This window comes from Ostrinia furnacalis, unplaced genomic scaffold, assembly GCF_004193835.3.
Source record: "Ostrinia furnacalis isolate ACB-3 unplaced genomic scaffold, ASM419383v2 OfSCF0143, whole genome shotgun sequence".
NCBI classification, from domain to species: domain Eukaryota; kingdom Metazoa; phylum Arthropoda; class Insecta; order Lepidoptera; family Crambidae; genus Ostrinia; species Ostrinia furnacalis.
Window position 1 is genome coordinate 190,382 of NW_021130382.1, and position 65,676 is coordinate 256,057.

A 65,676-nucleotide genomic window follows, 5' to 3' on the forward strand; every position below is an offset into this window, starting at 1 on the left:
ACTGGGAGACTCGGCCACGGACCCGAGCTTCGGTCAGTCCCCTCGCTCTCTCATGGCGGCGGCCTCATGTACTCGGTGGTGTAGCGAGGTACGCGGGGGCAGTGCGGGCGGTAACAAGCGCCGTCTCGAAAGTTTCAGGAGACGTTTGAACAAGGCTTTTTACTAATACAGTAATAGTTAAAATTTTATTTATATTTTTCTTGTAATTACTTTTATGTGTACAATCACCCCTGAGGTGGGTGTTGTTTTTTTACAAAACCATTCCTTGTATACCTTAGATATTGTAAATAATGTAATTCATTACTTGTAGTTAATTTAATATTTTTATTCTGCCATTGTTTCAGAATCGATAAAAGAAACACGTTAAAATTTACGAAACACTGCATCATTATACAAACACGCGTATCAACTCGCTCACAATACCTAACTAACTTCGTTTCGGAGAGCGGTGTTCAACGTGTGTGTATTCCACCGATATTCCTTTCTTTGTCAAACCTGTTTCTTTTTAAAAAAAACATCGGCAGTTCTTTATTTGTTTTCCCACCGTTCGTTCTTTGATATCACTATTTCAGTGAGCGACGAAAAATCTAAAATTCGCGATATTTCTCGGTGCAAACTCCGCCGTGGCTCCAACAGTTTACAATCTGCAATATGCACGGTGCGTTTTTAGTTTCATAACTTTTTACCTCAATATTGGCTGTGGGAAACGAAGGAATGTCATCCGGTTTTTCAGTGCCATACATATTTGCTATCAGAAAATATTGTCCTGTAGTGTCAACATTTTTGAATTTTATTTTAAAACTATTGTATTATTAAAATATTACTTAATTTATCATAACCATTAGGCATGGTTCAGGACCGATAAATATTTCAGAGCCTTGTAAAGTTAATTCGTGTGTAACTTTTTTGCATTCTAGATTAAGTTTTATTACTTTTGAGGTGCTTCATTTATCATCATACCCAACTCTTTGTTTTTCAATTCACAAAATTATGGTCCTAAATCCATCAAAAGTTACTCTAAAATGTGTATCCGAATAAGTAGTGGATTGATTATAATCTCGATCCTAACCAAATATTTCCAGTATATCGATATAATTACTTTAATAATGCAGCCAACGTGTTAAATCATCCAGTTAATTGAGCTGCTATCCAGTTAATTTAACAGCGGCATTCAATTAAATGCTTCTGGTAATTTAAGACACCTAGCCGGTGTCAGTAAACATAGTTGTGTACCTACAGCACATTATTGGACGCAACAATGAGGATGTAATGAACATCTAATTTAATTTCATATAGCCTTGATTTTTCACTGTGATAATTATTCCTAAAGGTCATTATCTCAATACTTTTGGTAAAACTAGTATCTGATACATTTTTGTGGGATCCATCCATCCATATTTATAATTTATCCGAATTATTTTTCAGTTAATACAAAATTATTATGAACAATCTGTTCATTGGGTAGATTTTATGATACTGAACTTTATTCAACCGGTCGCTTTGAACGTATATCAAGGCTTTAGAGCTCGTCTAGCTTTCAATCTGCTAACTCGATGAACGTTGAATTAAGCTAGGATCATTCAGTGGCCGACCTAAGCATTCAATTAACGGGTTGGCCGCTTAATTAACTGGCCGGTTCAGCTATTTAACTGCTACATTAAAGTGTGTATAACCGTTCACATTATTAAAATTATTAACTCAAGCTATGTTATTTGTAGCTAAGGTACAGGAAACACTTCTTTATAATATTGAATTAATATAAAAACTTTTTATTAAGCTAAAACTTCTTTACAACGTGGCTGGCATCCTTTAAAAGCTGGTAGTGGAAGCAGGTTCATTTAAAACTACGTCCAACTTAGCAGCTACTTTCATTGTGAGTGATAAAACGAACAAAATTGAATTAAAGCTATAGTTAAGCTTAAGCAAAATTCCACAGTAGGTTGTATTAGTTAATATTTAATACTAGCGGCCGCCCGCGACTTCGTACGCGTGGATCCCGTTTTACCCCCTTCATCTATCTTACGCGGTTTAGATTTTTTCATACAAATGTTTTTTCCCGCTAACTCCCGTTCCCGTGGGAATTTTGCAATATCCTGTTGTAACTAAGCTTTAAGTTTACTAAGGTACCTGCACGCCTTTCAAGCGTCTAACTTAAGCGGTTTAGATTTTTCATACAAATGTTTTTTCCCGCTAACTCCCGTTCCCGTGGGAATTTTGTAATATCCTGTTGTAACTAAGCTTTAAGTTTACTAAGGTACCTGCANCTTTTTTCATAACTAGCCCATACGTGCCCATACATAAAAATATACTTAATACAAATTAAAACATTTTACTTTCCACCTTTTGCAGGAAAAAAATACCAATTGATTGGACTATTAAGTTTAAGAAAATATGTCATAGCATGAAAAATGAGAAAACATCAATTAAATTAGCCTTTTTTTGACAAAACTCATTAAGGTAGTCGTAGGGCGGCATAATCGGTTTTGCACGCGGGCGACGAAACAGCTAGCGGCGGGCCTGAATGAGATTAAAACACTGTAAAACTTATCACATATGCGAAACTTTCAAGTTTCCACTAAGCCCCAGAGTAGAGATGCTGTAGTGCGGATTAAGTTCCAAACTGGTCGAACAAAGAAGTACTTTACAACACTTTGTTCCCACACAAGACATTTATGAGCGTGCAAGTATGTAAATATCACAGACACAAAAATACTTCAATACTTGCCTCAGCATCGCCTCCATTTTAACTTGAGGCCGTACTTGGAAAATACCTAATAACAGTCACCTAAAAACATTTTAATTTTTTCACTGTATAACTTGTAAAAGCAGTAATGTATAAAAAAATGAAACGCTACGAAAGCCTAAGTGTACGGTTTTAACCCTTTATTATCTCAATGATAAAACAATCGTATCTTAATCTCGAATAACACAGAGCTCGTTTTATTAAAAAATATTGTCTTATAGTTTTATCGAATTAATTAATTCCTTTACAAAGCCTTTTAAAGGAATTTTACTCCTGTTAACGTTTGTCATAAAAATATATTTTGTCTGTGTGCTGGAAAAACAAGGATACTTTTTGAAATATTATCTGAACTCGTTTGATTTTGGCGGACGGTAATGGGTATTAAAATTCGCGCACCGGAATTTAAAAGCTACGTGCAGCTCAAAATGATTGATGAAATTCATAAAACTTCAGTCGGAAACAGTGCCTTTGTGCGGGAAAGCCGGTTTTAGAGTTAATTCAGGATGACACTGGCTGCTTCACTATATTATTTTCATCAAAAGCATTGTCAGTATGATTATCCGGATAAACTGGCTCTTTAAAGCTGGCTATAATTTTGATAATATTTATATACCGATGTATTGACCACTTTTACAGTATCTAATAGTAAGGATGTAGGCTACGACTATTGTGTTTTAGTGAGTTACTTAAATATTTTGTAGAGCAAAAGCCAAGCGCACTATCCAGTCGGTCCAGCTCTACATTCTGATTTTTCCTATAAACAAGGAAAAGTAAAATTTCAACAATGTATTTAATTTTAAAATATCAAGATATGAGCAGAAGGGGATAGAATAGCTTCTTTATTTATTATTTTGGTTCTTTGTTTTTAGGGTGTATTCCTTTATTGCTAAATATAGGGTTGGTTTTATTTATTCCAAGTAAATACTAGGTAGAGCGGTTCAGTACCTACTAACGGACATATATAGCAGTGACAAAGTTTCGATTAGGTTTGCGTGACACAAAAAGTGTGCATAGTTAGATTGCTGATACATTTCTAGGTCGTTGCATGTGGTTTTTATACTGTACCATTACGAGCTGCAGTTTTTACGCACGCTATGCCGTGGTCGTTACAAATGTGACCTCAGAGCACGCTGCACCCACAACACGATTATGTACCTTTGAAGCTTATGAATATGCGAGTAACTAGGTTTTTTGCAAGGTTTAGTATTTTACACTAGAGTTCCTGATCTAAATTTAAATTACACTCATTTTGAAGATTAATCTTTATAAAGATTTAGGTGTTACTACGACACCCATAGTTGATTTCACAAATTCATTTATGTTACTGCATAGCTAATATACCTAATAGGTGTTTTGATACCTGTTGGGCCAATGTTTACGCAACAACCTGTATACAAATCTAAAATTGGAACTAATATTTGGCTTTCAGAATTCATAGATTCTAAACTCTATTCCAAAGACAAATTGTTCTGTTCTGCTGTTCAGGATCAGATGTGGTTACGGTACAATTAAGCTTCGTGTCGGGAAATTTCAACCGAGAATTTCGGATCCCTGTCAATATTGTAAGCCAATAGTGACCAAACGGTGGAAAATGCCTTCGGCCGGCCAGAATTTGAAGCGCAGTTTCCGATTTGAATTTAGGACCAAACGTGAACAATAGTTCTCAACAATAGCCGTTTGGTAAAGGCTAAAGCTAGGCTAAGGCCTAATTCACACGAGAGCTTTTTTAACGTCCGTTAAAAAAGCGTTCAAATAGAACATATGCATACCCAAGTACGTGTTCACACGTCTGCGCTTTTAAAACGCGACGCTTTTTTATCGAGCAGTGTTGCATTTTCAACGCAGAGCGTTGGGAATAGGCTTGGGTATGCATATTATGTTCTATTTGAACGCTTTTTTAACGGACGTTAAAAAAGCTCTCGTGTGAATTAGGCCTAATTGTTGTTCAGTTAATAATATGTAGTTAGCTTCGAAATTCAAACTTTAGGTACATCTTGAACTGTCAAAAGTTTCGATTGAAAGAGTTATTTATGTTACCTACTCTTGTTTATGTTCACTTTTACAAAAAGTCAAATGCCACTTATTTTTCTCTCTAAACCACTTATTTCTTTACAGACAGTGGAAGAGACAAACACCGTTGCTACCATAACGTGTTTGCCTGCTAATCATCCTGGTGAGAACATCACCACTCCTCATGATCTGATAAAATTGGTAAGTTTATTCACTGCATAATAATATTTTATGCTTTTTTATTGTGACGGAGCTTCGCAATCTCCTTCGTGTCGGTAAATTAGGTACCTACCTAACTTTTATTTCTTTATTTCTCTTTTCCTAACTTATTTTTATTTCTTTTCTTTTCTATTCAACGCTAGACTAAGCCTTTCGCAAGAAAGACCGTGGTCACATCGTGACTAGATCCAATTTCAGCCGTCTCGCAGCAAATTGGCTAACAGTGATATATTCTGCATTGAAAGAATATTAAAGCAACGGTTTTGAAGCCTTGACAAAAAATACATGAAAACTTGTAACTCTTTTTATTGTGAAAGCTGAAGTAGAAAGCGATATGGAGAGATTTAGTCATCGAGGTGTTGCTAATAAAGCACTTACTGACATGGGCATTATGATATCCTGTAAGATTAAGCTTCTAAATTTGGGAAAAGATTCAGTTAATGCTTTATATCATAGTTGATACAATAAGAGGAAAGTTGCCGTATAGTTTTAGGCCAAATCCCTGATTTTCGCTATGTAAATAAGGATCTGCGTGATCGAATCAGAAATGAGGAGATCCGCAGGAGAACCAAAGTAACCGACATAGCTCGCAGAATTGCTAAAATCAAGTGGCAGTGGGCGGGGCACATAGCTCGTAGAGACGATGGCCGTTGGGGCAGGAAAGTTCTCGAGTGGCGACCACGGGCTGGAAGACGTAGCGTGGTCAGGCCTCCTACTAGGTGGACCGACGATCTGGTAAAGGTCGCGGGAAGAGCCTGGATGCGGGCAGCGCAGGACCGTTCATTGTGGAAAACCTTGGGGGAGGCCTTTGTCCAGTAGTGGACGTCATTTGGCTGAAATGAACGAACGAAATAAGGAAGAGTCGTGCTCCTGCAGTGGATACTAAATGACATGATGATAATGAATATAAATAACAACGTAAATGCTAATATAGATCGGCAGACAGGCAACATCTGTTAATATCGTATTTGCTGGTTTTAGCGTCAAAACTTCTAAACTATGCTGACCGAAGGCAAAATTATTTTCCATTTCAGAAAATAAAAATGACGGCTCTTTCTTCGCGCAAAGGCTAAGTACAGCTATTCAGCGAGGTAATGCAACCGGCATTCTCGCCTCTTTACCTCATGAACACGCTTATTTTTCTGAGAAAATATAATACTTTTAGTTTTAAGTTCTCTTTAAATTTATTCAGAATCATTAAGGGCGCAGTTCCGCCTAAAAAGAGCAGCGCATTTTTTCCATTTTTAGGGAACTGTGGAGTGAAACATTTTATCTTGTAACCATCTATTTATTAGGTAGAATATTCAGAAAAGTAACATACTCGTAATTAACATGGTGTTCAATCAAATTGAAATATATTTTAATGTCTCATCAAACATTAAACCGTTGTGCGTAGGAGGTTCAGAATTGTTTTTATTATACATACCCACTCCGTAGAGCATACAGGACGGACTCATGATAAGTCACATATTTGAACATGCTCATATTGTTCATGCTTTAATGAATACATATACTACACACTGACACCTTCACACTCACATTTACACACTCACACTTACACACTCACACTCTCACACACACAACCACACATAAACGAGCATTATCCTATTCTTTTCTTTTTTAATATACTATCATTAAGCGTAAATCTTTGTATGTCAATGAAAGAGAATTAGTAATCTACCATAATTTATTACAATTTACTGCTGTAAATTTTCTTACATACAAAAGTAAATACTTACTTAGTGAACTAATACTACTAGACTTAATTAGAGCTATCCTAATGGGAAATAGTGAGTTATTCCCAATACAAGTGTCTCTGATTACTTACCGGGAAGACTCGGTAATAAATCTGTACAAGTATTTTTGGAAATAAATGAATTTTTATTTATTTATTATTACACATTATAATTTAAAACAAAAACATCACGACGTCTAAATAAATTTAAAAAAACATACGACAGGTACCGGCAATACTTCCTTTTCGATTTAAAAGTCGCAATGCGGTGCATATCGTAGTGGCTGTAGCGAACGTGCCAGAGCCCCGGAGACTCGTAAATTGTACTTTAGTAACGTTATGTTGATTCTAGTGTTCGTAGCAAGCAATGTCCATCTAGGGTTATTCCAGTTACAGCTAATCCAATGTATACCTATCTACGTTTGTGTTACTCTCTGCTAACTGAAATCGTATAACGTTGCCACATAATTAGGCTATTTATAGACTGTTTTAAAGATGGCGACTTCAATCCTTCTTGCCTTTACCTTTTGAAGTTCTGTTTCAAAATTAAAGCTTTGATTAATGAATGTTTTCTAACTTTTCCGTAAGAGAATTTAATACAAGTAAATGTAATTGGCTTTTTGGCATTTAACAAAAAATATACTAAAAAATTTTCATTTCATTTGATGGTTTTTGTTGTTGAAACCATATGACCGAAACAGTTGTTTCGGTATCTAATTTACCTGATCAATCCTGAGTTCTCAGGTATTAATTTATTACGTACAAGTGTCTGACCAATGGCTGCATGCGTCGATTCTGGTGCGTCAAAAATGTATGGTGATAGAGCGCACCTGCCGGAAACTTCGTATTATCCTAGAATAAATAAGTATTTTGGCGTGCGTAAAAAATCAAAAGAAAAAAAAGAACCAAAATTGTGTCCCCGAATATCCTTTAACGTAGGCAAATAAATAGGTTATCGAGTTAAAAAAACCCTCAAATCTAAAATTCTTTGTTAAGTATAATTTACACACCATCGAATGTAAAAGCAATACATTTTAGTAGTTTCAAATCGAATAAATTCAAACAATTGATGCTTCTGTCGAAATAGAATTTCAGTGACCGAATGAATCTTCAATCGATTATTCATAAGTACCCACCTTTACGGTCCCGAGCGCTGCGGTCACTGGACACTAGCGTGGGTCGTAAGTGTCACTAGCGACACACAGTAATTCCCAATTTAAACCTTGAACCTACTCGTATTGAACCTATCATATTCAAACTAGCTTTCCGCCCGCGGTTTCGCCCGCGTGGAATTTAGTCTGTCACAGAAAAACTTTATCCTACGCGTCCCTGTTTCAAAAACCGGGATAAAAACTATCCTATGTCCTTTCCCGGGACTCAAACTATATCTATGCCAAATTTCATCAAAATCAGTTCAGTGGTTTAGGCGTGAAAGCAAGACAGACAGACAGACAGACGGACAGAGTTACTTTCGCATTTATAATATTAGTATAGATTAACGATACTAAATAATTGTTATGAATAAGTAACTGGCGGCCCGCCCCGGCTTCGCACGGTAGGTAGGTAGGTATTAAGTATTTAACGAACATTTTAATTACAAATTTAAAAATATATTAATTCAGATAATGTATGTTCATAAATAAGGATTCTAGTAGTGAAAGACTTTTTCAAATCGGTCCAGTAGTTTTTGAGTTTATTCGACACAAAAATACAAATCTTTCCTCTTCATTAGTATAGATAATGACAGAATATTACTGTCATCCCTGCCAAGACAATCTAAAATCTTCCACATTGTCGTTCTATGTGTATTCTGAATTCCAACCACCACTATATCAGTAGTAATTACATTAGTAGCATGTAAAGTAAGCTACTGACCGATAATCACTGCCTGATCCGCTTATGCTTGTTATTCCATTACTGTCGCTAACAGTAGGTTAGATCCTAAAGCGATATTGTATTCGATTAGTTTACTCCGTGGCCTCTGGCCTTATCCCATTTCCAATGCACTATCTCTGGAACTAAACCGACTGACATGCCTCGCAGGTAAATATGTCAATGTTGGTTTACGCTAGATTTCCACTATAGACAAAGATCTCCAGCATTCTCGGAAACTATAGTATCTTAGAAGTATGCACTCGTAGGTATTCAAAATAAAAGAGTTGTTTAAAGTTTTTATTTACATAATAATTTTAATCAGATTTAAAATTCACTCTGCTTATCTTTCTTGGAAGATACTTTTTTGAGATTATAATAATGTAGTAGATAAATTAAAAACTGTAAAAGACAGTCAATAATAATATAAAATCATAGAAGAACAATAATACGATTGTAAGATTATTTTGAAAAGAAAGAAAATATTTTTATTTAGTCCAAATATTTCTTATTTATTTAGTATAAATAAATATTCTTCAATAAGTAAGCCATGAGAGCCATAAAACGCGGCTATCCGAAGTCATACTAATTTATCTTAACCCACAAAATTCGTAAATCGTAGATTTTATCTTGACCGTGTCGGTTGAATGAATTTAATTAAATACTTTAGAAGGATTTGAAGCTAAATAAAATGTTCTCTTATATAAAACATAATTATATTACATTTTAACCTTAATTAAGTATTTTATCTTAAAACACTGTTTAACGTAAGCTGAATACTTTAATTACTCGTATATCCCAATTTCCGGAAAAACGAAGCATCATTAATTAGTAATAAATTATCCGTTAATAAATAACATTAAAACCAAACGGTAAATCTCCGGAATCCATGTAAAGCTAATTAATATCTTATTATTGGATATTATTCCAAATAAGTGGTATTACTAACGTACATTTCAGAGAAAAACAGTGAATGCGCAAGCCGTGAACTTTACGAATACTATTTACCTACTTACTGAGTATTTTGGTTTACCGATAATAAGGGGAATATATTATTCACATGTGCATTACGTGCGATTGCAAAACAGTTATCTCCGCATTGAAATAAGAAAGATAGTCGTCATTTTGAAACATTCGTAAAGACCCATTAAGGCGATTAGTGTCCTCAATCCGCGTAAAATGGTCATTTTGTAAAGCCTACTCCTCTTTTACTGCTGGACAGAAATAGTTGAAAAAAATATATGTTATACAACAGTTCAAGGACTACATTTGACACGTTTGAATTTTTCCTACGTCTCTTTGTTGTGGATTAAAAAAATAAATACGGGACATCGATTTTTTACTTCAATTCCCTACTCCTCCCAAACGGCTATGTTAATTTTAAAGATTTTTGCGTGAATAGATTAAGAATTCTTTAATCTTTAAATGACACGTTGCGTTTTTCAATCGAACATTACTTTCATTCATAAATTTTACTTTTGATAAATTCCGAACGTTTTGCTGTTGAGGGGGCCTTCGCGGGGTGCGGGCGGCAGTCGGCCGCTGGCCTTCAGACGGGGAGGTTGTGTTACTCGCTGCAAACTGACATTAGCGATCAAAATGAATTTTTTCACTCTAATCGCCTTAATAGCGTAAATTAACTTCGTTATCGTGATAACAGACGGTTACCACTGACAGGCATTGATTTCAAGAGAGAACAATCTGTGGTACTGTGGTTGATACAGAGATGCATTGGCTTTCCGCAAATCAGCTCGAGCGCTTATCTAGCAGGTGGTCGCCTCACCAACCAACAAGCTAAACAGAAACATTGGAATTGAAATTGCATGCTGAGCACTAAATAGAGTAATCTCCGCTTCACTCAAACATTTTAGATAAGTTTACAATTTGCCACATTAAAATTTAACTTCCACATTTCATATTCACGATAAATAGAACTCAGTTACACTTGGTTAACATGAATATGAATTTAATTAACATACAAGCGTACGTGTAATATTTGCACGGCAGTTTGCGGTCTGTTGCAGACTTTTGATTGCCCTTCCGAGAATTAAATATTGTTTTCATGAAGGAGATAGAGCTCAAGTGTGAGGCGACGTAGGGGGAGGTAAGGGTGGCGCGGCACAGCCGGGGGCGAGATTGGCTCTTCACTGTGGCAAGTGTTGACATCTTCAAGTCTACCTGACTGACCTCTCTTTATCTTCAAACAATCGGATTCATAGCTAAGTAAATTCCATTTAGCATTTATTCAACCCGCTTGACTGTGAGTATAAAGCCTTACTTAAACAATTGGTTTAATTTTTACCCTACAAATTAATATGATGCGTTTATCATGATTTGATGATTTTTACCTACTTACATTACATTGCAGAAATCTTGTATTTTAAACCCTAGATTCAATTCTATCTTTTAATGTTTTGTCGTTTGTATGTGCAACTGTCCATCGAAAAACGAATTTTGTAACAGTTTAAATAGACCCGATAGCCTTTTTCGCTTTAAGTAAACAATCGCCCAACGTGTACAGGTTTTAAGAAAACATATTTCTTAAAGTCGGTTTACTAGTGTATTTTTGCTTTTTTTGTGGATTCAGAGCCACGCCGAAGTGGCTTTATAAATACTAGGATTTGTGTCTTTTAATAAAAGTTATCATTTTTAAATATATTTTTCTCTCGCTACTAACCGGAAATATGCAGCTGGAGTCTACGTTATTAAAGTTAAAATACACAAGCTCAGTATCATGTTCACTTTCAATATTTATCCAATATATTGCCTGATGCTATTTTTTATTATTAATTTTGCAAACGGATTGCAACTCGTAAATATAATTTTATATTAACTGAAAAAGAGATACTTGTAGTCATCTTACATCTGTATTTTTTGTCATTTGATATTCAAATAGGTACGTGTACCTACATTTATGTGCGCTACATTGTTTAAATACTCACTTATAACGAAGTGCTCGAATGAAAAATATTCCATTACATTGGTCGCGCTTTATTGCAGCAAAGCTTTTATCCGTAAATTAAAAGTAACAGACACTGTAAAACAGCTAATAAAGTTGCATTGCCATAGTTCCCGCAACTACCCAGAGAGACGACCAGATTGAATTTCTGAGAATTCTGGAGCCCCAATGACTGGGTGCAGTGGGCAGGCTGCATGCCTTTTTGAAGCCTACTGCGGAATCCGATATGCCGGATTGCCCGGCTGCTCTGCGCTTCAATTCTGGTCCGAGAGTGAACCTGTGGAATGCACCAACTGTTCGATTTGAATGGAGGCGAGTATGGCGGTATGGCGTAGTCTGTGGATAATCCTTTAATAGTTTGCGGATCGTCTAGCATCTGGGTTTGATTGCGTGTATTGTTGATTTGTGAAATTGAAAGCAAACTAGAAGATGAAATTATGTTAGTGGGTTTAATTTATGATAATGACTAGCTGTGCCCGCGACTTCGTCCGCGTGGAATATTGACTTTGGGTAGGCACTTTTAATAATTTAGTCTAAGTATTTTACAAATAAGACACACATGCATGAATACTTAAATAAGCTATGTATTTAAAGAAAAAATATTATTTAATAACATAACAACTTAAATTTTTGGTCATGAAAAATATTATTTAAATTAAGAATAAATCGTGTAAGCAAATTTAATTGTAATCAATTTGCAGTGGTAAAAATCAATATTCGCATGTGTAAGTAAAGTTTCGACCAAACCAACACGTGCAGTCCGCGTTGCGATCGCGATGGCGATGGTGCGTTGGTTTGGTCGAACCTTGAGAGTAAGAACACTCAGGTATATAACTTTCCCCACCTACACCGTGCTGCGCCACGTAATATTTTTCCCATGTTAAGTATAAAAAACATCGTCCCTACAAATTACAGGTTAGTAAATTGGCGATCAGCAACCTAAAATGACCTTCCATCATCAGCCAACTTTAATAACCTGAAAGAATACAAATGTCGAACTAGTCGTACCTGTAATATTTAAAGAATTATCCTCCAACTCGTAAACGTTAAGAAGTTTTACTTTCCATTATTATCAGCTCAACATGAAATGATGACTTTCAGTCAGATGCTTGACTAATATAAGAAAAACATAGGAAAAACGTGATACGTGCTTAAAGCTTGAAAAATTTGAGGGTTTGCCGCGATTTCCCTAGGATCCCATCAGACCCTGACTTGGTGACAATGGGATCACATCGGGAGTATCCCTATTGAAAAAAAATTGAAAAAAGTTTCATCGTTCTAGCTTCAAAAATGACGAATTTCCACACAAACTTTCATCCCTTAATTTTATTAACATTTTGAGGATGAGATTATTACAAACTTTAAAGGCAATATTTATATAAATCTAACCTACAGCCTAAAAAATAAGTTTCAAGATTCTAATTGGTTCATTAAACCTTTTTTACCCCTTTTAACACCTTACAACGTCTTTTAGCATCTATCTGTGTATTGAATTTCATTCAAATCGGTTCAGTAGTTTTGACGTGAAAGCGAGACAGACAGACGGACAGACAGAGTTACTTTCCCATTTATAATAATTAGTATAGATAGTATGGATTTTGGATGAAGTACTCGTATGATTAATTGAAACAGCTGTGCTGTAACAGAAACTGTAACAGAAAAGTAAAAATATAATTTATCGGTGACCAAAGAAAAAATGGATTATATTCCTTATTAGGTATTTTTAATTACTTCATAATTATCTGTTTTGTTCCTTACTGCAATAAAACAGTTCTTTACATTTTTAAGAAACTAATTAGGTGCATATTTTTTATCATACTAAATTTTGACATGAGCTTAATAGGCTCATTTCGCTCTTTAGCACTGTCTGTCGAAGTACCGAACACAATGGCTTGTCATCTTTAAGGCAAAAGTGAACACAAAGTCAATAAAAAGTATAAAACAAGTTTAGTTGAAATAGAAAAGCCGTGGATCGAGCAAACCCAATTTGAGCGCATCAATCGAGAACATCACCGTACAAAATATTTTCTCTACAGAATTTTGAAGTGTGAATTTTCAGTGTTAATATTTGAAAATGGCGTGAAAATAATAACGTGTGAAATATCACGCAACGGAATCAATTTGACGTTTATTTAACAAAATAAACACTAAGGCCGGGTTGCACCATCATAATTTAACTTTGAAAAACGTCAAAAATCTGTCAAACTCCGTACAAAAAACACCGGTTATCGTCATAGTTACGGTCAAAGTTAGGTGGTGCAACTCAGCCTAAGGCTGGAGTTTGACAGATTTTTGACGTTTGTCAAAGTTAAAGTAAGATGGTGCAACCCAGCCTTAATTATTAATTTTACCTGCTATTTATTCCACGAAATATAATATTAAGCCGCTTAACTGATACACGATTGTTATTTTAATTGTAATCTGAGATTTTATGCATGTCGAAAGGGATTCTTTTACACCAATTAAAATGAAACGTTATAGTCCAGTCAATGAATGCCTTAACGACGGTGTAGAGAGAAATCCGTGGAACACAATTTCTGACCTCGGGACTTTATTTGGACTAGTTAGGAGGAGAACATAGTAAAAGTCCCCGCCCTTAGCCCTTGAGCCGGCGGGGAGAGGGGGGTTTAAAGGTACCACTTTTCGGTTTTTCGCTTAATCCTCGGAAACTATGCATCCTAGTGACATGACTACTATGAACCAAAAAAAGCTTATTCAATTTGCTACAGGTGAGATATTCAAGTTTTTCTATATCTTGTATAGTTTTCGTGGCATCTGCTTTAGAAGGTCTGTAATATTGGAAATTTTATTTTTGTCCTACATGTTCCCATCAGGTGAAAATCGACTTAATCAACATTGAGCAAACATTCTAGATATGCGGGAGCATGTTAAGCCTAGTTCCAGGGAGAGGACTGTACCGTGCGTATATTTAGACGAACCATTTGCAGCCACTTTTGACTCCTCATCACTCAAAAACTACTGTGCGTTAAAACTTCAAATTTGGCTCATGTGTTGAGACTTACGAGATAAACATCAACTTCATATTTCATAAATATACCTCAAACGGTTATTTAGGTATTGACGTTCAAAAATCGACATTTAGGGCAATAAAATCTATCTATTACCTGTGAAATGTTAAAATTTACTGGTTTTTTGTTTCTTCCTTTGTATTTACACATCTACCTATCTGCATGCCAAATTTGAACCTTCAAAGTCATCTGGAAGTGGTTAGAATTTGGTCTATAGGTCAGACATGTAGATTTTTGGACGTCAATACCTAAAGAACCGTTTGAGGTATATTAATGAAATTTGAAGCTGATGTTTATCTCGTAAGTCTCAACACATGAGCCAAATTTGAAGTGTTAACGCACAGTAGTTTTTGGGTGATGAGGAGTCAAAAGTGGCTGCAAGTGGTTCGTCTAAATATACGCACGGTGCAGTCCCCTCCCTGGAACTAGGCTTAACATGCTCCCGCATGTCTAGAATGTTTGCTCAATGTTGATTAAGTCGATTTTCTCCTGATGGGAACATGTAGGACAAAAATAAAATTTCCAATATTACAGACCTTCTAGAGCAGATGCCGCGAAAACTATACAAGATATAGAAAAACTTGAATATCTCACCTGTAGCAAATTGAATAAGCTTTTTTTGGTTCATAGTAGTCATGTCACTAGGATGCATAGTTTCCGAGGATTAAGCGAAAAACCGAAAAGTGGTACCTTTAAACCCCCCTCTCCCCGCCGGCTCAAGGGCTAAGGGCGGGGACTTTTGCTATGTTCACCTCCTAACTAGTCTAAATAAAGTCCCGAAGTCAGAAATTGTGTTCCATGGATTTCCATCTATAATGCTTTATTGACTGGACTATAATTAATTTATTCGTGTGAGTATGAAGTCGTCAACGTCAATCGCATTGAAACGATTTCGGATTTAAGAGATTACTTTTACGTGACGTACCTACGAATGTTTTTTCATCAACTTAAAATGCGTGATATAATAAAAATTCGTTTTATTTTATCTTATCAGGTTACATTTTGTTGTGATTGCCAAAACTATCGTGCTGTGATTCGGCAATTCAGAGTGGAATGTACCCGAATCACAATTAACACTACTCTTAACATTGTAACGTAAGTTTTAGTACTTAAATGTAAGACTTGTATAAAGGGGAAGTTGAAGAATACATTTTAAATATTCACACTAGTTCGTTTTAACATACTCGTACGAGTACATGCCTTTATTAGTGTACGTACCTATACAACTTACAGATACAATGTCGTGTGAACCCCGCCTCACCAGACGGCCTTGAAGTGGTTGAATGGGGCAGACTGAATGCAGTAGGGTACGGTTGTGGTTTTAGTTTTTAACTATTGTACCAACTGGACATATCAACAACCTTACGGTACATAGGTACAAGCAGGAATTCCCAATTATTATCTACAGTTAGCTCGACAATGTTTACTAACACCTAATACAATTACAAGGCACTTTATTGGCATCTCCCCCGAAAACTTCCTATAATATTATTAATTTATACAACAAAGCTATGACAGCAGACGAGTTTTACTATTAAAATACTCAATCTACTCGGCGTAACTTTAATAAATAAAAACAATGTAGCGGCAGACTGCTCGGCATCGTTGTGATTCCCATTCAATAATCTCTCTTTATCTCGTTGACTTTTAACCTTTGATACCACAAACAGTTTGAAATGTTTTTAATATTTTATTTATCAAGGTATTTCGGCTCATTTTTCAAAATATGACCTACTTGATTTGATTTTATATTAAGGCTTGGTTGCACCATCTTACTTTAACTTTGACAAACGTCAAAAATCTGTCAAACTCCATAAAAAGCACCGGTTATCGTCATATTTACTGTCAAAGTAAGATGGTGCAACCCACCCTAAAACTCTTTTTCCATACAGCTACACTGTTGCCTTCCATGGTCTTCTTTTAAACTTTTTCCCATGGGCTGCAGTACAGTATTTTTGTGACCGAAAAACGTGTGCAAAGCCACCAGAAAAAAGGCTGTGGAGATCAATTACAAAGGGACGTTGAAGGTAACTAACGAAACCTAAACAAGTTTGATACTCTCCACAAGCTCGGTGGCATCGATGTGTCGCCAACGTAATAGAATCAGCTGAGAGACAGTGAAAGTGAATGTTGAAAATATAGGTATCATAGCACACATAGGTATCTACGCTACGGACGCCGCGGCGCGCTCCCATTTCCGAGAATTTCCCTCGGTTCCTGTTACTAGGTAAGCGTGGAGTTGCAAACTTTTCAAAACAATTTTTATTTATAAAAGTACAAACGTTTGCTATTGTAGCAGTGAGTGTTAGCTGAGGCTTACAGGAATGTACAGTCGGGGCGGTTGTGCCGGTATTAAAAGTTGAAAGTTAACTTGGAAAATTGGGATTTATTTTCCGCGGTGTCGCGCGCAGGTTTGAAGTTTTAATGCAAACGGGTCCGGTAGTGTAGTAATTAGGAGGTGTACGCGTCGCATGGTGCGGCGGCACAACGGTCGATAGCTAGAGCGACAGGCGGTGCCGTCCCGGGTCACGCTTGGTGGATCGATAGCGCGGTGCGCGCGGCGGGCGCGACGGGAGAACCCGCCGAGCGAGCACAGCGTGCGGCAGGCAGCAAGCAGCACACGCATCGGGCAGTCCGCCGCGCGACGTCGGCGGCGAACGCGCGAACTGGCCGGCGAAGACGCGTCTCCCATGCGCCCGTCGCCCGCGCCATGAGCGGCGCCCGCCCCCGCAGCGCGCCGCTGCTACTCGCGCTGGCCGCCGCATTCTTACCGCAAGCCAACCATGTCGCGTGAGTAACTAGCACGCTCCAACGTCTCCCTGGCGACCCAAGTTTACAGTTCTCCGATAAGCTGAGACGATCGTAAATCTCGGCAGTAAAGCGGAATGCATTAGATTTACGATTGGCGGGCGTTAGTTTTTTATCTTCCAGCTGAATTATTATTCCGCAGGCGTCCATAATTTATGCCACACACTAAAATTCGTAGCATAATTCGCGGTAAGTATTTAAATAAACACGCGCCCATTCATCAGATAAATCTGTTAGTAATTACAGGTTGCTGTTGAAATATTATTATAATATTATTTTATCGATAGTATTCAAAATACTGTGACGAATTGATGGATTATTGTGACTATTACGACCTTCATGCGGAAACTGGTCTATTAATTAGTTAAATTAAAATTCTAACGACTAAAGTAGGTACATTTAGCATACGAATGATTCGTTACTGGTAAAATGCGTCAAGTTTTTCATTCCGATTTTTAGAAACATTTTTAAAAAAATTACAAAATCACCATTGTAAAATATTTGTACAAAACTAAAATATTAAATGGATAATAATAACACAATAATATCAACGTGTTGGCTTTCGATCTCTGACTGCTTTAAAATATTTCAAACATAAGCCGCTTTGCAGAAACTGAAACAGTTTCAGCAAAGCGACGTATTTATTTTCATATTTCATTCCATTTCAGTATAAAAGATGAAAGATATTTTTGTTTGCATACCTTTTTGTGTTATTTGAGTGGATGTTGGCTAAAATAATTTTCGTTACTCAGATAAAGTTTTTAATGTATTTCAGGTATTCATTTCAGTTTTTTTGCCATTATTTGAAGGTTTTTGGATTGAATATTGAAAAACAGAACGTCGTGATAAACAATAATTTGCCGCAAAGTTCTAGCACGTGTGAAAAAACTGCTATCTTTCACGAAGTTTTATTTGATTACTGTGGTTAAATAGTCATTAAAAATTCGATTTGATTGCAGTTCTTGGAAAGAACCAGGGTTTATTAGCATTGTGCTTGTAATTACGTAGCAGTATCTTGATAGTTCACGTCAATCAAACAACACTTACCGACACTATCGAAGTGTATTCAAGGTTTTTAGATTTATATGGGCATTCTAGCTTGATTATCTTTTGCTTATATAAATAAGCCCAAAATGTAGAAAACTCAGCAGCCTGCCTCTGAAACATTAAAGATACATGCGTGCCCTGTGTTGTGTACCTCCGATTCGAAACTGTTTTTGGGCGAGGTCACTTGCCACGTTGTACAATATTGTCGAAACGAAAATTTATTCAATCTACACCACACCCTAAATTTCATTAAATATAAAAATACAAGTAAGCGTGTATTATAAATTAGCAAACGTGCAAGATAATTAAGTATTAAGTATTTTTATACATACCTATATTAATTGTTAATTAACAAAATACTAAGCTACGAGTACAATTGGAATCTGAGATGTAACTTTAATACTGCCTTTCATGCAATTTCAATGAAACAGGTAAAGTTTAATTAAGTTTGAGAATGGCCGGAGCTGGGAAAGCTTTATTTATCGAAATCATTTCATTAAATTGGCAATGTACAAAAGTTTTACTGATCTTCAACTATATTTTCCATCTCATTTAGATAATAATACCCTCACTTCGAGTTGAACTGGAAAAGCTGCCCGCATTGTGCCAGACTCGCTTTGTAAGTTATTTTCATAATAACAAGTACCTACGTACGTCCTTACCTTTGACATTATCTTATGTCAATGCTCCCATGGACTCATCAAGACTGCATATAAGTTCTCGTGTAAAGTTTGTCGCTACAAAATTTTTGGCAGTCTAGACGATTTCAATTGAGAAAATCTAACACAATGTACATCCACTTTAGTGCGGTGTCGCAGTTTTTATGAACTTAATAAAAGTTGGTAGACCAACACCGTTTTATTGCACAAATAAGCAGCGGTATCTCCAAACCAAACTCAAATGTTGCCGATGTCCTGAAAGTTATTCTGTCTGTTTGCTATTTTTTAAATTTTTTATCAAAACTTCTGGATAATAAAAGTTTGTTTTCAACTTAACTTACACAGTCGGCAAAAGCTTGTAACTCTGACTAACTCTTACCAGAGAACAAAAGCCTTCTACTGCGGTTCCCAAGAGGGTCTTCACAAATAAAAAAAAAGTTAGATCCTACTATTTTTTGCAACTACGATCATTTGACGCTTTTTTCTTTACACCCAGAAGGTTGATTATTATAATAAGTTTACAGAACCATTAAATAAATTCTAAAAATGATATTTTAAAAATTCGTGTCAAATCGCTACTTTTTGATAGCCTTTGGTATTATTATGTGGCCTTGCTGTATTCTTAAACGTTTGATTATTTATTTTTTTCAAAATTTGTTTGACGTCAGCAACTGGCCAAACCTTTGTTTGACCATGTGTAATTGAAGTTCAACGAATTTTGAAAATGACTATGTATGTAGTTTAATTTTTAGGCTCGGCAAAACAATTCAACAATTAGGTTGACTAGAAAGCACACCCAGCAAGACGATATAACTGCAATGAATGTCACGGGCAATTAGGTCTTGTGTTTGATAGGTTAGTTAAGCAAAAGGTTAAAATGTACCTTTCACTAAACCTTCACCTTTTTCGTTCCTTAGAAACATTATAATAACAAACAATTTTATAGATAGTTTTGGTTCAATGAGATTAATATTTGAAACTGGAAGGGCTTGATGATTTTTCACATACCTATACCTATTTTACACAAACAAACCTAATATCTTTAGAAAGAAAAATGTTTTCCGCAAATTTAAATCGCGCACATCCCCTTTACATCTTACTAACCTCCATTTCAAGTTCAACCTTAATACCAATTACTGTAGGTAAATGAGAATAGTTCGTAACCGTATAATTCGTAGAATGCTCAACGAGTCATGAAGTCGCAGTGCAACAACGTCACACAATGCAATGAACGTAATTATTCAAATCGAACAGCGGAATTTGGTTAATTATTAATCCGATTGGCGCTGATATGTTGCAGAGCGTAGTAGTGTTCAATACGGGCTAGTTAATTACTTAGTTGAAATAACGGGATTATCTCTCAATGGGTTCAGATCGCCGATTGACCAGTAGGTAAGTGGCTATTAAATTGCTCTCCGACACCGACAGCATAATACGCTGAATCCCTTTACATTACGGGAATCTGTACTGTACGCCTATGAATAGGAAACCGGCAGTATTGGCAGGTTAAATTGCGCATTTGTGTTCGACCTTTGTGTTCGTGATAAAACCCATTCTATGAAATAATTAAATTTAATCGTTGAAATATAAATCATGTTCATATTTATTAGTCCATATTTTGTGATTTTATCTCACGCCTATAATTTTGTAGCATTGCTGTACCTAAAAAAAATATTTGAATTAAAAAATGTAGAGGGGAAACAGGCAGGTACAATGAATCATAAATATTAAAAAATGTTGTTTCTCTAAAATAAAGGCTATCTAAAATCTTCATTATTTGGTTTTCATTTGAAACAATAAAACAGATCTGACGGATATATTTGATCGTCTTATTTAGGCTTAGCTATTTAAGCCTATTTAGGGAGTTAGTGTTAGAAACCAGACCAAATTAAATAATGGTAGGTAGAATATAATATCAAAATATTATTGAATAAGCAGTTATCATTTTCACTACAAAAGCGGCTCCAACAAATTAGGTGCGAAGAAATCTATTCAATATGGAGCGATAACGCCTTATGTAAACGATCAATACTTTCCTTGACTGAATTTCAAAGCTCCATTCAATAATAACGAGCGCTTGGTTGTTAAAATTGGCATTGCATTACAGATTCACGCCTATTTTTATAGAATATGAGTTCCAAGATTGGATACTGTGTAATCGATGACTCTATTATCGCATCAAGTAGGTACAGAGCATCTTCTATTCGTTTTAATAAATGTAATCCTTTCATCGCTATTTATTTTTAGAGCCATCCGCTGTTTTACTGTTGACTCCTACTACAGACATTGTCTTCTCCGAGCGACTTTCATTAGAATTTTCTAGCAAGGATAAAGTTGAAAGAATTGTGTCGCTCCGAGATTTTTAATTCTTTCAGTACATCTGTATTTAATGCTCCTGGACTTGATTCCCGGCACATAAAGTGGCGGAGAGATAGCTTTGAGACTGTTTAAATATCGAATCGTGCAATAAAATAGATTATTCTTTGCTCGGACTGCACATTAAGACGACTGCTTTTGGCAGTGGTCGTTACGAGAGACGTCTACGTTCCGTGCAAGTCATAAAATCTTTGGGGAGCGGCGTTGAAACTAACTACTTATCATTTTCGAAATGATTTGATGACTGTACGCGGATTCCATGCATTTCCATTCTATTATTTTCTTTGCAGGAAACGAAATTTCTTGCATTGTTTTGCAATCAACTGAATCGTAGGTATAGTCTTTGTGCGAAAATGTTCAATATGTGTAGTGTAGTGCATTTTAGTGCCAAACAAAGGAGATTTGGTCGCTATCCTTTTTATCTTTGATCATTCGCGATCGAACGAATAAAATCCCTTTGACCACGTTCACAGTCACACACAGGCGAAGCTCAGAGCGGGTTGTGAAAAGACTTTCAGCAAACGTTTTGCGTTAGTTTGTTTAAGGCATTCCGGCGCGCTCTCTAATCCGCTCTGCACCGGAATTTCCATTACATGCAAACGTAAAAATCCACCTGAAAATATAATAATCATATGCTTCACCCGTACTCGTACGTATTTTATAGCGTATTTGTTTTTAGTTTGCATTGGGCATTACTAAAATTTGGTCCACTTTATGAGTAGGTACATACGCTTTGCTTAACGCTTTGCGCCAAGTTCCGTTTCTGTATAAAAGCTCAGTGTAGGTGTTCGTCCGCGTTAATGGATTAGCTCTTCCTTTTTCCCGTGTTTCATTACACAGGCAATACTTCATGCACATCCGAGTCTTTGAAAGCATGTTTGCTGCATGGAAATTTTTAAATCCAATAATTCCTACACTGTTTGATATGAAAGTTATAGGATAGGAGTATTTACATTTTTTAAGAAGAGATGAGATGTTTGTAAATATGGACTTTTATGTTTTTTAAATTCAAATTTTACTAAAACTTACTTACGCTTAACTATTTGTGCAATAGCATGCTCAGATTATTTATCAAAGTTGAGGAGTTAACATCACGGACGTCTACATATGGATGGGTCAAAAAATCTGACCAAATTAAATCTTTATCACTAACATTTCCTTGCAGTTTGGGAAAGCAAAGAAAAGAATCAGAGAAAAAGAGAGATGGGGAGAAAAGGAATCCAGTTAGAGATAAAATCATAGGTTGGCCATCTACCAGTCATACACCTACTCCTTTACCAATCCGCACTATGGTCTACTAGCCCAGATTGAGTGTGCCTGTGTCCTGCCATGGGACTAAAACTATTAATATAATTATCTACCCAAACGGTGCATTAAAATATTATGCTAGAATGAATAGTAAGTACTCAGTGACAGCCATTAATTTCGTAGTCTACAGCTAGCCTGATAAAATAATATGAATAGCAATGGAACACGTCGTTTTCATTCAACGGGATGCCAATTAGTTATTCCAGGAGCTGTGTATAGTTCGATACTGTCGTTGGTCAGCTACTATTGATCAGAAGTTGCTATAGCGACATTTCCAAATCCCTCTCCATTCCGAACTAAGCTTTGAATAACCTTTTTCAGCTACAAATAACCGTTGAACCTGGTAAAGTTTATTCCAATGAAAATTGTATACGCAAAGCGCCACCGTAACAAAACACACCGTCGGATTAGATTCACTATTGGAGAGCGAAAAAGCGAACATCAAAACGAGCCCTTAATCGGTCTCGTTACTGCCCCGCAGTTTTGTTTCGAAAAATAAAATTGAGCCGGTTACGTGAACTGTATTTCTTGTGGCGAGGGTGGCCAATGTAGCTTCCACGTCCAATCAACGCCTGGAATTAATTTTTTGGTGTCCACACAACACGCAGGTTGCACAGCGTGTTTTAACCGATGAAAATATTGGAATACGCGGAAGCGAGGTGCTTTAATTTAACGCTTGATTGGTTACTGTGTGTTTTGATAACGTATTCGAGCGCTAAGAGTGTTTTTGAAAAGTGTGAATAATTAATAAATTAACCTGAACTACATGATATAAAACAAGTAATGACCAATTTATCAATGTACACATCAACGATAGCCACATCACAAGAAAAAAACCGTGAAAAAATGGTAAAATTTACACAAGAAAAGGTGAAAAATAAGGAAAAATAATCTGTTTTAACAGTTATGTGAAAAATCAGTAGTCAGTAAAACCACCCATGACGTTAATGACGGTCCTGCAATGGTTTTACATGCTTTGGATTAAGTTATCCAAGTCTTGCTGCGGTATATGATCCCAGATCCGGCTAAGATGCAAAAAAAAGTTGTTCTTCCGTCGCTAAGTTTGTAAGGAAATTCCCCAAAGCCATTCTTTGGAGCATGTCCCACGCGTGTTCTATGGGGTTTAGATCAGACGATTGAGCTGGCCAGCCTAAGACCGATACCTACGTCGTGTTCCTGCAACCAAAGTCATCACTCTCGTTGTATGCGGACGGGCGTTATCGTCCATGAACGTGAATTCTTGGCCTTTTGTTATCGGTGGAGGCAGATTATTCGTACTAGCACCTCGTTACGGTATTTTTCAGCCGTCAAGGTGTTTCTGACCCAAACGAGGTTCTTCCACCAATACGAATTCCCTCCCAAACCATAATTTGTCGCCTTGGTATGAATGGACTTCCTGAGGATGTTGTAGACGGTTCTCACGACCAAAAACTCGCCAAAACCGTAATCTACGTACGTTGGCAAACAGTAGGTAGTTATGCATCCGTCAGCNTACCATTGATAGATAATTATACTTACAATTATTATAAGATATACTCACTTCCTATATTCCAAGAATCCCAAAACGTTACGCTTTCCATTTTCCCCAAATTTCCTTACCTTTTGGCGAAGGGTTTGAAATACTTACCGATCGTAACACCGTGTCGCCCGCTTGCCGCCGGCGATCGCTTCCTGTGCTCTACGGACAACCAGGCTCTACATAACGAGCCTACCTGCGTGGAACAGCTGATGAGGTTCAGTAAGGACCTTACCTCCTGCAAGCAGCACCAGATCCAGCTGGAAGAAGTAAAACTCCAGCAGCTCAACGCGAACAACTGGATTCTGTACAGCAGACTGAAAGGCACGCTGACCAAACACTGCGACAGCGAAGTCAGTAAGCAGTCAGTCTTCGGCACGTACATCATCACCATCGATGAGCCCTGTGACCTGGAAATCCATGGCCTGCAGATCCACCATCGACTCTACATTTCATCAGACGCCGTAGAACACGTACCGGTGATTCACCTACCCGAGCTACCTGTAAACGCAACGCTATCCGGTGCACGCGCACTCAATATGCATGGAATCAATTTGGATGAAATCAAATACATGTCGTACGCCCTGAAACACAGTGCAGCAATCAGTGCTAGTGAANACAGCCGTTTGCCCACTGTTGCGCACAATTTCGTGCTGCGACCGGCAAGCGAGCATCCAGTGACGCAACGGAGCGAGGCTTATCAACAAGCATACATTTCGCCGAGAGCAGCGCGACTTCCAGCTTCCAGTTCCGAGAATGATCGTCCTTATCGCGCTATCCGCATTCCAGTGAGTAACTTGGTCATTGCTCGTCCGATTTTAGCTATTGTAATTCTTAATCTTTTTGTGTGTTATTCTAAATCCAATTGTTGTTCTATTTTTGTTGTTGAATTAATTCAGATTGTACCAAAATGGCAGAGAGATCCAATGGTCCAAAATTTGAGAGACCCGAAGTGGTTCTAACAGACGTAGATGAAGAAGGCCAGGACCAGCATTTACCCCCTCCTGGACCTTCCACTAGATCCCAGAGTAAGAGAAAAACAGCAGTAGTAGTCAAATCAGAAATCGAATTATCCACCTTACTCAAATTCATTAAACCCTACGACGGTTGCCGCGAGCAACTAAATTCGTTCCTAGTCAACTGCAATAACGCGTACGAGCTAGCATCGGAATCCCAAAGGGACATACTATTTAAATATATTCTATGCCAGCTGCAGGGCAAGGCCGAAACGGCCTGCTCTATCAAAGAGTTCGCCAACTGGCATCAACTAAAAGATTTCCTCAAAACCCAGTTCAGTGAGAGGAAACACTACGCTCACCTCCTCAATGACCTACAAGATTGCAAACAAAACCCGACTGAACCCGTTAGCCAGTACGCTCTAAAAATTGAGACCTGTTTGTCCAAACTATTAACTGAAATTTCAACTCCAGCAGCTCAACGCGAACAACTGGATTCTGTACAGCAGATTGAAAGGCACGCTGACCAAACACTGCGACAGCGAAGTCAGTAAGCAGTCAGTCTTCGGCACGTACATCATCACCATCGATGAGCCCTGTGACCTGGAAATTCATGGCCTGCAGATCCACCATACATTTCGTCAGACGCCGTAGAACACGTACCGATGATTCATCTACCCGAGCTACCTGTGAAAGCAACGCTATCCGGTGCACACGCACTCAATATGCCGTATGTAATAGAAAACGCTAATTAAGCAATATTAAGTAGCACAATGTAACCATAATAAATGATTATTTTTAATTCTTAGATTTTACTTTTTGTGTATAGATTTTAATTTTTAGCATAAACATAATTTGTATGTAAGTGGATTGTTTATGTATAGCCTGACCAGGAACATNGCAGCAATCAGTGCTAGTGAAAATGAAACAGACACTTCTTATTTTACATACTTTACATTTGTATTAGTTTTGATTCTTTTTATGTTAATTGTGTTAATTGCCTTCCGCAAACATGTAAAAATTTTATGTAAACGAAATTATCAGAATACTCATAAAAATGAAACTTCCGATAATTTCTCACTTAGGGAGGGAGGAGTTATGCATCCGTCAGCTCCCTCTGCTCTAGACTAAACAAGATAAGTCATCACTTTCCACTCTACAGTGTAAGCATTCGTAGAATTGTTATTCACATAAGAGATGTGTCAGCAGAACTGAATTGTAAACACCGTACTGGACGACTGCGATCGGCCACAATATTAAATCATTATTAAATCGCCTCCAACTCGGCGAGGACGTGATCACTTAGTTTAATTAAATATAATCCTTTTTAAAAAGCTTCCACCCCGCTCCCGAAATCTGACTAGGTACTATAAACCACTACTTATCTTCCCAGAGAAAATGTTCACAAGCCCACTCTAGTTATCGTCAACGATTTCCTCGGCGTAGTGCTGGAGTACGAAGCGGTCTGCGAGCATGAAAGTTAGCTTCATGCTGACTTCTCTTTATACTTTTGTCTGACTCACAAGCACTGGTGCTCCGACTGGAGTCTCTGAACCAACTGCACGGCCGTAACATTTGGTCGTCTTCTCGCGGCAACTTGTAAAAATCAGTCTTGTTATTGAGCGGTCATGCGCTTCCCCCACGTGTTTTTCAGCCTCTTAACCAGTAGCACGATAACGTGACCATAACCTTGATATTACTTTTGTCTTGTTTCAATCTCCTCAGCACTCCGTTGAGTAGCCCCATATTGGAGCATATGCCTACAGCCCTAAACATTTCCTCTCTTGTTAAATAGCGCCGCTGCATGATGCACACAATAATTATTAATTCGAAATTAACCGATAACTTGTTATAAAACTTAAAGACACAAAATAGCCAAAAACTACTGTAGGTAAATGAAACCTTCGACCTTCGCTACCATTATGCCACGTGAATCTTTGTTTATAATTTATTTTCTCAAAGTCTTTAGAATCGTTCAAAAAGGTTTACAAAATAAGCTTTCTTCAAAAGAATTTAACACGGGCCAATATTTTTAAACTTAAGAACTTTATACAAAATATCCCTAGACAGTGTTGATGTGACTGTGTAGTTATTTGAATAGGGTTTCTCGATAAAAGCTTTATTCGTCGTAGTATGCAGAAGTCCTGTGGAAATATGTAGTTACGTTTAATTTATTTGTTGTCATAATAAAAAAGCCTTTACGTAACTGTGTTATTCCGTTTTTTTAAATGGGAGGTTTAATGTTTAAGCTGGCTCTACATTTGGATTGCCTTCGAAGTAAAACTGTGAAATCAATTACTAAAATACTTAAAGATTAATTAAAACAAATAACGATATATTAAAATACATGAATGAAAGAAGATTTAGCGCAACAACGACCGTACGCAACGACGCAAGTTCACAGAACTGGGCGGCTGTAGCCATGAGGTTACTCGCCGGCTGAAGGGGTTCAGCGTCTGACGTCTGTCTGCCGCTAGCCGTAGCTCGTCGGCCATCGCCCTGCGCTCGCGCGGCTCCTTTTACTTGTTCGCTCCGACGGCCGTTGCCTAGCAACCAATCTCGCGCGCCTAAGGTCACGGTCTCGTCGCGTTGAGTAGCGTAGTCGCTCTCGTATCGTATATCAGCAGGATTTTTAAAAGTTTAATACCCTACAACAGTTATCTTTGAAGGAAAACATGCTCGTATCTGGGGGCACGGCAGTGCCCCCACCAAGTCGAGCAAAAAAGCGGCACGGCCGTACCATCCTTTTCTCGAAGCAATACAGGCCATTTTCGACCGCCTGTNTTTTTTTTTTTTTGCATCAAAATCTTAATGCGGTTCACAGAATACATCTACTTACCAAGTTTCAACAGTATAGCTCTTATAGTTTCGGAAAAAAATGGCTGTGACATACGGACGGACAGACGGACGGACGGACGGACAGACAGACAGACATGACGAATCTATAAGGGTTCCGTTTTTTGCCATTTGGCTACGGAACCCTAAAAAGGAATTAACCACTCATAAAATGTTAAAAAAAAAAACTCATAAAAGTGTAATTTTCTCATACGAAAAAAGAAAAACTGCTGCTGTCTTTAAATGGGCCGTCTTTATTGACCGACTTCTTTTATAAACATTTTTACTATAGCATAATAGAGTGGTTCAATTCAAAGTTTGATTTTTTCATTATTTTTTATATCTTAGGAGAAATTAAATAATTTATTTTGTCAATTTGAATCGAGACATCGATACACTCACATCCTTATCACCCCGCATCGATAAACAAACCAATCAACTTTGTAAATACTTTCAAAGGGTTAAGCGTCTAAAAGAAAACCGTTTTGTAGTTTGTAATTATTCGAGCAAGTCATTAAGGCATCATCAGACAACGGAGAACCGGATACACCCTGGTCTCTCGTTAAAACTTGCCCGGTTAACGGAACCGGGCCTTGTTTGATCCGGCCCATTCGTTAATATCGTTATTTTCGTTATTAACATCTTTGAAGTAGGGATGCGACTCAAGTTTACTTTTGGAAATATTGACATTCGTTCACTATGTAATGAATAATCGCAAATATTTTTTGGAGTTCGTTTGTGTAAAATACAGGGTGTTTGGTAAATGGGTATATGAGCCGACACTAGCCCATGTTAACATGGGCATATAAATGGTATGGTGAAGTCAGAAAATTGATATCTTCATTTTAATTATTTTAATTTTGATACAAATCGGATTTTATAAAATTTATTTTGTATGAAAATTTAAATACCATTTACCAAACACCCTGTATACAATAATTTCGAATTAAAAATTCAGTAAGCCTAACAAGCATCTTCAATTAATAATTAAAAAAAGCTTCAAAATTACGTACATACTCGTACATTCATTCAGCGTTACAAAATGTTCCACAGATCTACACAATTACTTTCTGTCATTTGGTATAAGTCTATGGCTGAGTTGCACCACCTAACTTCGCAGTTTTAACAGTAGGTAACTATTACGACAGCTGTGTGCTTACCATGAGTCTACTTTAGGTGAGCTCGCTAGTGAGTAGGTACGTCAAAAAAAACTATGAAGATTTTATTACTTGAAAGTAGCCGCTAAGGGCGCTGCACAATATGTCATACATTTAATGTCATTTTTTTACGCAGGCGCTAGCGAGCACAGCTAACGTAAACTCATGGTAAGCACACTGGTGCATTTTGTATGGAGTTTGACAGACTTTTGATGTTTGTTAAAATTAAAGTAAGATGGTGCAACCCAGCCTTTAAGTTTTAAATTTTTTGTTCAAAATTTAACATGTTTAATGACATTCTTCCACTTTTTCTTTATGTAGTTTACTTCTGATAGCGAGGAGTTAGACAAGTGAAGTCTATATTGCCTCTACTCGTTTTCGTAATATTCGAATCGCTCGATCAAAAATGATACCATGTCCCATCACTAGTTTGTTGTGAACTAGTTCTGAGAGGGAGTTAACAAGGTTCAAAGGATAACTTTGGATTTGGATAGAGAGCGTTACAGGATAGTAATCAGTACAAAATTATCTTAACTGGGCCGATGCCTATGCCTTGTATGGTAATTTGTTGTGACACGTTATGTAATAATTTAATTACACTGTGTTAACGTATTCTAAGTACAGTGTGCATCTATGATCACACTAATATTATTAAAGGCGAAAGTTTGTGAGTGTGTATGTTTGTTACTTCTTCACGTCTAAACGACTGCAGCTGGAGCGATGTTTAATATTTGGTATGGAGTTAGCTGACACCCTGTATTAACACGTCATAGGCTACGTTTTACCGTGGGTCAGAGGTAATCCTACTAATCCTACTATATTATAAATGCGAAAGTTTGTGTGGATGTCTGGATGTTTGTTACTCTTTCACGCAAAAACTACTGAACGGATTTTGATGAAACTTTACAGTATTAATGTTTATAACCCAGATTAACATATAGGCTATAATTTATGACGATCTGTGACAAAGTAAATTTCACGCGGGTGAAGCCGCGGGCAAAAGCTAGTAATAATGAATAAACTGATCAATGATACCTACGTACTTTACCGATTTAATCATTCACAAAATGACTCACTACGTAGACCCAAATTAAGCAAAGCTTTTACTGTCAACAACTTATCTATCACACTATACATTTCAGAGGATAGCTGCATATCTTTATTGTAATATGATGTGATGTTTGTAGCTGGTACCATTTCTAGTAAACGTCAAGGTTAGGCTGACAGGTGGCATAATAAGAGATATTTAAATGATTCATCAGTTGAAAATAAGTATTCAACAGTTCTAGTTCAATAAAGAAAATACATAATACCTAATTTACTAAATTTTTAGTATAATAATGTAATCATTGTAAACAGTTAATGAAACTTGAAACGCACGTGAAACTCAATAGTTTCAACACGTGCTCCAGTTACGCGTTAATATAAAACACGATACAGTTAACCACTCCATTTTTAATACCTCATTATAATTTTTATAGAGCCAATTAAGACCGCGATCATGTAAGCAAGCGCTTGTTAAGAGTCCTACTTGAGATCCATGCGGTTTTAAACAATCTTACTAGATAAAACCGTATTACTTGCTAGTGTCTTTTGCGCTAGTGTTTTTCGCGCTAACATCCATTCGCGCTAGTGTCTTCGCGCTAACATCCATTCGCGCTAGTGTCTTCGCGCTAATATCTTTCGCACTAGTGTCTTTCGCGCAAGTGTACCAGAACCAGATAAAACCTAGGCTCGATCTAAGCTTAGCTTATCTATGGACCAATAGATATTCATGATTTAATAAGTACATAAAAAAAACATGAGTCCTGAAAAGTACGACTGAATTTGTGTACGAGTTTTGTCCGAAATATGTTGAACTCTAGACAATTTATAAACGTACGCCTGAAAAGCAAACGTCATCACATTAAAACCATGGTTTTGTCTTAGGATAGTAAATATCATATAGCTAAAAGACCATAATGTAAACTGTTTATTGTTGTTAAAATAAAATAAAATAAAAAAACTTACCAAGGGAGCACTAAACTAAGCAAAACGTTTTTTACTGAAACCAAAATAAGTTATAAGTATTAACATACACTTAGATTCATAGTCGTAATTATGTAGTCATATATATTTTGCATGTTTTTAGCGTAGTAGAAAAGGTCTTTGGCGTTAAATTATACGCAGAAAATATTTTAAAAATATTTTCTTCCAGCTTTTAATGTTAACGTGGGACTCTTAAGGCAATTCACACAATTTATTATACGAGAAGCGATGCTAATTCTTTACGGCCTATATAACTTTTACGGCTTCAAATGTGTTAATATAAATGTATGAATAATCTCGTAGAGACCCAACTCTTTTATTGCACGAGTATAATTTTTATGGGAAAAATATCTTGGAACGACTTCACGCGATGTTTTTAAATTAAAATTTTCAAGTTCTTGATTATTATCGGCATTAAAAGAAATAGTATTTACTGAAAGCAACACGCAAAGTGAACGTTGGTAACTTTAATGTGAATGTTAAATACTTATTAAGCTATATTATTATTGTTTTAAACATCTGCCCATAACATCTCACCCGCCAGTTTCCTCCATTACTCCGCGATCATGGCGCTTGCAATTGTCCCGAAATATCGGAAACTAGAAATTCAGGTACATGGTAGCAATCCCGTCAACAATAATTAACTTATTAAGCTTATATTATTATCTGTAGTATCCTAATAATATTATAGTGATTATAATGTAGGTGCGCTTTTACAACGACAATATACTAGGCTTATAGGCTATAGGCTTCAGACACAGAGGTCCCGGGTTCGATTCCCAGTGGGGGCAGATTTTTCTGTTCGGTTTGGTTGGTGGTAGGGCTTGTTCTAAGTCCGCCTGGCTAGCTACCACCATCTTACCTAAGTCTGTCGCCATAACAACAAAGTTAACAGCATTGTTGTGTTCCGGCAGTTAGAGGAAAGATAGCCAGTTCCTCCGTGGTTGAGGATTCCGGGTGAAGCTCGCTTCGACCTTCGGCCTGATCATCACTTACCATCAGGTGAGATTCAGGCTAAGAGCTTCCTCGTTGTGGATAAAAAAAAAATATAGTTTGATGTACTTGCGACAATGCAAAGCACTTCGGTACTTTTGAATTTTCCGGGAGCTCAATAAAAACACTTGAAAACGACTTTTTCAAAAGAGAGCTCATTTAAGGATAATTATTTAAGATTATAAGTAATAGGTGGACCATTCATGTAGGTATTTTAACATATCTTCATTTATTTTATAATAGGATAGTTTATTTATTTATTACCTACTTTAAAACTAATATAATTTAAGGTAAGTGCACATAATCTCCTCTACAAACACCTAAATTTAATATTCCCAAAACGTACGCTCAAGTTTTTGCCCTTAAAAAGGCATTCGTCCCAAAACAAACAAAATGTGCGACCCACGAACTCATTCTCCTAAAAAGATGAACCACGAATAAATGCTAAACATATTTTTTCTTGTCCCAAAAAATGGCGAACACTGGGTCGGGTTGACCCTATAAATCATCTCGCGTGTTTGATGCTTCCGTGTACCAAAATTTTAGAAATGACTGTGTAATGACGCTAGCCGAACGGTTTGGGGATGGCACGGAATAAGTATGGAGATTCCATGGGTTTCATGGTGGTTCTGATTTTTGATTCATGTTTTAGTGTGTAATAAATGTACAGACGACAGCATGTCTAGGTTTAAACACTATATTTTATGAACTCTAGTTTAAAATGACATTTCCATACTAAATGACAATTTAAACCAGGGTTCAAACTGAGACTTACTTTTTGTAATAAGAGGGTATGGGATCCTAAGAACTCACCCTTATAAAACTATTTATTTCCTGTAAGTAGGCTCTCAGGCACGATAAAAATGTATCTATAGAAGGCTATTTTGGAGTAGTTAGTAAATAAAAATAATAAAGTTAGAAAGGTACTTACATTTCCTTCCTTACTTGTGGAAGTGTTGTATAGACGATTTGACTAGGACCTAGGATGGTAGCGTCTTAAAATTATTCAAAGAAATTACAGAAATAGTAGCAAAACATAAAAAATACCCGTTCAATATCTACTTGATGACCGAAAATCAAGCGGTAACAACCGAAGCCAATAAATAGCTTTAAAAGTTTTAAAGAGTTTTTAAATTTTTGTAGCTTTCGTATTATTATTTTGTATTTATTTACTTCACACTTTTTTGGACATAAAGGTCCGAAGACGAGCTTAATGCCTTAAGGCATTTTAGCTTAATCAATAGACATATAACGTACGTATAGATTTCTAAATTATACACAACTGTTAATCCTAAGCTTGTACGTAATATTACGCAACAGTAGTTGTACCGAATTATAATTAACAAACATGATTGTTGTTTATAAGCTGTTACAAGCGATAATTAAATCTGGCTGTAATTAATGCCTACAGTAATAATAATATTATTACATTAGACTCACCTGTAGTTTGCCTCGTGCGGAGTTCTGTACCTACTTACCTGAGGACAAAATAAGATTCAAATTAAGTAGCAAAGGTATCCCAAAATGCAATTACGAATGCGTTTTTCAAACACTTTTAACTAGAAGATGTAAGTGACAAATATTCTAACAAAGCTTAAAGAATGTTTTCAATAATTAATAAATGTATTGTAGAATTCAAACTACCTACTCACATTAGAGTACGTTGGAAAAGAAGCGGCCAACAGTGAATAAGTATTGCATTTGCTCAGTACTAGTTCACAATACGCTTCGATACATAGTGTGTCGCTATTAGCTTTCCTCTTTAAAGTAGGTAACCTTGCAGAAAATAAATAAACCATAATAATATTATGATTGTTAAAAAGTGATTTAACCACAAATCCAGTGGTAAACTGGAATCGAACTAGTGAACTCTCGCTGTCTGTACTGTACTGCTTTATCGTAGTCTAAACCAAGCTCGCTGTATGCCTCGGCCCTAACCTACAATGTCTCGGTCGTTTAACGCTTATCACCAGTTTCCGGTACGCTGGCTCTTCTGCAATTAGCCCCGTAATTATACGCGAAAAATATTTTCCCCGTACGCGGGGTAAAAGCTATACAAAGCCGACGACTAGGGGAAAATCGTGGCCTAACTGCGAAAAAAGTAATAAATACGGCTTTGGAGTAAGTTACAATGATCCTGGGTTTTGGTATATTCTTATTTTTATTAATTTTATCATAATCATAAAAGCATTTTAAGTGGTAGACTTAAAAAAAAATTAGACTGCCCACCGTTAAGTGAGCGCGTTAAAATAATCGTTATTGAAAAATAACCAACCGAAAGCCTACTACAAATGAATGGATGTGTATGTCAAGCGACACTCCTAAGAAATTCAACTATTTTTAACGAATGCTCTGTAGCGTCGTTTGGAAACGAACAGGCGACTTAGACCCTAGCTAAATAAGGAACAAAATATACAAAGATCTGTTCTCAGCTGTAATTTACTGCTAATCTATGGTAAGCTAAGTCCATGTCCTTAATCTTGTAGCCGAGACGTTTACCCAGTCCAGTTTTAGGATCAGACTTGTAGTTGTGCTTGTAATGTCTTCAATATTTCAGGAACAGATTTATTATGTCATTCAACCTAAGTTTATATGATGAAGGTGTATAAATTATTTGTAAGAGAGTATTAAGTATTATGTGTTAATATCATAGTTAATAATAAATTATTATAATTATCCTGCTTTCGCCTCCGAGATTTATTTTACCATGTAGTACCCCTGTACGACAACCCAATCCGCACACAATATTCAGCGTAGTAGTATTAAAAANCAACAGTGCAACGATTTGTGCTGCTTCTGTAGGTGTAGAATCCCAGGTAAAGTGTCAAAAGAAGCCGAGATGTGTATGGATCAAGGTGTAAACGCAAAAATCCGAAAACACGTACTTTTATAGGGGGTAAATAGGCCGCAACTCACGACGTATCAAACAGTTGGTACATGTCTTTTTTCTTACTTCTTCACATCAGCCGGGATATCTTTTTAAATACTGGTGTGATTTAAATGAATTTGGTATCAATTCAAAGTTAAAAGTTTAATCTTTAAAATGGTGCTACTTTTTTTGTTACTAACAAATTCGTTAGTACACAAGATCGCGTGGAAACAACTTCATGTAAGTGATTCCATAGTTTTGCTCGCGAGTGTATAATCCTTTTTAAAAAGCTTCCACCCCGCTCCCGAAATCTGACTACCTACTTGTCGACAATCTCGAGAATTGAGCTCCCAACTGAAACTGGGTAGGGCGCAAAATGGACATTCGACATAAGCTTCGTTTTGTTCATGTTCATCCTCAGGCCTACCTGTTGGGAAAATCGATTAAGGTCTTCGAGCATTGTGCCAAGATCTTCCAACGATTCTGCCATGACCACAATATCGTCGGCAAACCGATGTGTACACAGTACCACAGTGTACCGAACAGTATATGTACACCTCCACAATATCTAGAGATCATAGTGAGCATACATNTCCAGGCCAGGAAATCTTTAACGTTTTACATAAATATATTGACTTGGCCATCGCATGAAAACACGTGTAAATTAAATTATTTAGTGCGATGGCCAAGTCAATAATTTATGTAAAACGTTAAAGATTTCCTGGCCTGGACTTGGTATTACATGGATCTCACAACTTTTTACCGTAGAACAACTGAGGTGCGAGACTTGGTTTTTTGACAAGTATTGTTTTTGATGGTTTTGGTATTTCCGCAAGCCAAAGGAGATTTTATGATTGAAATAACTCAATAAACCGTGCAAAGCGACGCCTCGCTTGAGACCGTTCTGAAAATCGAAACTGAAACAGACCGATAAATAGATTTCGGCAAGTGATACAGGTGAAGGATTCGTTCGATACAAAAATATGACAGACAACAGTTTGTGTCGGAATTTTCGTTAACCCTCTCCTCTTGTTGAGAAAAGAGAGGAAAAAACGAGAAAAACTAATCAGCGTGAATCTGAAAGTGGATAAAGAGGAAGACAACGACGACCGAATTAGAAGCGTTTGGCTTGTAATTATGCAGAACGATGTTATTAGAAAGTGTACCACTTGATTTGATAAAGGTTGAGAGGATTTATCGATAAGGGGTCCAGTAAGGGTGAAGGGGAGAACTGCCAACCGTCCAAAGATAGACATGGAATTAGGGCAATGAAATAATAATGGTGATAGAGCTTTGTTTTCTCTAGCAGATTTTAATTAAGTAAACAAATTCAATCGGTTAACAAAATATCCGATTGCACCGTATTTGCCCAGTGCTATCGTATAATCGGGATCGCTAATATGATAATCAGAATTGGTTTTAGCATTGCAAATGCATTATTTATTAATATTGAGATCCGCAGTAGTTAGTTACACAATATTATAATTTAATGGCCCAGATTCCTAGACTTGAACTGGAGATACCGAGATTTAACGTGATGTACATTTAACATCCAGACACATTTCCAGGAATAAACAGGGAACTCTCAGAGGCTCTCAAGTCAGATGTGCGAATATTCAAGCTGCAGCACCAGACGTTTAATAAAAATATAAGCTAAATTTTACGTGAGGTGTAAGCAAAATTGAAGCAAACTCGAGTGTCTTACACTCAGATTTTCCTTATTTAATACGTCGTTATACAGTCGTTGAATTTCTAAACAACTAAGCCCCAACGGCCCAGCCTTAACATCAAATTTTTCATGGTGTCCACACTACTCCGCACAAAAGAGAGTAACCGACTCCCGCGGTATTACCTCACTGCTGAACTGACTACCTGACCACCGCTACGGGTCAGGACACCACTTGGGTCTAGCATCATACTAAAAGTTGGTGGAGGAATTTTACTAATTTTACTACACAAGAGTTGCAGCAGTGGGAACGTGAATAGTCCCGTTACCCTTTTAACACAACCCTTCCGTTTTACGAACAAGTTAACCATACACTTTTTTCAAAAAATCCTAACATCGCGCAAAATGATCATAATGTACAAAGTTGAAACAACCGAAAATGAATAAAAAGTAACGATGTCATCCGGATAACATTTCAGCAAAATCACAATACTTAGGTATGTTTAATGTGTGTCGTTTAGCTCGGCAATTACTGTGAAGTACATTGCTTAATAACGTAACTTTTTTGGCCCTCCGTATGAAAGGTTCGCCACATTCGCGCAGAAACTGTATTTGCATACACGATTTAGGTAACGAAATCACGCGAGTTGGGGGAGCCATGTGATCACGCGAAGTCCCACTTAGCTGTCAGTTTCTAACCTTAGGCATAAAAACCAATTTTTCGAGTGGAAAGAGTCATGATAGGTATATGTTAGAACCGGGAAGGGCATTATTACACGTCCCGCTGATTGAAATTGGTTTATTACTCAAACAACGGCTTACTCGGAATTTACCTTGCCCCATTTACTTGTGACTTCACGACCTCGTGAATAGAATCGCGTGTTATTACTGTAATTACTTGTTTTGAATGACAAAGTTTCTCGAACAATTTAGTTCGGTGATAAATGCCACAATATAAGTTCTACTAATCCGCACAGTTGGCGCTTCTCTTAGCAGTTTTAACAATGAGAAGCATATCAAAGTATAATTGCCGCGGTTGAATAATACTTCGATAACTAGAGCACTCATGGGGCTGATAACCTTTACCCATTTATAGTATACATACTACTCATAAATTATGAAGTACTCGTACCTTATTTTGTTGTTATAATATTTTACAAACGAATTTTGCGAAATTAAGATCTTTTACACTTCGTCCGTTCTACCTACTTATGTCGGCATTATAGCGTTCAAGTGATATACTGCAGGGTGTCCCATAATCAAGTGAAGCCCAGAGGTAGAGCATCACTAGGGCTACCCAAATCACCGTGACTTTTGATAGTTTTCGAGTTATGTTTTTTTTTTACAACATACAGGATTTTGGTTTATTCGTGTTATGGATATAAACACTTCTGAATCAGCTAGGCCTCGTATTCATCTAATAATAATAAAAAATCAGGCATGCAACTTGACTATTTGCGCCACAGTGACCAAAGAAGTTCCCAAGCACAGAAATTTGCAACAATCATAACTCGAAAACTATCAAAAATCGCTGAATATACATGGGGGTAATTTTAATAGCCCTAGTGATGCTCTACCTCTGGGCTTCGGCTTGACACTACTTTTTGGGACACCCTGTATAGTCCGTCAGGAATTTACCTAGGTACTTCATTATTTCATTAGATTTTTTATGCGCTGATTAAAATAAAGTAAGTAGTTCAAGTGTATTTTTACAACAAGTGGCCACCTGGTGGCACATACTTTCAGAATAGGATGCGTTTAGTAACAAGTTATTATTTTAACTTTACACACAGGCGCTTTAATTCAGCGCGGCGCGCGGCATAAAAGTTTCAAAGCAAAAAACAAATTCACCGATGCAATGTTCACAACACCAAGACTAAACATTATATTTTTACCCCACAACTTTGGGCAATGCTGTAAACTTTCATTTACTGAACATGAGAATACGTTGGAAAAGTTTATTCTGTTCCGCTTTAATTGAGTAAAATACAGCGCTATTAAAATTTTTCTTTATTTTAACGGAATAATAAGCCAAACGAGTAATGTGGCTATTAATTGACGCTTCAGGGTATCCGCGGTAAACTGATTATTTTATCAATATTATTTTACGGCACAGCGACGGCTTGGTGGTTGCTTTAAATGTAAAATGTATTATTAGGAGAAAGTCGGCTTTCAGATTTTATTCGCACTTTCGAATATTTTTGTTTGTTGCGTAAATTGTTTCGTAATTTCTTTGATATTTTCAGAATGTATTTTTAATCTTGTTTTGTTTTTAGGTAAAACTAGACGTTGTTTTCTCCAAATATGACGATTTCAAACTATACGTATTTGCACCCGTCGAAGCAATAAATAGAGAAAAGACGTCAGTCAGGTGATTCCAAATTCTTAAAAAATATGGGAAACTTAACTTAATAAATAGATAACCTCGTAAATTAGGTACCTTGTATGATTAACCCAAAAAGAACAGATTGGATATTATCTGTATTAAAGCGACTTTCTAAAAACTTACAAATCTATACCTAACTCTATAATATTATAGAGTAAAGGATATCTATTTATAGGATAGGATAGGATAGATATTTGATATCAAAGCACAAAAAAAACACCTTCAATAGCACTAGTAAAAATATCAATACTAGCAAGCTTCATAAAATATGAAGCTAATCTAGCGCCAGAGCCATAAATAAATACATTTATTATTCAAGTGCTGCAGTTAACAAAGCTTCAATTATAAAGCGCCAGCTTAGCTTTTCCGTGAGTTAAAACAATTACCTGCACGTACTTACAACTCGGGCCGTGTTTCAGTTAGAGAAAACGACTAAATGGTTGTGAAGCAAATGTGCGAAAGCTCGATTATTTTCCCGAGAGTTTTTAAAAAAGTCGATGACGCTTCAACGGTTTTCGATAAAACACTTATTCACGAGAGTGCTTCACTTTTTCAATTAACTTTGGCCGTTTTTTTATCCGATGCTAACAGATTTAAAAAAGATTTTACGGTTAATCTGTTTAAACAAGGATTTACTCCTTTACGGCACTAGTGTTATTCTAGTGTGTAGATTGTTAAAAAAAAAGCTTTTCTTCTATCATTACCGTGGAAAGTTCCTACATCGTTACTTGTTAAATATCATTCTTATTTGTTTTGTTATAACTTAATTTTAGGTTTTTAGAGTTTTGACTTGTTGTTTTGTGTTTGTAGTACTTGAATTCCTATTTTCGGCTTTAAAAGTTAGTTTTACTTAAAGAAAAAGTGGGCAAAAGCACGAACAGTGAATTCCGCTAAATCCAAATCTAGAAAGACTATTAACGTTTTTATAGCATTCAAATTTCGATTCACACATGAATGCCGATTCGATAGTTGATGGGAATCGTATGTCGTATGCCAACCGTGCGCACCCGCATGCATCGAATTTGTCACCATGCAGGTGAATTATTATTTACAATCCAAAGCCAGTGCACTTATATTAATGAAAAATACATGACGTGTGTGCAGTTGTGCAATGCTGCACTATAAACCTAATTTCAGTGCATTAAAAGCCACTTTAGTAAATGTGTTGTTAACAATAAATGTATTAGGTATAGGTCAAATCCCGTTATTGGAGCACTAATGATGATGACAAATACACGTATGAGTAGCTAAGTAGCACTACGACCTTAATTTCTGTGCATTGAGAGTCATTTCAAAAGCAACTGTTGAAAATGCCTTTCGAATATGAATAGGTACTCGTAGATGAAGCACACTTGTTCCTTAATAGCGAACGGTGCCTAACTTCGTTTGTAATTCCAGAGTATATACCTAACTGCTAACTGACACTTCAGCTAAGATTTAGGAATGTCTTTCTAATTAAGATCGGCAGACAATACTGGCAGAATTATTCTCGTAGCTCAATCAAAAAGTTTTCAGTTTGAAATGTATAAGCACGGTAAACAACCCAAGTTCCTAATATTAACTAATTATGAACTATATAGAATTAGAGAACCACCTCAAGTTTACTAACTTCTCTAAGTGAACGTAAGAGACCTTTGAAATGGAATCTCGCTGAAGATTAATTTGTATTTAATAATAACAGCCTATTTTTGAGACTTAATCGTTGGTTTATTACTAAGTTGTAATTTATATTTAGGATATTTATTTTTAGCTGGACGTGAATTTCATTCAGCCAATTCTATACACGCGCGAACGAGTTTCGGGCTTAGCGTTTGATACTCAATAATGTATCCGACCAAGTGTAAAGACAGCTTCCATCGTGCCCGTGTGAATAATAGAATAATATATGTCACATCTCTGAGTCCGATTTCAATCCTTGTCGCTTCGATGCGGCTTGCCAGGTTTATACCCCACGTAATATTATTATACCATAACGTAGATGTTTACGTTGGAGTATTACGTTACGATAGATAAAACATGATAAAAAATAATATCCACAAAAATAAAGTTTTCTTCATTACGACTTGCGTTGAATTGTCTGAATAACTTAATACAATTAGGAATTAAAATTTTTACAATAAGCTACCAGTATTTGTGGAAAGTCGTCCGTTCTGAGAGCTTCCGTTGCGGAGCTTTAATCCTTATAGACTAAGAGCTAGTAAACGCCAGATCTACGTCATTTTATAAAAGCTGAAAAACTGTCAGCATATGATCCCAATATAGGATATAATGTTGGTGAATTATGAAGTTTGGGTCATCGTGGCTTTGGCAGTTACCCTAAAAAAACTGTCTGGCTGATGGGAAAACTACTTATAATATATATTGCCCAAATATTATACATAAAAATCAGATTTTATGGTATAACGTTAGTAGAATTACAGTCTATTGAATATACAGAAAAAGCCACCATAAAAGTTAGACTTACGTCTATTACAGATTCCATTCACGAAACTAAAATAATGTGAAAAGAATAAGATCATCATAACAAATCCTTACTATTATTATTTAACACGAAAAACGTGTGAACTAAGTAGGTAAGTCTTAAAAATATCTTACACTTATAACAATATTTAAGTAGAAAAAAGAAAAGTTTTTTACGAAGATAAGTTTTCCGTTAAGCTCTGAAGCTAAGAAAAGCCGGGTAATAACAGAATCACTTTTCATGCTAACCTTCTTTGTAACGTTAGCTCCATAATACTTTATAATTGTCCATAGTTGATGGAACAATATTAACATTTTTACTCGCATTTTATCAAAGAAGATAAACTAAGTAATTGTAATCTTACTTTGAAGATATTAATATTTATTTTAAAAGCAAAAATTGTACTCGCACTTTGAGAAGAAATATTAACATCTGATTCATTCACAACACTACCTTTGTGAACCTCATAGAACAAAAAGGTATTGATTGCTTACATAAGTAGGTACCTATTTACTAACCTTGACTAATGACAACGAGCAGGTAATATCTAGAATGGTTCCAAAGAACATGACTTTTAATTAATGTTATTGGTAATGACGAGTGCTGTGATATCTAAATTTTTGAAGTAGTTGACGCCTTTTTCAGCTGCTAAAAATAGACAGTATCCCGGAGGTAAGGGCGCTAACGCGCAGGGCAGACTCTTATACAGGTTGCCCTACCAAATTTTACCCTTATTATTTGGGTAGTAGAGCTTCGTATCCCATAAGTAAGGATGGACCATTTTCTTAGCTCTTTCCGCATTAAGGGCGGGCATGAGACAGATGGATAAAGTATATCAACATTCGATTTTCACATGCTTATTCAAATGGGGCTCTACGAAACAAGAGATTTACGTCCCAATTAAGTATTAAATTCCGTGATGATCTTAATGCTTATTATTTTATAGCAATTGTTACTTTTCGCTGTTATAAATAATAAAATCGCGTTTACGTAAGACCTTGGACGGTCAAATTTGGATGAGCAAATATTTTGATGTGAAATGGACCTTATAAAATGCTCGTACATCATTTCTAGAAAAAGTGCTACACACGCAAAATTCCCAGCAAAAGAAAAAGGCGCTCGGGAAAGTTGGACAGGATGCTGGGATTTTATCAATAGAACGTGACGACTGTAAAGAAACTTTACAAAACTTAAATTCTATTGGTTTGAGTTGCTGCCATTTCATAACATTCCAATAATGCTAAGATATTTTACTTTATATTCATTATTGGAATTAAACATTAGGTTCTGCCTATAAATCAAACTTTCAGAGAAACTTTAAACAAATAAATGATGATTATTTATCATTTAATTAGCCGTAGAATTATACATTATTGTTTTGTTAGTTGATACAAGAAAACAGAAAAATACATTTCCTAATGTAATAAATTGAAACCACTTCAATGAAATGGAATGTGGAATATAAACAAAACTATTAATCGTTTTGTTTTCTTTAAATAGCATTGATTAAAAATAATCATGACATCATCGGTCTGCGAAGAGCACAATTAATATTTTATTAACTATTTTATTTTACATGAAGTTGTGTTGTATTAATTAATTTTTCTTGTGCAAGTGGAAATCGTATTAAAATAACAGATCTATTCCAATACTCGTATTATAAAGCTGAATAGATTGTTGGTCGAACGCGCTAATCTCAGGAACTAGGGCCGATTTGAAAAATCTTTTTTGTGTTGGATAGCCTATTTATCTGGGAAGGCTTTATTACATTAACGTTTTACATAAATTATTGACTTGGCCATCGCACTAAATAATTTAATTTACACGTGTTTTCATGCGATGGCCAAGTCAATATATTTATGTAAAACGTTAATATTAAAGATTTCCTGGCCTGGACTTGGTATTACATGGATCTCACAACTTTTTACCGTAGAACAACTGAGTTGCGAGACTTGGTTTTTTTGACAAGTATTGTTTTTGATGGGATCTCATTTCTTTTTGTATTTTGTAGACAGCAGTTATGTATCTAGAAAACTGGACCGAAATTGAAAAATTTTACTCGACTTGGCGGTTGCACTACCGTGCCCCCAAATATTTTAGTTTTTCCTTGATTCATACACCAAACACTACTTATATTCCAAATTTGAAGCTTCTAGGTCTGCTAGAAGTGCCTTAGAGTTTTGATGATCGGTGAGTCAGTCAGTGAGTCAGTGAGTGAGTGAGTCAGTGAGTGACAAAATTAAGTAACTTTGACCCGTTATAATTCTTAAACTACTGGTTCAAATTGAATGAAATTTTAAATATACCGTGTCTTTACAATGCCTGCATAGCTAATGAAAATTCAGCCTTCTAGTTTTATCCACAACGAAGTTACAGGCGGTCGAAAATGGCCTGTATTGCTTCGAGAAAAGGATGGTACGGCCGTGCCGCTTTTTTGCTCGACTTGATGGGGGCACTGCCGTGCCCCCAGATTGATAAGATATTGAGCCGTATGTACCGGTATTCTTTTGTCCTCTGCTTGACGGCTTACGGACAAAGCATCTTGTGAGTTTCTATTAGGTGCTACTTTGTGATAAAAGAGTTATTCTGATACGCTGTCGTCTGTACAAGTTATACGACATTATCTCTCAATGTTTTATGCGACGTTAAAAGTGTTTTCCCGATATACGCTCAGACAAGGACATCCGCAGCAAACAAAAGTTTATAACAGCATATCGGCTTCAATGTAATGTCCAACTTTTTCTCGGCGTCCGGCGATGAATAAAGAATATCGCTTTATTTTAACTTTGAATGGAATAAAAATAGTCTTTTAACGTGGGTTAGTCTGTTTTAAGTTGTCTTAATTAAGAAATACGTTAAAATAGTTTTACCTTGTTTTGATGAATTAGAATCAATTTTGTGTACGATCATGTACAGTATTAGGTACCTATTAAATAAAAAAATGGGATCATTAATTAGTTCAAGATCCTGGTTACAGAAGTTACGTTATGATATTAAAGTAAATAAGTAAGAAAAGGAGGAAATCATCTTTGGTCTTAAATGTAAAAAGATACCACATACCTACATAAAAGGCTTTCCTGAAGTTTCCTTTGAAACCAAAGTAAAGTTAAGAAACCTTTCATGCTTTTAGATTATATGTAAGGACATTTTTTCAATGTACACTTTCACAATTTAAAAAGCACCAGGCGACGTTAATTACTTCATTATAGTACCGCAGTATCGTGATTGCGGCATACCGCGGCAGCGCGACAAAACGCCGTAATATAAACTAATGAACAAATTGGGATAGTACTCGTACGTAGATAGTACCACTTCTTCGTAATATCGTAAACATTTTCAGATTTTTATTAACCTTGTCCGTATACCAAGGACGACAAAGAAAAAGAAGCTATTTTCAGACGATTCTTTACTTTGATATTTTGAAGAACGTGATTTCAGTGTTTTAATGTCAGAATAGAAAGCTGTGAATAAGATAAATTCAAGATCAAATCAAAGTCACGAAAAGTGTCAACTGTAAATGTTAGGCTAAAATTAACTTAGGCTCAAAATCTGCCACTCGGCAGTGTGCCGGGAATAGGCGACATAAATTTGTGCGCGTAATATCCTTACAAATCAGTCGATGACTAAATGTGTCGGCGTGTGTGCGGGGATTATTAGGACCAATATTGCGGACCAGTGGATTACGATACGCTCAAACAAATGTTAGAACAGTTTGCTTTGCAGCGAACCGTTGATTAGTCGCCGATTTGCGGTACAGTATCAGCTGGTTTACAGCGACTGTAATCTGAGCTTAAGCTTAGGTTAAGGGCGTGACATAAAGCGTCGATGCAACGCTAGTCTTTCGTGAATGGACAGTAACTTTTTATTATATTTTACATTTGGGTAAAAATCTTAAATGATAATTTTACAAATAAAGCAGTTAATCAATTAATTAAGAATATGTCTTCTTAATCATGCTATTAAGCAGCACAATTAAGAAATAATAGATTTCTCTAGGAATACAATTGTAAAGGCTTTATTGGACTAATTCCCGTTTTCACCATCAATTCCTAATTTTCAAATGACCCCTATGAAAACAAAATTCCTGTTATGTGTTACCATAGAGATCACTTAAAAACTAGGGATTAATGGCGAAAACGGGCATAACATTATTTTAACGGAAAAGAAGTAAATAAAATACCTACGACGAGCGTTTGCACGCGCTTGTGAAGAGCACTCGAATGAGTTAGCGTTTCAAAACGCGGTTGCACAACAGCCTATTAAACAACGAAACAATAAAATTACACTCACCGCAGCTCCGTCAACGTGCAGGCATGGAAATAACTAACCATATTTCATGCAACCTTTTATTTTTTATCAAACGTATAACCCGTTTGCTTCGGTAGTTTGCATTATTATTGTTGCTTCCCCTGCTATTCTGATACCTGCAGCTGTTGTTATTTAGATGAGGTTGTGATGTTCTGTAATAAATGAACTTATTTGCAGCTATAAATACTGGTATCTCTTCTATCCTTCTTTTCTCATGATAAATTAATCGGGCGCAATGTGTTACAGTATCGACAGTGCGCGGCGCGCACTGCGTTCGTTTCGTTTTATGTTCGCACAATCCTTGGATACTTCCCCGACGTCGATAAAGCTCCCAACGGTTCGCCTGGCCCGTTGCCAAAAACGGTGCACTGAGAGAAATTGCCATGGTGATCTCGGAGGAAAGGAATACTGTTGAAGTTTCTCGAACTTTTTCTACTTTCTCATATCTCTAGCATCTTAAGCTCTTCTGCTTTATAGCCAAACATCTTTAATTTTACCTCTCAAGCACTAAGTAAAGCAAAACAAGCATATTGTGAGACAGTTCTCACAATAATAACGTTTAACAATGTTAAGCATTTATTTCTGAGCTGTAACTGAAGTTAAAAGCATGATGTTTAACAATTCAGTTTCCTTTATTATTTCTGAATAAACGCAACTAATAATGCACGATATTCCGTGAAACAGAAAACTCTAGTCCCGTCTTTTTCAGTTTCTTATTTAAATTCCTCACAAATACTTACAGTTTCCACGAAATAGTTGGTATGAAATTAGCTAGGTAATATCTTTGTTATGACGAATTCGTAGAATCTGTTGCAACGTGGACGGAATTTTCAGTGAAATTAAACGTTCAATTGGACTAGATTTCAGTTTAACTCCATGCCGCCGTAGTGACGGCACCGTAGAGTCGGCAGCAAAATTCACCTGCACATACCGGCTATGTGTTTGTATCTTGAAACTAGTCTGTGCCTGTAGACAACGTTTTCCATTTCGATTTGAGATTGTGATCGCTTCACCAAGTCTCCAAATTGTGCACGCGAACCACTGTCGATGCAACTTTATCTAATCAAAATGTAACGGCAACTGTAAAGGTGAAATGTGTCAAATAAGTAGGTGGGTATTTCTCATCGCCACGGTTCTCATCGTCACCTTCGTGGCGAATTTTATTTCTAACTTATTTCAACTTTTTGTAAACAAAAATTGTAGCGCTTGATGTGAAGATTGTATTCTCAGTAAATCAGTCAAATAGTGAGTCTCGTTTGGAAGCTTTAACGTTTTGAATTTTTTGATGCCACGAAAGTGATTCTGTACTTCACAGCAATAATTTTTTCAAACTTTACTACTGTAAATGACTCTTAAGTGTTTATAAAACATATATTTTGTCTTATTTTCATAGATAAATAGCAATAACATAATATAAATAGGTACCTACTTAAATACAAGATAAAATTTTACCGATTACGTCACCTACTAAGTTACAAGATTCTACGCAATTGGTTTTAAGGGTGAAACTGGTGGCATTCTGAAATGCTAAAGAAGCAATAAACGGATTATCAGTACCTCAATAAAAAAGAACTCTAACTGATTGTCAGTCCCTCAACAAAAACATATTATTATTTAGGCCAGAGAGCCTCGTATTTTTGTTGTACAACTTTTAACTCAAACTTCAGATTAAATTTATCTTACAAACAGATACACAGTCACATATACAGACATACATACAGTCACACAGACAGACAGACAACAAAAATACGAGGCCTTTATTTATTTATTGATGTACTGATCTCTACTTACCACGTATAATTTATTACTTATTAAAATATTGTAAAATAATAAACACCAGTCACTATATTTTAAAATAAACCAAAGCAAGAAATCACTTTTGTGGCCTAAAATCACCTTCGTGTATAAAACACCACGAAGGTGATGCCATGAAGGTGACGAAAATTTTAGTTTTTTATGAATTATCCTTAAAGTTGAATTTAACGGTTCAAGTTGAATACTACACAAATAAGTCTAACATGTTAAGTTTTCAATGGCAAAGTTTCAATTAAATTGTTTAAATTTTAGAGGTAGAAAATATTGCTTAAGCAAGCGACGGTATGTCTATGGATAATCACAAAAAGTTACCTATTTTTTTCGCGGAGCGACGATCGACCTATCTCACCTCCCCAATGGTCGAAGCGCGACTGACGTTAACAGAATACAACGCTGTGATTGGTTGCTGGTGTTCGGTTTAACGGCAATCTTGTATTATTACTCGTACTGAAAATTTTAGGTACCTAAAATCGTGTGACCAACGTATTTCGCTTTCTCAATTCAAAATAATTATAAGAAGATATTTTTTTGACTATTGTGTGGAAAGTATATTTAATTACGATGATTTTAGTATATGCTACACACAAATTGAATGAAAATTGTGAATGCAGTAACCAAATGTTTCAAAGCAACCGAAGGTGTGACACGATGAGAACGCGAAAAATGACCCCGTTTTTTACCGTTTCATGTGATTTTTTCGTATTATTTTTGCTTCAATTACGATAAAATTTATTTTGTATGTAGCTAAATAGATATTTATCATCTGATTTCAAAGTTATTGTTCTAACTTATACCGTTTATGAACTATTATTGTGTGACCATCAAATTTGAGTGTAAATGAGAAGTACCCAGGTAAAGAAACTTGATCTAAAATGCAGAAAGCCCATAAAATATTGGTTTAATCTTTTTGAAAGTACCTACATGAATTAAAATGGTGTGATGGTCACGTAGTGACAGGTATTCATGTATGATGTCACCAAAGTTATTTCGAGCGAAGTTACCATTAAATTATAAATAATAGCTACCAAGCTACTATAACAATCTATTTTAAGTGCGCAGAGATAGGTATCTTCCACGAAAACTAATTAAAAAACAGATAAGATGAAGTTTGAAGTTTTTTCAATGTAAAAGTTGTTCTATTGTTGTGTATTGTGTCATTCTTCATTCATTTATACAATTTTTAGTGTTAAATTGGAAAGCTTGCCTTAATGTTTCACTAACAAAGTTCTAAACTTGGACTAAAAATAAAATACTTATTTACGAATTAAATGTTTTCATCCTAAGGTTCAGTGATTATTGGAACTATGTTTGTCATTCAGTGCACCGTACATGATAACTCGTAGTTATTAACTTTGAAATAAAAAACCTATTCTGCCACAAGTATTTACAAGTACCAATCGTTTTTATTAACTCGCTTTTCTTTCTATTTCTATTTGTTTGTCCGTTGAGTAGTGTAATTGATTTGAACTAACTTCCCGTTTAGTTCAAGAGTTTTAGCTTTCGTTCGTAGTTGAGAGCTGGATGACAGAGCAGCACTAACTTATTGAACGTAATATTTAATAGAAATTGAAATTTGCAGACACTGAGAAATATATTTGGTGCTGCTACTGGACAAAAATGAAGTGACCTGGGCGTTACCTATAACAAAAACAGTAATAGAGATGACATAACTTTAACGAGTATTATGCTCAATAGGTACAAATATTTTCGTACTTAGGTACGAGTAAGCTACTTTAAAAAAATACTTTGACTTTTAAAGACATCTAATCATTTTGCCATGCATATTTTTCAGTGCGCGTCTTTTAAAATAAATTCTAAAAACGTTTAAGTGGAAAAACACATGCAATCGAATAAATCGATTAAATTATTTATTTTATCTGAACATTTCTGATTCCCTATAAATAAATCGCAATACAATTTCTATGCAAAACTGTCCACTTTACTTATCTTTATTATATTACCCTAATATTTACACAATCATTCTAATATTTGTATATTTTATCTTTTCAGGGGTGCCGGTGGGGGTGGCATGTTCGGTGACGTCAATATATCGGCCATTTTGGATTCGTTTAGTATAAGTTACGATAAAAGAGTAAGGCCCAACTATGGAGGTTAGTACTCATATTCTATTTTTTATATTTTTACGTATCGCGAATATAAATTAAGTTCCCTTAGACACGTACCTTTAATAAAAATAGGTTTTGATTCCCAATTAAATGTATTACATAGCGAATGAAGCTTATTCATGATTCCAATAAAGTTGAATGCAATGCAATACAACATCATTCCAACTAATTCTTTTCCCATATAACCAGCCTATAATATAGCTCACTTACCAAATATAGAGAGCTTTGTAAAAAAGCTTTTAGTGTGACAATGTCTAGTGAAAAAAGTTTTAGCTTATAAGTGTAACATGAGTGTTCAATTTGTTGCATCCTTTTATTCGTGGTAAAAGTGTCGAGTGGTCTGTAATTTCGCTTCATTTGAATTCACCAATGGCATGGCCCTGGTCCAAAGGTCACATTTTGATTCTTCATAACTCCGAAATTGTTATTCATTCAACAACTAGGTTATTTTGTAGCACTTAGTGCCTACCTCTGGTATGCCAACAGCTAGTTATTATGATGAAGTTCATTATAGAATAATCGTTGTTGTTCATGCCCAAATGAAAATAAAATGAGCTGTGAATATTTTATGTAAGGCTAAAATGAAATAACGCCCGGCGGACGCCCCATCACTGAAAATTGTAGCGATTTTTAGCTGCTACGAGGAAAAATTTAAATATTCATTCCAACTTAACACATTTGAAATGATGAAAACATGCTCATATTTGACTTTGAAGTTATAGGGTAAACAAATTTGATTTTTGACATTCAGCAAATGTTTTATTCTCGCTGAAATTCGTTTTTAATTCGTTATCGTCAGAATGTTGCTGCTAAGTGAATATCTCTATAATTTATAGATTAAATTAAGTAGGTATCTTATTCATTTAAAGAAACGCCAACCAAACTCGGCTTGCCGGTGGCGTTGCCAAAAATCCGCGTCTTTTAAACTATCGATCGGGTTTACATTAAAGTAAGATGTCTGTGTAAATAATTGAGAGCGCTATTCTTGTTGTATTCTCAGACATATAATGAAGTAGCTATCGTAAAGCTGCGTCTTCAGTCTTCACTGCAGAGAGCAATCGATATGAGGCTACGAGTGTGATGACCTGTTGATTTAACACAAACACGTCAAGTCTTGTGATTCAAAACAGGCCAATGCACTTAGTAGTATATTGAACTTTTTATCATAAAATTATAGTAAAAGATACCGGTATAGTAATTTACTTTTAAAAGTTTATTTAGATCAACGATAGATACATAATCTTAAACTTTAAAAAGCTTTAGTAGTTGAATGTTACTCTTGTCATGTGTTATATTGCGTCGTTTTCAGGACCACCCGTGGAAGTGGGGGTTACCATGTACGTGCTCTCCATCAGCTCTCTGTCTGAAGTGAAAATGGTACCTTTTTAAAGCAATATTAAAGACACAGCGCATACATAGCAAGATTTTGTCCCTTAGTATGATCACCAGCATTAAACCGTTCATCGTAGCACCCGTGTCCACGGTTCGATCGCATAAGTAGGCGCGTCGATGCGTTTTGGCGTAAGGTTGCGCTCGCATCGAGGGTCGCGTGGCTCGCGCGGGTGCGGGCGTCAGGTCAGGCCTCGCTAGCGCCCGCGCAGCCCAGGCGCTCCAACCGCCTCCGCCCGCCACCCGCACGCTCCCCGCGCCTCTCGACCCCCCCGCTCTACTCGCCCGCAGGCGATGGGGCACGTCACCGTCCTCTGGTTTGGTTTTCACGGCGCGAGGCGCGCGCGCGACTCACGATTGGGCTTGATTGCAGGTCCGCCAGTGGAGGTGGGCGTCACCATGTATGTGCTCTCTATCAGCTCCGTCTCCGAAGTGCTCATGGTACTCGCCACTGTCACCTCACGCTTGTCTCGGTCGCCTCGGCTCGCTGCGCCGCCGCGACCGAGCAGCCCCAGACACGAGGCTGCGAGCATGCCCGCGTTTTGGTGGAGCAGATCGCCCTATGTCCGCCCACTTGCTTTCTTATTATGTGTTGTTTACTGTATAAATTAAATTAAACTGAACTAATACATCATAATAAGAAATGCAATACCCTTGAATTTTCCAGTTGTGTGTCCAGCAGTACTCGTAATTCCAAAGTTGCTGCTAAGTGATGACGTCTGTTTGTTTCGACTCGAGTAAAGTTATTCTAGCAAAGAATATTATGATTTCTCATTATGGACTATAGAGCATTCAAATCTCATACGATTACACATGGGAAATACAGAAAGCTCCATATCGTATAACGGATATTTTTTTTGCTACCACAACATAGTAAAATTTCATAAAAATTGGATCATTTTATTTTCAGTAAACATTTGAACTTAAATCGTTGATTCTGACCAACAGATACTCATCACTTGTGTTTTTCATGAGTTATTAATTTCTTTTTGTTTCTATTTTGTAAAAAGAAAACCAATTTTAAAGTTGCAGATTCATAAATATATTATTTCAGTTTCTTTTCATGTGTGTTTATTTTTTTTCATGTGCTCTATGGATTTGCGACGACTGTTCAGATCTTATCGTGATTCATTTTGTAGTTTGTTGTGTATGTACGTATATGTGTATCTTCAGAATTTGCAAACATAACCGTAAATTCTATTTTCTCCCTCAACTTGGAACATCGATAAAATTGGCCCTCCGTTAATCTCTTTACATATTACATTTTCAAATAGCTTCGTGACTTTGGCTCGTAAAGTTCGCGCATGAAATGATAGAATATTTGTGAAATACAATAGCGGATCGAGGTCAACGTTCGGTTTTCCAAAGTAACCAACTGTGAGCTTGGTAGGCGTGTATTTGGGTGAAGGACCCCAAAGTGGAAACCAAATCAAGGTTGGGAAGGTCACAGTGAGACGTGACCCATGGCCCAGGGAGGGGAGATTGCCTTATTTTCAAGTCACAAACCCGCGATTCGAGCTCATTAACGAACGTTAATTTGTTCTACAAACGCGGTCCGAACTTTTCGTGGCAACTTGTATACCGCGCCGGCTTGTTGGCTTCAATTAACCGAGAGGACTGCCTTTATCGAGCCGTGGGTGCCCGCCTGCGCCACCACCCACACTCACCTTGCCCTCAACTCCACTTAGAGCACCTACCTACTTTTTCATTATTAGACCTCACTTGTGTTCTGTAGGCTTCATATCACACACACTCTGCACATTCAATTTATTTGTTTACTTTAATAATTGTTTCAAGCTTACTGCTCAATTGGTGTAGTGCAGTGTCTATATCATGTTGTAAGGTGTCTCCTATTACAAATAACCTGACTTCGTATTTAACCGTATCCTATACCAACTCTATCGCAGTGCATAAGACATTGTGTAGGATGAAGTCGTGTCTGAATAGCATGCAGATGTTAGATGTTCGTATACTAGTCATTCTTGAAAACTCAGAATTTTCCTGAGGATCCTTTGTCTAAAAGCTCTTATGCAACTATTCGAACAGTATCATTATGAATTGAAAACAAAAACAAAGTAGCTAAAATACATTTTGATAGTTATGTAAGAGCGATGCTGAACTTCAATATTTACTATCAATTTATATCTCGATGTTCATATATCATGCAATTATTTAATGGCAACTATTGTACAAAATATACCTATCGTAAACTAAAATTAAAACTCTTTGTTTCCTCAGGATTTCACATTGGATTTTTACTTCAGACAGTTCTGGACGGACCCCCGATTAGCTTATAAGAAAAGAACTGGAGTTGAAACTTTATCAGTGGGTTCTGAATTTATAAAGAACATATGGGTGCCTGACACATTCTTCGTCAATGAAAAGCAATCGTACTTTCATATAGCAACAACTAGCAACGAATTCATACGTATACACTACTCAGGATCTATCACAAGGAGCATCAGGTATTTCAAAACAATAACTCAACGTTTTTTTCACATGGCTGTAAAGTATTCTAAAGAAATTAAAAATCCTGACATACGTTATTTTTTAATTACAGGTTGACAATCACAGCCTCCTGCCCTATGAACCTTCAATACTTCCCAATGGACCGACAATTATGCCATATAGAAATCGAGAGTTGTAAGTATCTTGACTATGGCCCCTGTAGCCAAGCATCGATAAAAGAGTGCTTAACAAACGTGCTAATAAGTGTATAATACTCACATTGGTAGTAATAAACTCACGTGTACAACGTTGTGTTCTTAATGAGACTAACGATATATTTTAGATGTGAACATTAGTAAAACAATGACGGGCACGCTTTGTGTGTTTTGAAGTCTGTTGCCTTTGTAATAAGCATAAAATATTGTTTTTTAATTACTTTAACGTGTGTGAATAAAAAATCTAATTACCGTGCGAGACATAAAATATTGCGTATAGATGATAGAAAAATAATATTTATTGTATTTTGAAAACATACGTGTGTTGTGCTCACCTAAAGCAATCATTGATTTAACTCTACCACAATGCAAATTTATCACTAGGCTTACAGATATTGTGTTGTGACCACTTTCTTGTATCACAGATGCTACTCAGGGATACCCTGTGAGCACTAGCGTAAAAGTTACTCGTCGACACGTGCTGTGATTCCCTCGTGTTTTCATAAGTTGGAATGTCTCCTTCTCGCATACAGCACCCGCAGAAGGCAGACTGTACAATAGTAAGCCTTTGTTCACACGAGCATCAAGCGAAAGAACTGATACTAAGACATCGACGCTGCGATAGCTGCGGGCCAAAGGAGGCGGGGACGGTGGTGCCTGCGGGCTCGGCGGCGGGCGCTCCGGGCGGCACTGCACGCCGGCCACACACACCCTCGCACCACCGCTGTGCTTACCCTCATCGACTGCATCAATGCATCTGCATGAAACGTGTGCATGCTTTTTATATTCACATTTTAACTATATGTCTTGCACATCATACTAAGTATGTTTACATCCATTAACAATTAGCGTTGGTATCATCTTTATTTCTGCCTTCTTGCACCTTCTAATCTTATATACCTTCAAGATCAGGCTGCTGGACTAAGGTTTAACTTTTCTGTCACCTTAGATGTTAGATTTTAGTAGATTTATATTTTTCTATCATCCATATCGAGCTAAACCGAGCGTCTTTTCAATAGAATCCTGGGGATTCATTCAGTACCGCTCGTTTAAGTCTCGCCAATTTGTGCCCGTGAGTCCCATCCTCGTCGCCGCCGCGGCTCGTGAGGGCTCCGCGATGCTACGCAGCGTAAGTGATAGCGTTTTGTGTGTTTGGCATGTCTCCGGAGTCGGGTACACAATGAGAGACATTCGATACCATTGGAAAGATGGGCTATCAAGCGTTGGGATGAGCAATGAAGTGCAGCTACCACAGTTTCGCGTGCTGGGCCACCGCCAGCGGGCTACCGTGGTTACTCTGACAACAGGTAACATGTCGCATTTTCTGCTGTCCCAGCACTATCCGTACATCGCTTTGCCACCGACCCCGTCTCCCTCAGCCCGTGTGCAGACGATCGATACCGCGACACTCGCACACATGCTAAACACAACACGACAATCGCACGACGAGACGCGCGAAACTGAGCTCGCGACTCCCCCGCTCTTACCCCGACCGAATGAAGACTCGATTCAAAACCCATTGCGATGGGCCTGGGGTTATTTCATTTTTGTGTCCGCTGCGCACAGTCGGCTACACCATGCGGGACATCAGATACAAATGGAACGAGGGCCCCAACTCTGTCGGTGTATCGAGCGAGGTGTCGCTGCCGCAGTTCAAGGTGCTGGGCCATCGCCAGCGAGCCATGGAGATCTCCCTTACCACAGGTACTTGAGTTTGCGGGGGTTAAACGACAAAAATTAAAAATTCACCACAAAGTGGAACACTGGACAAAAACAGCCACGATTCTTTTCACGTCCTGCTTTTGTATTGTTGCACAAAAACACTATGAGTGGTGTGAACTAGTACTGTCAATATTGTCTTTTATGTTTAATAAAATCAAATTATATACTAAATACTTTAATCTTACATGCTACTTCAAGATTATCGTTTAACTTTGTCTAATATTTTGATTTAAATTATATTGATTCAAAACATTAATTGCAATATACTTTGACAAACTAATAAATATGTAATTGAACTTATTACAGGAAATTATTCGCGGTTGGCGTGTGAGATCCAATTCGTTCGTTCCATGGGATACTATCTCATCCAAATTTACATTCCATCTGGTCTAATTGTAATCATATCTTGGGTGTCATTCTGGTTGAACCGCAACGCAACCCCGGCCCGAGTGGCGCTGGGCGTCACCACTGTGTTGACTATGACTACCCTCATGTCGTCCACAAACGCTGCCTTACCCAAAATCTCGTACGTCAAGTCTATAGATGTTTATCTGGGCACCTGCTTCGTGATGGTCTTCGCTAGTCTATTAGGTAATATACTTTTCCATAAATATTACTTTTATGCATAGCAAACGCGACAGTTTATACAATTAATTTGCATAAGCGAATTGAAAATTATTAGTTTTACAAATGTGTAAGCTCAGCGAACGTGAAACTTTATTCACTTAAAACGGTAAGTTAGACAGTTCGTTTTCTTCTTTTCAGAATATGCAACGGTGGGTTATATGGCTAAACGGATACAAATGAGAAAACAAAGGTTCGTGGCGATCCAGAAGATTGCATCTGAAAAGAAAATGCCTCCCGTTGACTGTCCTCCTGTTGGAGATCCACACACGTTATCCAAAATGGGGACTCTCGGTCGGTGTCCGCCGGGTAGGCCCTCGGTAAGCTGTTCGGTAATTTCCTTTGCTATTTTTTCATTGCATGACTTAACTTATTAATGTCAACGGATTATTGCAAATATTTCTAATAATATTTCCAGGAGGTGCGATTTAAAGTGCACGATCCAAAGGCGCACTCGAAAGGAGGAACTCTCGAAAACACGATCAACGGTGGAAGAAGTGGCGCTGAAGAAGAAAATCCTGGCCCTCCTCCTCATATTCTGCATCCTGGAAAGGTAAATGTAATTGATAATTATTTTTTAATATTTTGCTGCTTGGCGACAAAGCTAGCGATGATGTTTTTTTTATAAACTGCTGTGCGGTAACGTTCAATCTAAATTGTTAGGAATGCTGGCGATCTCTAAGCGTTCATAGTTTCATTTTGTAAATAAAATTGCGTTGTCTGATTTCAGGATATAAGCAAGCTCCTGGGGATGACGCCATCTGACATCGACAAGTACTCGCGAATCGTGTTCCCAGTGTGCTTCGTATGCTTTAACCTCATGTATTGGATCATTTACCTACACGTGTCGGACGTCGTGGCTGATGATCTGGTTCTTCTGGAAGAGGATAAATAGAGGGTGTATTGTAAAATCCACTTATTTTCCCACCATCGTAGCTCAAATAATAATTTGAAACATACTTAAACAAAAAGCGCGTAGAAATCGGTAGTCCATAGTGCAAGAGTAATCGATGTGTCGATTTAGTGAGAGATAGCATTTGGAAAAAATGTAGTTCTTATGAAACACCGAACCTAATTTACAATTGAATATAATGTAGGTAGATATAAACCGTAATTGCTAGATGTAAACGTATTTAAACGCTAAAAACCTAAAAAAAACTTGTAAATATTTGCGACTTGAAAGATACGAGTAAATTATGGACGTCTTAGTCTAAGTCTTAATCTCTTTTCTTGAGTCTGAGGTAGAAACTAAAACGACTGAAAATTGTCATGTAGGTCTCATAAAAGGCGTACTTTTTTTACAAATACGGATTTACTCGTATGTATAGCATAGGCCATAGAGTAATAATTTCACCATTTACTGAGGGTCGGTAACCAACGTTTCCTAGTGAACTAACCTCTGTAAATATACTGGTCATGGCGATAGATAGTAAGGTCGGAAAAATCGAAAAGTATAGATTCATTAACTAAAATTGTTATTTTTACAATTTAATATATTTCGATACACTCGTGGATTTACGTGTTATTTGTACGTTCATGAAGTTCCTATAAAATTGACTTTAACGGAAGTCTCGCCGAAAGAGAAAATAATAATCGTCGATAAAAAGTTTCAAATTATTATTTTGTGGTAAAATGAGTGGAACATTAAATTAAAATAATACTGATGCTCAAAATTTTTTTTGCTTGATAATTACTTAGTTTCATTTAGATTTTTGTGTATGTTATAAGTGACTCATTTATTTTTTGTTGACTGTATTGTTAGATTGATCATTAATTTTTTTTATTGTAGTAAAACTAAACCTTGAATATTTTTATTTTAATATTGTACGTAGCTTTATGTTGTTGTTTGTAAAATTATTAATGTATTGGGATAATTACTTTGCTTTTAATCGTATTGCATGCTGAGTTTCCAACGTTGTGATATACAATCGACTTGATTGTTCAATGATACTCGTGTCAGTGTTTTACGTATCAATCTAATAGCAATAATTACTGATAGACAGCACTAGAAAGTAATTTATCAGTAGATGAAATGACCGAGTTTCATGGATGAATTAACAAGAGTTAATTTATTGCTAACTCAAATCCATCAATGGCATGCATGCGCTACATTGATTTCTAAACCCAAATATAATTCCGGTCCAGCATGTACTTTTAATCTAACATTATTACTATCATTCAAATAATTGTGTTGTCTGTAGTATGATTCGGTTTCCTCATTTTCCAAGTATTACAACAAAGCGCCCTTGACTGTTTTAACGTCATCCCACCGTTAAAATGTTACTTTAATACTTTTTGAAATCTTATAATGTTTCAGTTAACTAGTTTAATTATAGGAAAATGGTATGTTAACTGTTACATTTCATTTATATACTCGTATAAATAACTTAATATAAATTCATTAAGATAGATAAAATTAAATAATAAGACAAAGGACAACAACATAATGTAAATTAGATATTAGCCACCCTATGTACGGTCGAAAGGTGCTGGATTTTTATTGAGTTTAGGCATGTGTAGTTGCAGATGATGCTAGCTTTGTAGCTTTTATGTGTATTTATATCAGTCATATTGCCTGTACCTAATAATAAGGGCTATGTCAAAGGAATGTTAGGAACAGACTTTTGATAGTGCCGGGAAACCTGAAAAAACTGCGACGACGAAAAATCATGTCATAATGTCAAATCATAAGCAGACTATACCTACTTAAAGCTGGGGAAATAAAAGTGTTTCCTGAAATTCTAAATACCTGCGATAGTCTCCCGTGACCCTGGCTTATCGCCAAAGCTGTCACCGCATGGATAACGCTAGATCACCGCATGACTATAGCTCCCTGAATCCAAACATAAATGTACAAAATTTTTCACGACTTTACAAATTAAATTTTACATAATGATGTTGAATAATATGTAACTTCGATACATTCGCCATTTCTTTACTAGACTAGCCGCACCGTAGACCTTGCAATGCTTTCCTAAATTAGTATAATTAGATAAATAGCTTGTTTCGTTCGCTCAGAATCTTATCCAACGCTCCAGTAGTGAGTAGCATAACATTGAGCATTGGAAATCGTTGTCGAAGTGGGAAATGCGCTTCAAAAGTTTTGTCACACATTTGAAATCATTTTCATTGTTGCGACAAATATGAAATGTTTGTTCCTGCCTCTACAACTTCGATATAGTGATACCCTCAAATATCTGACAAGCAGGGCTCCTGTCTTCAGCTACGACCACCAGTTTCTCCCCAGTCAATAGCGGGTTCCCTAAGGTTGGAATGATAGGCAGTGATAACGTACAAAATGATGATAATGTTTTTGTACCCGTAAGATTTACAACTATTAAGCTGAATCTAGTTTTTCTAGTTCGGACGATACTGCCCTTTGGACAAACACCAATAATGCAATACTAAATGTATATTATAAGTCGTTTTTTGTTATAAATAATATTAGATTAGAATATTTACATTACTAGTTAATGTAATAAATAATGTACCTTATGGAACCCAGTTTAGAGTTATATATTGTCACATTGATTATAATCTAGAACAAAATAATGATAAATTATTATGTAAACAATTCCATAACACCAAATATATTCATACATTGTTATGTTACAGAACGCTAGAGTTTTTGTTTATACAATATAGTAATATTATTTATGAAATATGGTTGTCTTATATACAGGGTGTTAGGTAAATGGGTATATGAGCCGACACTAGACCATGTTAACATGGTCATATAAATGGTATGGTGAAGTCAGAAATTTGATATCATCATTTTGATTTTTTTAATTTTTATACAAAATAAATTTTATAAAATCCGATTTGTATGAAAATAATTAAAATAATTAANACATGGTCATATAAATGGTATGGTGAAGTCAGAAATTTGATATCATCATTTTGATTTTTTTAATTTTTATACAAAATAAATTTTATAAAATCCGATTTGTATGAAAATAATTAAAATAATTAAAATGAAGATATCAATTTTCTGACTTCACCATACCATTTATATGACCATGTTAACATGGGCTAGTGTCTGCTCATATACCCATTTACCTAAAACCCTGTATAAGTAATTCTAACATGTTTTAAATTTTTAATACTGTTATGTAACAATGATACGATTTTGTTATATATTTAAATATCTTTATATTGGCAAGTTTTACATTTAAATTTTATTACATACCAGCATTCAGATAAGGATAAGTAGGTTAATCGTGTATTTATAAATGCCGGATTATATATAAGTATGAATACATTTACCTTCGTAGATAAATGAGGAACTATACCTTCTTATTAGTAGGAGTGTAAATCTTAGACACGATAAAAAAATATGTACATTTTAGAAAATGTTTATTATGTACCTTATTATATTGAAATGCACTCAGATATAAATGTAAATCACCCTGTAAATGTGTATTCACCTTTTTTGATCCCAATTTATATTTTAAACTACTCACTAGAATATTGTTAGACAGATTAGGTTTGCTGCTGGGTAGACCGGGCAATATAAATAAAGGTATGTTCACAAGGATTCGCGGCGCGGCGTGCGACTCGAATGAGCCATGTGGGTCGGACTCGGTCCGTTCCCACTCCGCGCTCTCATAAAAACAACGCACGACCCGCAAACGCCACGCATTATATTATGTATAGGTTTTAACATAGGGCATCATCGTGCATGGCGTAGCTTCAGCTTCGTCTTTCCGAAACGAAATTCTAAAAATTGTTTAGTGATTAGATACTAAGTACGGAACGGTTAGACTTAAGTAAGAAAAATAAAATTTAAGTATCTACGTATTTATTTAATTACACACTTTAGTATGTTACGTTATGAGGAGAGAGTTATTTTATTTAAGCTTTACCTGAACTGACTTTAAATAATTTATTATTCGCTGTAAATTTTAAATTCTTCATCGCATGTAATTATAAATGTATGTATATCTAAAGTTACAATCCAATTAATGTGTTATAAACTAATACATTTGTTCCATAAGTATAGCATATTGCAAAGTGTGTTTATGTGTGTTGTAAGGTAAATCATATATCCAGATCGGTGTCAGTGACAATGACTTTTAAAGAAAGCCTTCTTATCATGGTCTGGCTGAATATAAGCTTAGTACATTGGGTCTAATTCTTTGTAGCCACATACAATTTCATTTTATACCTCAATGTAGGTATTTTAGAAATTAAAAATAATCAAATATGTATTGATTTAAAAATTCTTTGTATAATGGTTGTAACTTTGTACCTAAGTCGCCATTTATTTCAAAATATTTAAGTTTAATGCCAACTTAGACACTTACTGCGTTATAAGTTAAAGATAAATATTATATTCAGACATAATGAAACCTCAGAATCAGTCACATTATAGTACCTAATAAAGTAATCCAATATACATATATTAACTACATATATTTTAATGGTCTTATACTAACTCAAATAATAAGTATAGGTAGACCTATTTTGTGCTGCGATGAACTAAACTAGTTGGTTATTATACTGCTCACTGTTTATTAACATCAATTGGATTCATATTTATTATCAGCAGAGTAAAAAGTGCAAGTGCCATATTCATTAAAAGTAAATTTTAATGCAGTCGTAGTTATTAGTACGGTTAAGTTTCAAAATGATTAGCATTTAAGAGCACACAAGCAGTGTCTTATTAACAAAGCGCTAGATTTCAATATTTATTGGATTAAGTCAAACGCACTCTTCATAGACGTATTTTGTAAGCAAATGATAGGTAATTAGCTCATTAAGAGTAATCAACCTGTCTATTTTCTTATTCATGTTACTCCAGTACATTTTGTTATTACGGATTTATTTTCTTGCTCAATATTATTGTAGTAAGTAATTTAAAATTAGTGAAGGTAAATAATAAATTGTCTAAAATACTTATCTATAAATCGTAGTATGAAAGCTTCTACTCTTTTTTTCATTTCGCCTATGTGTCTGACTTTAAAGTATGATTATTTTTGGAGTATCATACTACGATGAATAGACTGATCTCTTTTTATATGTAAAATTATGTGTACCTCTTTTATCTGATAAACAATAAAATATCTACGTGGATTTTAAAATTCTACAATTCATTAGTTATTAGAAATATGAAACGATATTATGTTGTTTAAAATATTTTAGAGATTATTTCTGTTACACATTAAAAGACATTTATTATTATGTTATAGTATATATTATTGCTAGTTGACATTTAAAGATGTATTCAGATTGCTACGGGGCATACGCGGCCTCGCGGGGCATATGCATGACACGCTACGCTACCCACCATGTGTGCGGATCTCTCCGGTGGCACACCAAGTAGCAATGTTATATATCTTATTACCATACATGACATTTGTAACTCAAAAACTGTATATTGTTAATTAAACTAGGCCACATACTTCATTGAGTCTAAAATGCCTTAAAACATACCTGTATCGGGGTTGGCATAGCATATTTTGTAGTTAATAAATAGATCTAGATCCTTTTCTCTTGTTGAACCACCTAAGCAATATTTATGGCAAACGTTTTACAAATTATGATGAATAATCTCTTCACCTAAGATCTTAACTTTGCACAAGTATTTGAGTCATTTTGCTACGAGTACTACAGTTCAAGAGTAGTTCTAGATTTTGTCATTTTATTGCTCACTCATATTATTGTATTGTATCTATGAGTATCATGATATTTAAATTGACATCTCAATACCACATTCTAAACTAAATCTGCACGATATCGGTGTATTTGTATGAAACATTCCTATTATAAATGCAACACATGACAAAACGCTCAAAACGGCATTTGTAATATTGTTCAATTATTTATAGCGATAATTCTTAAAAACGAACGCCTGTATAATACGAACTCACAACACGAAACGTAAAAAATAATTATTAATATTATATTATAATACAAATAAAGAAACATGAATAGTTTAACTATAAATTATGTAGTTGTAGAAGATAAAATAGATCTGTGACATAAAAATTTAACAACGATTCTTCGAAAGCGACTATCACCCATGTTCTTATGATATACTACCTCGACTCAATTAATAAAGAAATGAAAGAAAAATAAGGAAAGTTAAATCTGATTTCCTCAAACTCAATTGTTATTTGTGAAAATGAAAAAGAAATGTAGTAGAACATTGGATGTTTTTTATAGATTGTCTTTTTGTGCAAACGCCAGAACTTTATAAACCTATTGTAATATTTTTATGTAACTAAGTAGGTATAACTTGATTACAGATTTAATTTAATATTTATTTATTTAATCTTAACTCCAGGTGCGATTGCGGTCAAATACCTGCCTTGTCATGCATAAAAAAATATTTTGGAATGGGTAATTAAATTTAGACCCTAAAATCTCAAAGAAAAACAATTGTTTGAAATATCATACGAGATTACTAACATTAAAAAATATCGGAGTAGAAATCGGCAATCAGTATGTGATACAATTTGTTTATAATAACTGCATAGTACCTATTAATTAAATTATCCTTGTGAATTCTCTTACCGTTCATGAAGATAACAAATGGAATATCTGAAGTAATATTGAGTTTTACTCAATATATTTTTCAGACTGCTTGTCGACGACCAACTCTATATTGAGTATGAGGATAGTCAAATTTTCTTCGGAATTCCTTTCTGAGTAAGCCTTATGAAAAGGATTAAGAATGTGGGTGAAAATCAGTATTAATAAACAAGTGATCGAAAGTTTATGACACGAAAAAAATCAACATGGATTAGCGCTTGTTTAATTGGTACGATATACTGATGAGATTAATAGCGATATAATAACGAAAACAAAGCAATATACCGTAGCACGTTAATATTATCGGAATAGCTCATAAAAATAAAGGATCTGTATGTGCGCTTTACACTCGTATTTATGTATTTTTTAATAAGCATTAAAATATGTTTATTGTCATTCTCGGTGAAGTTATAATTATTTTTTAAACGATTTAGATGTTTAACATTAATAGAAACGTAAACTTATCGAAGAATATTTCGCGAATCGGTTTTATATTTATTATTAGCTACACTATAGTTATTTGAGTATTAATGAAATGTAAAAAAGAGGGGAAAAAATAAATCATTTTTCAAATAAACGTCTTTCTTATTTTAATAGTCTTCGTGATTATTACCTATGCCCTGTTCCTCGTCAATGGACAAGCAGCAGCTCCTGTCCGCAATGCTTTCTTGCGCTGCCTCACTTCAGATCAACGAGTAAGGTCCAGAACAGACGGTGAAACGCAACTGCAACGAAACTGCAACTTTGTGATGATTCTGATGAATGAAACTAAAACTGAAAGTTTCAAACTGGTCGCCTCATGTGTGGTCTCTCAACGGACGCTATGGCAGAAAGATGCAACTCAAAAGTAACTAGCAGTTGCAGTTTCGTTGCAGTTGCGTTTCACCGTCTGTTCTGGGCCTAAGAGATTCGATCCGAAAATACAGGGCTGTATAATGTTTTTTCATGAATATTAATAAGAAATAACAATAAAAGCAATATGATTTAGCTTAATTTGAGTGGTGTACGGGATTAGCAATTTATTGTTATAAAAATGGGATTCTGCGGCGACCAGTCACTAAGCTGGTAAAACTTCCATCAAGTCCCCCTCCTGACTAAATCGGCTCTGCCAGGGAGGTGGAGGATGTTGCTGGCAGTTTGGCCAGCAATCCTCTTTTGATATTATACGAGTATATGGTATTTTACTTTTTAAAATATTATTTTTGGTTTTTGAAGTTGCTTTTTTACTGTCTTTTGTCTTGAGCAAAATAGACTATTTGGCACTTAATTGGATTTTTCTCAATAGCTTCTTGCATAATCACCACCAGCAGGACTATCTCACCAATATAATACAGTCCACTCGATCAGATTTTAACAGTAAGTATTGCACTAATAAAATCCTACTTGTGTAGCGCCTCTTGAATCGGCAGTCCGATACTGAAATTGTTCAGCTAATTTTTGTCCTAAAGCTTGATCCGTTAGCTCGTATTTCGTATTCTAGTGTTAAAGCTTGGTTGAAGCCTGCAATTTGTTGAATTTCTTTAGACCAATCACAGATTTCATTTGGCTTTTCAATTTAAATTCAAACTTGTATACCTAGTAGTTACCTATTCATAGGTTGTCATACGGTTTTGTTTTAGAAATTTTCATTGGCAAAATGATTTGATTGTTGATTTTAACAATGAATTTAAGTTATTTTTTGGTGTCAATATCTAACGCCCGTATTCACAAACATTACTATGAGGTCTCACAGTGCGCGTGGACGCACAGAGTGACTCACGAACCAATCACAGAGGTCTATTCAACGCTGTGCGTTCGATTTTCTGCTTCACTTAAGCAAGCATCGTTTGTGAATACGGGCATAAATCTTTTTAAGAAAGAC

At 36.0% G+C, this 65,676-nt stretch overlaps 1 protein-coding gene across 2 annotated transcripts; it reads left to right on the forward strand.

Moving 5' to 3' along the window:
- The first annotated feature begins 17,223 nt into the window (after positions 1–17,223).
- Positions 17,224–57,174, forward strand: rdl1 (GABA-gated chlorine channel alpha subunit). 2 transcript variants are annotated; one of them, XM_028304419.1, is made up of 10 exons: positions 17,224–17,357; positions 49,766–49,866; positions 51,191–51,258; positions 53,509–53,735; positions 53,831–53,913; positions 55,500–55,637; positions 55,962–56,246; positions 56,421–56,611; positions 56,698–56,832; positions 57,010–57,174. In XM_028304419.1, the coding sequence occupies exons 1-10, from the start codon at positions 17,278–17,280 to the stop codon at positions 57,172–57,174; spliced, it is 1,473 nt and encodes a 490-aa protein (XP_028160220.1). In that variant the 5' UTR covers positions 17,224–17,277. The 2 variants fall into 2 exon arrangements, with proteins under 2 accessions (XP_028160220.1, XP_028160229.1); XM_028304428.1 differs by having other exon boundaries at positions 17,278–17,357; positions 56,421–56,599.
- Positions 57,175–65,676: the final 8,502 nt, after the last annotated feature.

What these genes read in the sequence shown, in the direction of transcription:
- rdl1 (XM_028304419.1), top strand. Translation starts at nt 17,278, where the DNA reads ATGAGCGGCGCCCGCCCCCGCAGCGCGCCGCTGCTACTCGCGCTGGCC. An exon ending in GGAGATCTCCCTTACCACAG is followed by an intron (nt 55,638 to 55,961) that starts GTACTTGAGTTT and finishes AACTTATTACAG; the next exon opens with GAAATTATTCGCGGTTGGCG. An exon ending in ATATTCTGCATCCTGGAAAG is followed by an intron (nt 56,833 to 57,009) that starts GTAAATGTAATT and finishes GTCTGATTTCAG; the next exon opens with GATATAAGCAAGCTCCTGGG.